General features: G+C 44.9%; 1 protein-coding gene and 1 long non-coding RNA gene across 2 annotated transcripts; both read right to left on the reverse strand.

The window, feature by feature from the left end:
* Nucleotides 1–14189: 14189 nt before the first annotated feature.
* Nucleotides 14190–45475, reverse strand: USPL1 (ubiquitin specific peptidase like 1). The gene is made up of 11 exons (XM_075065928.1): nucleotides 45343–45475; nucleotides 44494–44623; nucleotides 44199–44289; nucleotides 34443–34571; nucleotides 32702–33356; nucleotides 26985–27094; nucleotides 23609–23695; nucleotides 20520–20649; nucleotides 19484–19609; nucleotides 18483–18643; nucleotides 14190–16223 (listed from the first exon to the last, which is right to left on the reverse strand). Exons 1-7 carry the CDS (start codon nucleotides 45473–45475, stop codon nucleotides 23666–23668), a joined length of 1278 nt encoding a protein of 425 aa, XP_074922029.1. The 3' UTR covers nucleotides 14190–16223; nucleotides 18483–18643; nucleotides 19484–19609; nucleotides 20520–20649; nucleotides 23609–23665.
* Nucleotides 45476–46821: 1346 nt separating this feature from the next.
* LOC142046353 (uncharacterized) lies at nucleotides 46822–49611 on the reverse strand. The gene is made up of 2 exons (XR_012655273.1): nucleotides 49546–49611; nucleotides 46822–48216 (listed from the first exon to the last, which is right to left on the reverse strand). It is a non-coding gene; the product is annotated as an uncharacterized LOC142046353 (long non-coding RNA).
* Nucleotides 49612–63633: the final 14022 nt, after the last annotated feature.

Genomic DNA, 63633 nt, shown 5'->3' on the forward strand with positions numbered 1-63633 from the left:
GCCAAGTACATAAACACACTCTCCCCTTATAGCCTAGCCTGACACTACCCAAATCAGCAATAATAACTGAGGCCTTTACAATGTATGATACACTCCCAGAATGAGGAACATGAGAAAAACGGATGTAGTATAACATGAAATAATAGGTGGTGCTATTTCTTTAAACATAAAGGCTTTAGTGGCTGCAATATCCAGGCTCAGGATTCTCTATGCCAATATGTTGCACAGTATTGAAAACGAGGTCTTGTGTGGCACAGCAGGAAATCTGGGTCTAACATAAGAGTGATCTGTTAAATCGGGGAATTGCTGTGGGGAATGGTCCTACCTCCCTTCCAAAAAGTACTCAAAGCTGTGGTTAAAATGTAGCAATGCCAAAAATAGATGCAGTGGTTATAGTCAGAATGTATACTATGTAAAAATGGCACCTTCTTCCTAAGTAGATCTGGGGCCACATTCCATGCTCCTGTCATGCAGCCAGCCATGGAAGGGTCACCCCCAGGAAAAAGAAGGAAAGAATTAATATCTGGATACAAAAAGAGGTGTAGGAGAAGAGGTGAAACTATAGGGCTAAATTCATCCAGGGGTTCCAGCAGCAAAGAATACTCTAAGGAGCAGTTTTTTGATAAAGCAGTTCCACTTCCCCTCGCCTGCTTAAAGTGAGTGGTGCTGGGCAGGGACGGGTCATAGAGACCAGTCAAGATGCACTGATTCCCATAGCAACTTTTCCCAGTGGGGTGCCTAGGAAGCCCTGGATGTAATTTAAACCATCCACAAAGCAGCAACAAGGGAAGATGTGGCTGGTGTCTGAGACACTGTCAGCCTAAAAAATTACACTGCTCTCTGGATTTTATTTTTTAACATACCTTTGTTACAAGTGACACCTAAGATTCCTATAACTACAGCAGGGGTCAGCAACCTTTGAGAAGGGGTGTGCCAAGTCTTCATTAATTTAAGGTTTCGTGTTCCAGTAAAAAGTTTCACGTGCAAGACCGGCAGCATGGGTGGCAGACAGAACCCCAGACCGGCAGCAGGCTGAGCCACTCATCCATGCTGGCAGCGGGCTGAATGGGGCCAGCGGCCAGGACCCTAGACTGGCAACGGGCTGAGCGACTCATCATACTGCTGGTGTGGGGTTCCGTAATCCAGGCTGGCAGCGGGCTGAGCGGGGCACGCGGCTGGGGCACATAGCAGTGTGCCACTAAATGTCAGCCCACGTGCAGCCTTTGGCACGCGTGCTGCAGATTGTCGACCCCTGAACTAAAGGAAGGACATTAGAGAAAAAATAGTCCTCCTCTTTATCTCAGTTGTGTATTTGACAGAGCTTTGTGTATAGTCAGTTTCATTGTTTCCTCTATATATTCTGTTAGGCCCTGCTCCAGCAAACACTTAAGCAGTATGTAGCTTTATTCATCTCCAGAGTAGTCCTATTGACTTCAACTATTTACTCACTGGAATTGTTTCAATACCCCAAACTGTAAAATATTTGCAAGATTGAGGCCTTAGTTTCTCCTGCTGTTTGTGTGGCTTTTCAAACCGCATCAGGGAGAGAAAAACAGGTTAAAAAAATAGAAAAATGTGGTTCCAAAACCACAACAATTGGTAAGGTTGCTCATAGTCAGGTAACTGAAATTACTTTAAACTAATTGTTTTTTATGGCCAAGATTTCAAGTTGATTGTGTCCCTTTCCACTAATCACAGTGTTATAAAGCCTTCCCCTGCATTTACTTTTACCAAGTAGATTGTTTACAGAATGTTTTCTTGGCCAAACTAATAAGACAAGCATAAAGTATTTAAAGTAATCATTCTAAAAAGACTTTAAAGAATTTCCCTCCTTTCAGTTGTACCTTTCTTTTCAGGGTTTTTGTGATGCATTTTACATATAACTCATTCAGAGGAGGGGGCTGAAGACCATATTTAAGTATGCTCGGTGGGATGGGATATAAATTCAGGACTTCATACTCGCCTCAGTCCTTACCAGACTTCCCAGTTGTGTCACTGGGAGGTTTGCACAGGGATTAATAGGTGAATACAGCCATTATGTAGTGACTGCTTTTTTATTAGTTATTCAGTATCTTACTGTCATGCTTAATACTCTGTGTAAACATAGGCCTCTGCTACTTCTGCCTTCGTTTCTCTTAGTTTCTCTCCCTTTTTTCTATTTTTGTGAATCTCTTCAATTCTTCCCTTTATATTTGCTTCCCTGCAGCAACTTCCAATTCCCACCCCTGTTCCTGTTCCATTCCCAAAAATGATCAGCAATGATCAGGGGCGGCTCTAGGTATTTTGCCACCCCAAGCACGGCAGGCAGGCTGCCTTCAGCGGCTTGCCTGTGGGAGGTCCTTGGTCCTGCAGATTCGGCAGCGCACCTGCAGGAGGTCCGCCGAAGCCACGAGACCCGCGGACCCTCCGCAGGCATGCCGCCGAAGGCAACCTGCCTGCTGCCCTCCCGGCGACTGGCAGAGTGCCCCCCCGTGGCTTGCCGCCCCAGGCACGCACTTGGCGTGCTGGTGCTTGGAGCTGCCCCTGGCAATGATACCAGTAATGGTGACAATGAAGTGTCCTCACTGCGCTTTAGCATTGCCTCAGGATTGAGATCAACAGGGTAAGAGTGGTTCACCCTCTGAATCACTATTTCAGGTGGTCTGGACTCAAGCAGACACCATGACACTAGTAAGAAGAACAGAAGTACTTGTGGCACCTTAGAGATTAACAAATTTGTTTGAGCGTAAGCTTTCACGTGCATGTTCTCCATGCTTGAAAGAGTCACTCTGCAGCCCTAGGGGCCTAGGAAGGTACTTTTCTTTTTTATAAGAAACCTTAGATTCTGCAGAAGCTGACTTCCAGTGTAGCCACATGATGCTAAGACCTTATGTACTGTTTGCCTCTTCAGAGCCACACTTATAACCACAGCTATGCCAGAATCCAAATACTTGCTGCCCATCCTCCCTCGCTGTCCTTCTGTAGTATTGTGACTCACTCACTAATCATTTCATCTGAATGAACACCCACCTCACTATTTTCTGGACCAGTATGTATATATTTTTAAAAACATCTCCATTTTTACATGTCTAAAGAGTTGTAAAGCATCCTGCTATTTCTAAAACCATCATTCCCTCATTCCAAATCACAGTTGTTGTAATGCTGTGTGCCTCAAGTGAGGCAAAGGACAGGGTTAGGGTTAGGGCATTCACAAAAGGTAAAACCAAGGGCAACAGTTTTCCCTTCCAAACAGCAATGCAGATCTGTACTGAATACACAAATCTTCTCATGGACATCTTTGGACCTTGTGTTTGCAGGCTGAAAGAAAAACATTCAGATTGAAGACCTGCAATGTGAGGAATTAGAGCACAGGATTAGGAGACAGGACAGTTGGTCTCTGTTTGAGATCATGTAACTGATTTACTCTCTGCCTCAGTTTACCCACCTGTGAAATAAGATACTGATTCATAAGCACTTTTTTGAAGCATGCTGACACCTTTGGATGAAAAATACTACATAAATGCAAAGCATTATTACTGTATTGCCATTGTTTGTGAAACACTTCCTGTAGGACTGGACAGCCCTCAGTCTCCATACAGCCCCCCTCTCTCCTTATTCAGCATGTCTCCGTGATTCTGAAATGTGTAGTACTGCACTATGGATAAATCAGATTGGAGAGAAGGCGTGTTAAGTGCTTTATAGCTATAAAGGACAAATTCCTTGCCTAAGGAAGCAGAAATTTATTTCTTAAATTCCTGACTGGGGGGAGGGGTGAGAGAGACAAAGCCTCGGCAGAGTCTCAGACACCTAGAGGAAGGTGCAGCGTGTAACTGCCATGGAGCGAGCAGACAACAATGGGGATCACTAAGGGCCCTGGGATACACTGGAGAGAAAAGGGGATTTCCCGGCAAGTGACTAGCGCTGCACGAAAGCTGCACGGAAGCTATTGAAGGCGCTAATCGCCAGGGGGTGGCTGGCTGGGGTATGCCTGGCTCGGTATTTCCCCGCCTGCCGGTAAGGACGCTGCGGAGAGGCCCGGGCTGTGCGATCAGCTGCTGGGGCAGGCTGGGGTCGGCTCCCCACAGCACCTGGGGCTCTAGCCCGTGGCAGCAGAGCGTCGCCTAGAGTCTCCCCCCTCCGGCTGCTCCACTTCCCCTGCGCCCCCATTTTCTTGCCGAGCCCCGTTCTCCCCCCCATGGACCCCTTCTGTTGCCATGGCGCCGCCTGCTTCTCCCATCCCTGGGGCGCCCCCTTCAGCCCGGTCCCGTGCACCCGCACGGCTGCACCCCGGCTTTCCGCTCGTCCCGCTCTGCCGCAGGAGCGTTCCCAGCGCCGCCCCCGGCGTCGCTCACCGCCCAGCTTGGCGTGCTCACTAGACCCGGCACGTGGGCTGGTTTCGCCGCCTCGGTCTCTGTGGCGCAATCGTGTTAACGGCGATTCGGCCCTGTTAAACCGAAAGGTTGGTGGTTCGAGCCCACCAGGACGGCCGGGTGGAGGAGCGTTTTATTCTCGGGGGGTGGGGGCTGCTACCGCCACCGCGGGAATCAGTGGGGGTGGGGCTCGCTCTGCGACCCCGAGCGGGCACTTTTTGTTGTAGGGCTGCGCCGGGCTGGGAGCGCGGACCGACGGTGGCCCCGCTGCGCGGGCCCGGCGGGCGCTGCGCTGCGCTCCCCACGGGGGGATAGTCGCAGACCCGGAGGCGGGCACCCGCCGAGCTCCCGGACGGAGGTCGCGCTCGCACTGAACAGGCCGGGGACGTTTTACTCAAGCAGCGAAACAGTTTTCCTGCCCGCTAAGCGAGCCTGCCCCAGCCGGCCGGGCCGGGCCGCGGTGTCCTGTGTGCTCGCGCTGTCACTGGGCGGGGCTGGGCTCTGGGCGAGCCAGGGTGGCCACAATACAAGACACCGCATTAAGGTAGCGTCCTGTAGCCAACAGACGATGTTCCTGCCCTTCGGCAAAACTCTGTGTCAAAAAAATAGAAGCCCCGTAACAGCTAAAGTCGTTCTGCATCAGCACGGAACAAACCTCCACAACACGAACTGTTTAACAGCACAAGGGCCGTAGCACGTAAAGTGTAATGGAGACCACGGGAGAAAGGGAACCTGCGAGGCTTTATCCCGTAGTGTAGTGGTTATCCAACGTTCGCCTAACACGCGAAAGGTCCGTTCGAAACCGGGCGGAAACAGGTCGCTGTTAGTCATTTTTTTTCTGACTCCCGCCTCACTGCATTTCTGCTTTAGAACACACCGCGGTGTAAGTGGTGTTAAATTCTGGCTTTGAATTGTTATCGATGAGCTAAAAATAACATGGCACTTTCTCATAAATTAAGTCCACGTTCCTTACCCTTAACAGGCGCTATGATAAATTCACAATTTTTGTTTAGGGTTTGGGGGGGGGGGAGGGGGGAGGGAGTTTTCATTAAGCCTTTAATAGGGACTCAATTTTATCTACTACTCTGAAATGATCTTAATGTGGCCTATAGAGTGAAATCCTTCCTTCTGGATTTGTCTTTCCACAAGCTGTCACACAAAAACCAGGCACTGTTAACCCGATTTTAAAAAGAATTAAGTCGAGTTATTTAGTATGAATTGTAGGGTTTTTCCAAATGGCATCAAACAGCAAAGAAACTTGAGCACAAAACTGAGCGGTTGTGCACCAAGTTTTCCCATTGCCCAGGGCCCAGTCTTGTAGAGGATCAACCCATAACAGTGGCATAGGCCACTCACCATCTATAAGCATTGGGTTTCTTTGTTGTTACTTGAACAAGCACTGATTTCATTTAAGCACAATGTTGAAATGCAGCAAAGTGTGTTATATATCAGTTGCACAACTAGCTTTGCTGGAATCCAAAACATGTAACTTTCGCCATTTACTACTATGGTTAAGCTAGGACCAAAAAATGTTCTTTTTAATTACTTTGTTAAAAGTCGTTTTAAAAACAGCTGAGATTGAAATGGTACTACTATGGGCCTCCTTTTTAAAAAGACAAAAGCAAATACCAGCTCTACAGTCAGACCATGGTGCTTGGCATAATTTTCTTTAGTTGATTAATCATTGCAGTGGAGGAAATGCTGCTCAGCTACACCCCAGGAGCCCAGTATAATGGAATTACCTGACCAGATAATTGCTCTTGTATATTTTGAATTTGCCTATTTCCAGGCTGTGAACTTTCACTTAAAAAATTAAATCTCAGCTCTTATCATTAGGAAGATAACACGCACAAGAAGAAATTAGTGTAAACTTAAGTAGTGATGTCTGCCTGACTCAACAGACATTTTGAAATAACAGCCTTCAGAGAGAGAAACTCTCCCTAGCAGCAATTGTGTTTTTACTCTGAAGCCTAATGTCAATATTGACCATTTTATGACAATTATTTCAGCAGATTCCCAGCCAATTAACTTAATTCCAGCTGGTGTAGTGGAAGATACTGGAACTGAGGACAAAGGGAAAAATTGTTGCTACTGTATTATAGTTTACAGGGGAAAGGGGGGATAGGTATGAAAAACAAAAACAACTTTTCCTTAAATTTAAAGTCATCGCTTCAGGGGGAAGAGACAGACAACCAAAAACATCAGCTGTTTCTAGGGTGCCAAAATCCACAGTTTACTTCCATTTATTTTGGGTACTGAGAATCCCAATTGTTCTCCCTCCCTGCCCCCCAAAACCCACAGAACTGGCTACCTGAACAGAGAATTGAATAATTGAAAATTGGGAGATAATAAAAAATAAGTTGATTTTAATACAAAAACACACACAAAGGGATGCTGTACTGGGTAGGGGAGGAGAAAAGTAGAGTAGTAGGAAGAATTGATACATACAGTATTGATAACCACACAGATTATACAATTATGAGTCAGATGGGTCCCCCAACATCATGAGATTGGCTTAAGTAGCTATTTTAAATGTTGGGTTCTTTTATTCTTCTGACATTTGAGCCTTTGGGTTACATTTGGGTCCTGTTTTCCAGCGTTCTCTGAAAGCATGAGCACTGGAAAGGCACTTTCTTGAAAGATGAAAACTGATAGTCTCGCCAAACCCCAGGATTCCACAAACCAGTGCTTTAAGAAAAACACCAACTCTCACACTAAAACTGCAAGACATGGCAACATGTTGTATGTACCTATAGATTGTTAAATTTATGTTTGGTTCCCCTGTCCCATTCTTCTTACACTACTAAGATAGGGGCAGGATTGTATCACTCCTCTCACCCTACCCTGGGGCACCATGCAAGGTCTAGTTCCTCTGAGTTTTCACTACCGTTAAGCCATTCCCTAAGGAGGGGTGGGATTAGTAAACTCATCCTGAGCATCTCACTAGAGAAGGAAGAGAATCACATTAGGTGCATTTATTCTGAGCAGCCCCACTTGCACTACTAGCACTAGCGTTCTGGGTATAACCCTTAAAAGGCCTCAGTGCACCTGGAATAACAGCCAGCCTATCGCAAGCCATCAAGCCAAGGGGGTAAATTGGGGGTCACCTGCCTCCATCAAAGCGAGTGAGTAAACTCCTACTTTTTATGTTCCTTCCCTATCATTTCGCCTCCTTGTGACCAGCCCTTGGAACCTGCTATATGCACATGTATTGACTAGTCTCCATATGTACCCCACACTGGATAGTTTTAAAAAGTTAAATCTGTATGAAAAAACATGGAATGAGCTTGTTACACACACTGCAGACTTAAGCAGCCTTACGATTTTGTCAAACGTATCCTCCCTTCCCTCTCTGAGTGTGTTGTCTCCCATGTTTAAACGTAACTTGTAAGCTCTTCAGAGCAGGGACTGAGTCTTAGTTGACTTTAAAACACCCTGTATGCTTTTGCAGTGCTTAATTTGTAATGAAATAAGTGCTGGGTCTCAAACAATTTTATTACATTCATAACTGATACAGCAAGCCCTGTGGAGCTGGGACTATGAACTGCCTAAGCCTAGAGGTGCTGGGGCTCAGCCCTGGCAAAAATTAAGCACTGTAGAATTTATGGAACTGCATACATAATAATCTGCTTGGAAGGTAACCCGCTGTGCCCTTTTGGTACAACTGATTTACTGTGAGAACAGTGGCTAAGAGAATAGGGCCAGAGAGAGAGTGACTTTATAGGCTGTGGGTTAGGGTACAGACCTGGGAAGTGGAGGACCCAAGATTCAGTCCCCCTTCTCTCCTATTTAATTATTTATACCCAGTTGAGCAGCTTCACCAGAAGAGAGTGAGACAGCCCCACATCACAATATCCCAGTAGTTACAGCACTCTTCTGCGAGTGGGGAGACCCCTGTTCAACCCCTCCTCCAGCAGAGGGTGGAATTGAACCGTAGGGTATGGCTACACTTGCAGCTGTACAGCGCTGGGAGTTACAGCTGTCTTCGTACAGCTGTGTAGGGAAAGCGCTGCAGCGTGGCCACACTGACAGCTACCAGCGCTGCAGTGTGAACACATTTGCAGCGCTGTTAGGAGTGGCTGAACAGGCATTCTGGGATACCTCCGAATACCTCTGGAGGCCAATTACAGCGCTTTTGGTGGCCACACTGGTGGAGCAGTGCTGCATTACCAGTGCTGCAATCGTTATACTCCAGGCAGAGCAGGAGTACAGCCAGCGCTGCAGCCAGGGAGATGCAGCGCTGTATGTGCCTTGCAAGTGTAGATGGTGAGTAAGTTGCAGCTCTGTAAACCCACCACCAGCGCTGCAACTCTCCAGCGTAGCCAAGCCTGAAGTCCCCCACATCCCAGGCAGGACCGGCTCCAGGCTTTCTGGTGCCCTAGGCGCCGGGCCATTTCGCCGCCCCGTGCGCGGGTCTCGCGGCTCTGGTGGAGTTGCCGCAGGCATGCCTGTTGCAGGTCCACTGGAGCCGCGGGACCAGCGGACCGTCCGCAGAAATGCCTGCGGCAGCTCCACCGGAGCCATGGGACCAGCGGACCGTCCGCAGGTACGACTGCGGCAGCTCCACCGGAGCCACGGGACCAGTGGACCATCCGCAGGTACGACTGCGGCAGCTCCACCGGAGCCTCCTGCCACCCCCCTGGCAAAATGCTGCCCCCCACATAATGCTGGCGCCCTAGGCGACTGCCCAAGTCGCCTAAATGAAAGCGCCGGCCCTGATCCCAGGTGAGTGCTTGAGCCCTTGGGCTAAAAGCATAAAGTCAGATGTGTTATTAATGGATTTGTCCTGAAGGAGGTAGGTGCTTTCCTTGGTCTCACAAGAAACAAGCGTGTCTAAACCACCCGACTCCTTGAGAGAGATTGCCACTTATGGATCATAAGTAGCCTAGGCTTAGGCCAGGGGTGGGCAAAATACAGCCCGTGGGCTGGATCTGGGCTATCTACCGTTTCTGTCCAGCCCATTAGGCTTTTTGGCTGCCCCCTCATGAGCTCTGGGCTGCTAAAAGTCCTACTGCACAGCGGGGCGCTGCCATGGCCACACTCCCTCCTGAAAGCAGCCGGCTGCTGCTGGCATGTCTCTGTGCACCCTTGGCTGCGGGGCAGGGCCACGGCTCCATGTGCTGCCCTCACCCCCAGCACCATCCTCACAGCTCCCAATGGCCAGAAACCGGCAGTACTTGTGGATACAGGCAGCACATGGAGATCCACTGCCTCTCTCTTGCTAAGGGGTGCACAGAGATGTGCCAGCAGCAGTTGGCTGCTTCTGGGAGCAGCATGGGGCCACAGTTTGCAGGCAGCCTGCCTGAGCTCTGCTGCGCTGCTGCCCAGGAGCTGCCTGTGGTAAGCGCCTCCCAGCCAGAGCCTGCACCTCGCACCCCACCTCCCTGCCCCAGGTCAGAACCCCCTCCTGCAGCCAAACTCCCTCCTACATCCTGCACCAGCCTGGAGCTCCCTCCTGCACCCAAATTCCCTCCCAGAGCCTCACACCCCCTCCATTAATATAGTAGAAATATGTGGCCAGTAATGACTTACCAAAATTTGCGGAGTGACCCCCCTGCAAAAATTATTGCCCACCCTGGCTTAGGCACTTAACTCCATGAGAGAGGCGGGGCTTAAAATACACCCCTCTCAGCACTGTCTCCTGTGGGTAGCTTAAGTGGGTCCCCCTGTAGCCTGCTGGCTTTTGTGCACTGCATTCTAAAACACCTCTCTCCCCTCCTTCAGGCTGTGGGGACTGCAGTGTTGTTCCTGTGAGTTTCTAGGAGCCTAACTTTTAAGCAATGCAAGGCTCACCCTAGCACAGTCTAGGTCCCTGACAAATCACAGACAGAAAACGTGGCTTCTCACTGATGTCATACAGGAGAACATTTGCTTCAAAATCCCAAACCACGATTATTTATTGTTCCACATATAGCATTAAGTGCTTGTGCAGAAAAGGTGGCTACGTGTCTGTTTCACAGTGATTGTTTTACACACCCCTAATACATTTGAAGTTGTTTTGGAAGAACATGTTGTCTGTGATAATAATCAAAGGGCCCTCAACTGCAGAAAACTAGAACTCTTTTTAAAAAAAAAACTAACCTGAAACAAAAAGGAGTGGAGCAACTACTGGACTCTAAGGTGGGGTTTTTGTGGGGGGGAGGAGAAGATAGGGAAAAGAATAAGTTGTGTTTTTTTAACTTCAGATCTTGTTCTCATCCTCTAGTGAAAATTTGCCCAAAGTGGGTAAAATAGATACAGAGAACTCAGAACAGGTTTGTTAATGCAGCTTTGCCATGCTACGGTTTAGGAAAAATTGTCTTATATAAGGTTGGCCATCACTTTTGGGAAAATGAGGTTAAAATGGCTCTATGAACTTGCCCTGGTCTCAGCTATAATTTAATTTTATATGTTTGAGTTTAATTTAACCCTGCTACCTTTAATTATTCTTTCATACCCTTTATAATTCTTTTCCAGATGTATTGTTTACACTCTTGCACATAGCCAACTGGACCGCTGCATTGTCTTTCATTAGTAAATAAGGTGTAGTTTCTCTAAGACACCCTATTTACTAACCACTCTAGTTGTGGTTAGTACCATTTTTCTCAGCAGCGCAATTCAGACAGATGAACACTGCACCAGATGTATTCATGCTACTTTACATTTAGTCATTGGTGCTTGTTTTTTCCTTAGCCTGACACATTAGTAAAGACACGTAAAACCAAGGAGAAGCTCAGACCCTTGGCAAGAACTGACTTTTGGTTAAAAGACAAAGGCCCCTGCACGGAGCGCTACTTTGATGTACATAGCCATATTTGTTACAGAAGCAGTTTAAGATGGAGTCCATTCAAGGTTGCTGGCTTGATTTTTCATAGGCTGCATGGAACTGGTCCAAGCGATCCAAGACCGTCTCTCGTTTTGTAGCCATGTCCTGTGATGAGACTTACATTCCATTGTAACTACAGGGGCTATGGGGAAGCTTGAAGTAGCCGGAGACAGATTTAGAGTATGCAACTCTGGCAGCTGAAAGATGAATGACCATTAATGTCACAGCATAATTTAGCGTCACTCAGGCTTGTGCACAACACTACCCTCATGGTCATTCTTATATGTCCAAAACCAACCACATCAGCCTTTTAAGAGCTCTACCCCTGCCAGCCTCATTCTCTGCACCCGAAGAGACAAAGGAAGCCGCTGTTGGACTCTGAGGAATGAGTCCTGGCCTGAGGAGTTTGGTCAGTAAGGCTGCTGAAAGCACGTAGTGAGAAAACTTCAATTTGAATTTAATATTGTTAAGCACCAGTAAGCATTTTCATCTTTATTTTTCTTGTGACCATTTCTAATTTTTTTGCTGCCTTGCTGGTATTCACTTAAATTTGTTTTATCGTTTTGAGAGAGACTTCATTAACTATATCTAATCCAGTATGTTCAAGTTGAAGTGTCTGGGTAACTCCATTCGGAGTAACAAATTGTGTGCATATTATTCTCTGAAATGAACAACAGACAATCTATTTGTGCTGTCCAGATGAGGGCTGGATAATGGAGGATATAGGTTTATGGGGGAAGAATCTGGGATAGGAGCATGTTGGTGTAAGCTGTGAGAGTCTTTAAGGCTGGTAAGAGCAAAGGCATGGCTGGCTGGCTGCAGCACACACACAGACATAGCTGGAGGTGACTTACATGCTGGAGCCTGTTTGGAAGCAGTGCAGTTTGGAGGCTACAGCAGCAAGGCATTGTAAAGGGCACCCCAGGTTACATAGCAGGGATGACCCAGCTACTTATTGGTCTGGATTGTACCCGGGTATGTCACATTAGTATAAGGCAACTTTATACCAGTATAACTATCCACAATATAGTCATTTTGGTGAGGAATGTGATTATTTTTTTAAAATAAAAGTTACACCACTATAAAAAGGTGTACAGACCAGACATTGGTTTTTGTAATTTTAGTGTACTGTGTTCATTCATCTTCCTTCTTACAGTGGAATAAGCAGGATCTCCAGCTCTAATAGAAAAGGCAGTCAGAGAATGGTCTGAAACCATTCAAACAAAATTGTCTGTGTTTTAGTACAACCAAATGCAAAGTTATACATGTAGGAAAAGGAAAGCAGGCCATACCTACTCACCGGGAAACATGAAGAGGATTTAGGGAGCATAGTAGACAAGAAACTCAATGTAAGCTGCCACTGTAATGCAAAAAGTGCTACCACACTGCTAGGACGTATAAATAGGAGTAGAAGCATGAGGTGATTCTACCTCTGTATACAGCACTGGCAAGATGTTTACAGATGATACTGTAATAGTGCAAACAGTTCTGGTGTCTGCATTTCAACAAGTACATTGAAAACTTGAGGGGTGCATGAAAGAGCCATAAAAAAAAGCTTAGTCTGGAGAAAATGCTTTACACTAAGACTTAAAAGAGCTCAATGTTTAGTTTAGCAAAAAAACTGAGAGGTGATTTGAATCCTCAAGTATCTTCATGGGGAAAAAATACCAGGTACTAACAGGCTCCTTAATCTAGTGGAGAAAGGCAAAACAAGAACCAGTGGCTAAAAGCTGAAGTCAGACAAATTCATATTAGATGCAATATAGCAGTGAGTGTGATTAACATTGGAACAACACGCATGGGAAGTAGGGATAGATTCTCTCTCGCTGGAAACTGGATGCCTTTCTAGGGAACATGCTTTAGTAAACAGGTTATTTTTTAGTCAAACAAGTTATTGGGCTCAGTACAGGGTAACTGGGTAAAATTTAAGGGCTTGAGATATTCTAGTCTGAGCTCCTGTATATAAAATGGGCCCTTCTTCCCTTAAATGCTATGAATCTGTGTTCAGGAATACAATGAATGTCGTGTTTAGGGTATTACTAAAAAATTGTTAAATTTTTATTTTTCATGTCTGAAAAACATACAGCTGACCAAATTAGGGAATGGAATAGCCTCAGTTCAGTGTGTAAGAATGTATGACTCCCATTAGTGGCAATAAGAATCAAACAAATCAAAATGAAAAACTTATTTTCTTCCTTCTTACTGATTGTCTCCATCTTCCTCCACTCCCTCTCCCCCAACTAACCTCCCCTCTTCCTCATCCTGTTTTCTCTCCTGTACAGGCAGAAGCATACAGATCTAGCCAGGAAAAGTCAGTGATGAGAGAAGTGATTCCTCATTTAAAAGATAATTCCTTAGAAAGCATAATTATCTGGTAAGTAGATTTGCAGAAGTTTTTTTATATCAACTCACAAGGATATTTTAAGTGTTATATACAACCATTAAAATTTGATACCATGTGTTAAATCTTATTTGGTGCTGCAAATTCATGGCCAAACCCTATCTACTTTAATTGCCCCAAATAAGGTGTGCACTATTATGCTCTTGTTTACCCAGAAGGTAAGCCCTAGGATGCACTATCACCTTATAAGGGGAAGTCTTGGCTTTCAAATCCCCCTTTCCAGCTGAATTTGAGTAGTATTTACATAGGTAGATTTGTCAAACAGCAGCTGTGAAAATGGTAAAGGAATTCTGCAGAACACCCTTGAAATGTTACATTAATTTTGCCTACTATTTAAAACAGACAACAGGAATCTGGATAGTTTTAAAAATAATCCAGTAATTTATAGGTATTACTCCTGTGGTCCAGAAAACAATATTTTATTTTCACTTTTCTGAAATTAAACACAAAAATGCCCATTGAACCAGGGGAAAAAAAGATTAACGTTCACTAAAAGATTGTGAAAGATCAACTCTCTCACTTATTTAATTGGAAAAGTTAAAGACTAAAAATCTTATTCAACAGCTACAATGAAATTTAAGAGACAAATACTTCAGATTTTCAACGTTCAAGTACAGCCAGTGTGCAAATAAACTAGTTTGAAAATATAATTTAATAGTACTTTGTGTGAAAGTTGATATACAAAATTCTCAAGTGTTAAAAACAAATATTACAGCAATTCAAGTTTCAAACAGAGTTTCATCAAAATGAGGTAAATCTATGTCGCTTGCTATTGAGCTCAACACTGCAGGGGAGAACAGGTCTTCAAGGATATCTTCCTTTGTGGGGCTTTCAAAGGAAAGTCTTTTCAAGCAGGATTTGTTTATTAGTGAGTCTGTGTTACCTTCATACTTGCTTTCTTTTACAGGACTGTAATAATTATGGTCTTCGCTTGCCACAGTGACGCATGTGAGGTTGGTTCTCTCACTATGCATGGGTGTTGCAGTATTGCTGTCCACCATTTCCAAATATCTACACTCATCTTTTGGAAGCTCCGAAGAAGCAACAATGGAAGTAGGAGACAATAAGTCTGCTAAAAACTCTGCATTGCTCTGGCTACTGCATAATAACATATTGGAGTTTGTATTATATACAGATTCACTATCTGCAGCATCAATTTGATACTGTAATTCCTTCAGTAAGTTCTGTACCGATTCACTTTCATGATGAGATCCAAAGTGTAAGAGATCTTCTACATCTCTGTTTGGAGAGCTTCCATTACACATCTGAGTCTTTGCCAGCCTATCAAGTGAGGCCAACTTGTTCTTTTTAGCCTTCAGTTTTTTAAGCAGTTTTAAACGAAGTTTGTGAGTTTTGGCATTTGATTCTTGATCCTTCACATCAGATTTGTGATGTCCATTTTCCCCATGGCTAGGTTTGGAATTAAAGATGGGGTTGTTGGGCTGAATTACTTTACTCCAGGTGCCCAATGAGCTTCCAGACTTATTCAAAGTTGGACCATCCACTACAGGGTTTACTGCAGGTAGACGAGCATTTGCAGAAGGACCAGTGATGTTTGTTAACAAAGAAGAAAGATTTCCACCTTGACAAACAGATGATTTAGGTGCCCCCTCAGTTGTTTTGCATGTACCTTTGGCTTGAAAGCCACCAAAATTAGCTGCCCCCTTATTAGGGAGATGTAAGTCAGTAGCTCCTAGTAAAGAAGGATTTTTGTAACTTTTCTTATGATGGGTTAAGGCACTTGAAGGCATGAAGGTATTATGTTTGCTTAATAACCCCTTTACCCAACTTCCTACAAATCCTTTCTTTTGATCTTTATGCAAAGACTGGGAGGAATTATTGGTAGCAGACAAAGTTGCAGCCTGAGAGTCTGCTTCAGTTTTGCTTGTGTTTCTGGTGTTAGATGATTTCTGCGTAACGTTCTCCATTAATGGTAATTTCTTATTCTGCAAGAGTTCTGGATTAAACAGGATATTCTCAGTGTTGACTGGGCTAGCTTTGGCCTCTGCCTCTTGAGTGTGTGATGGCATGGACGAGTCACTACAATTGTTTGTGGGAACAGCAGATGGAGTATGCGCTAGATTCAACTGTCCGGGATGTGAGGACATACAGGCATTTTCAGACGGTGTGCACATGTTGCTGGAGGTAGTCTGACTACAAACATTGTCTGTACATGGAGTTTGATCTGAACAAGCTAACCCTTGCTCTTTCAGCAAGCCTGTTTCAGCAATTAGGTTATTTCCCACTATCTGTCCATTGTCCAGTGGTTTACCTTCAGAATCAACTTGAATTTCTACAAGTGTCAGAGTTATAATATCATCATCTGCCAAATTTTCTAAGCCAGAAAGCAAGCTATTTTCATTCTCTCTGGCCACTTTTTGTTGTTCATTAGCAGGAATGCCCACAATCTCCTTTTTGTAACATACTGGAGTTATTTTGTCTACGGCATTATCACCTTCACAATTTGACACTAGAGAAGAACTTGACTGTGCATCATTAAGAGGAAGATTTTCAGATTTTACACTTTGGACTTGTGAGCAAATTTTATCTGGCACTTGGGATGCTTTCCTTTCCCAGATGACAATGTGAATCTCTGAAACAGGAACTTCAAATCTCTCACGTCTTTCACAATATGGACCTTTGATGTCATTGCATTCAAGCCAAGTTTCTGGAAAAAAAGAATAAGTTAGAGGATCAAAGATGCACAGTGGCCATTCTTTTTGAGTCTCAAAACACCCATTTTATGGACAGTTAAGTGACAATGCCTCATAGACCCTGGAGAACAAAGTTGATTTCTTTGTTCCATCACTTTCCCCAAAGAAAAGTTAAGAGTCTTTCACTCTGCAACTAGGCCAGTTGCAACAACAGAATTCACTATTAGGTCCTAGTAACATGACCAAGATGGTCCTTTTCCTTAGCCACACTGATGCTCTTGGCCTAGATAGTGATACTCACATCCTGTTTGAGATTATCTGGACAGACATGACATACAGACCTCTCTCATTAAGAGTTAATTTGGGGAATTATTTTTCATAAAGATGTGGGGAAGGGGCTTAAGGGAGAAACTGATCATATAGATAATTCCCTCCCAACCATCCCAACAGTTACAAAATTATTACAATGTTGTTTTTAGTAAGGATTCTAAAGAGATACCCTAGGTGTACGTGTTGCGTAGTCTACACAGCAAAAGCTGTGTACAGGCTAGCTGGTTTGAATCCAGCTAGCATGGATAACAACAGTACTGGAAAAAGCACAACATGAGCTTCAGGGTGGGCTAGTGAGAGGAGTACGTACCCAGGGGCTATGCCCAACTTGTACAACCTGCACTGAAGTGCACACTGAGGCCTGGTCTACACTGTGGGGGGTGTCGATGTAAGATACGCAACTTTAGCTACGGGAATACTGTAGCTGAAGTCGAAGTATCTTATCCTGACTTACCTCCCGTCCTCACTGTGCGGGCTTGACGTGCGCAGGCTTGACGTCTGCAGCTCCCCCGCGACTCTGCTACCGCCGCTTGTTCCGGTGGAGTTCCGGAGTCGACGGGGAGCGCATTTGGGGATCGATATATCACATCTAGATGAGACGCGATATAGCTATCCCCGATAAATTGATCGCTACCCGCCGATATGGTGGGTAGTCTGGACATACCCTGAGCTGCCTTCATCGTTACTGTTACCCACATGAGCTGGATTCAAGCTAGTTTAGGCAGGCTAGCCTGTGGACAGCTTTTGTTATGCAGACATATCCTACATTTATTGACAGTTAATGGGATGTTTCTCATCCTCTTTTCTTCAAGCAACTCTGGCAGTTCAATTTAAGTAGACAACTTTTCAGCTGACCAGGAGGTTTTGATTAAAATGATGATCGCTTCTCTCTCCCTCCATGGAAGCAGGTTTCCATGAAGACCAAAATAATCTCAACTATTTTTTCTCTTTGAATTTTGGCAGTTCCTTCTGGGTTGTACTCTATAGTTCAACAAATCAAAACAGCAACTTTCTAGTTACTCTTAAAAGAATTGCAAAATTCAGGAGGAGGAAGAAACTGAGTATTGACAGCACTGCAAGTCTCATGGGAACTTGCTTTTCCCATGAAGAGACACATCTGGTATCTGTAACAGGGTAGCTTGCCCCTTAAGGGCTGGAGGCCTAGGATCAGCCAACCTTGATTACTGAAGGAGCTACACCTGGGAGAGATCATGTGACTGCACTATAAAACACAGAAGGGGGAAGCTCAGGAAGCTGCATCAGACTATAGCAAGTGAAAAAGGCTTTGGCATTGAAGACCCTGACACTGAGGAAGTTGAGAAGTCAAAGCCAGGAAGCTGAACTCCAGCCAGGTAAAGCCTGGGAATGACTGCTGACTGAGGACCCATCTCCAGGAAGGAGAGCTGGGGACTCCCTACCTAAGATGGGGGAAGAGAGAGACACTCAACTGGGGTGGGCCTGGAGGACCAGTGTGTACCCAGAGGACTGAATAAATTTTACCTCCAGAAGGGAAGCGTTTGGGTTGTTTTGAGTTTGAGGAATCAATGAGAGAAATTAAGGCAGGGCACCTGCACAGCAAACTCTTGTCACAAGGGGGCGTTCAGGAGGCAGCTGACAATACCCATGTAATCTGAATGTCCAAAAGAACTGTGCTCTCAGATTATGTTTCTTGTAATTTTACCAAAGTTTGATGAGAAAATGATCATATCCAATTGACTTTTTCCAATGAAGTTATCACTAAGTATGACAGCAAATTACTGAGTTAGTCAAATCAGTTTTTTAAAAAAGACCAAAGAATGTAAACATATTTGCAAATATTTAATACCTAATTTAGATTATACACAAAAGAAAACCTTACGATATTACAGTGATTATGATAACCCCAAAATTAGTAACAGAGGCAGCTTAATCTATGATGATGATAATAAAGTTGTAATAGTTACCGTCAGAATTCAAAACCCAGGTTTTGAAGTGTTCTGGATCTTGTTGATACTGAATAACAGCTGTTATTTGGTAGAAATCATTTTCAAATTGAAAGGAATAGTTCTTCAGCTCATTATGTGGCAAACCTTCTACGAAATGTATCATAAATATTGAGGGTACTCTATGATAAAGATACAAAGCATCTTATTGGAATAAAACAGTGGCTCAAGCTATTAATGAAATTACAAGCAATACATTTTGAGAATAGTAGTTAGCTCAGTGCATTACTGTTCTACCGCTGTTTATTAATCTAAGATTGCTTTACAAATTATACACAAATGGCTGGGACTCACAGCAACATGGCACTCCAATTTTAACACACAATTCCACTTCGAAATAAGCTTTTAGAGAAATAGAGAGGTAGCCGTGTTAGTCTGGAAAAGCAGCAAAGAATCCTGTGGCACCTTATAGACTAACAGACATTTTGGAGCATGAGCTTTCGTGGGTGAATACGACATGCATCTGACGAAGTGGGTATTCACCCACGAAAGCTCATGCTCCAAAACGTCTGTTAGAGAAATAGAGGTATCATCTTATAGCTTAATTTGCTATGAGGGGAAAAAACCTACACAGAAAATGTTGTTTTGGGACAAAAGACAGAAGAAGACAGTTCTGCCAAACCTGAAAGGCTGACTACCACAATTCAGACTAAAACACCAAACATTATAAAAGGTGATAGTTTTATCATCCCTCAATACCAGATGCTCTGGCAACTTGGCTCAAATGAAATGTCTGCTTAGTGTGTTAAATTGAACAAAAATACTCCACATATATTAAAGATTTCTAACAACAACATCCCTGAGAATTTTCAGAATGATCTCAAAACTGGGTACTTAAACATTTAGTGGAAACTTGCTGAACACGTCAAAAAGGTGACAGAACACTGACATTAAGTTTAGTGTTTAAATCTACACGATAATACTCTATTTTATATTCAAGATCTCAAGTGTTTCAAACTTACTTTTCCAAAATCATTTTTCTTCTTTGAGATTTATCATTACAATTATTACATGGAGCGATATGAATAGCATTAAGTGGGTGCCAGTCAGGGATTATATTTGTAAATGTTGTTAGTGTCTTCCTACATCTGGAATGAAGAAAAATAAAATCTGATCAGTTGTCTACCTGAGATACTCAAAAAAAGCACTAGCATTTACCAGAAAGAAGTCACAAATTAACAAGCTACATGCAGTGTCGACTTACACCTGGCACAATCCCACTGAGGTCCCTGGCACTGCCAGTGGCTTAATATAAACTGAATTTGCCTGAATCTGCCAATCAATATCAATCAGTAATACTTTATACAGACTATAACAAAATGGAACAATGTATTTTCTGCCACTCATCTGTTCGCCACTTTGAATGTCAATTTTTTATACTCAAGTGAAACATGGCTTTAAAGAAATTCCTGAACATGTTTTTCATAGTGCATAACCATTCAGGACACTCTGACGTGTAACACTAAATACAATTGCCATTTAGATGACCTGGAGGAACCTCACCACACCTGCCTACTAACATTTTAAAACACCAAGGAGTAGAAGACACTTACATTTTCCAATTATGTGAATAAGGATCAGATTTACATTTCTGACTTTATGCAATTTAAATGAATTTATTCTATTTAACCCTGAAAGACATACCTATTTATTGGTCAGTTCTGGCATGCTATTCATTAGATCAGCAGCAGCGTGTGAGATTTACAGTGGTCAACATCAAAAAGTCAGCATTTGACAACAGAATTACCAGTTATTTCTCTTTTTTACACATAGGATACTATTGTGTCATTAGCCATTACACCATACACCACTTGGAAACTGCTGACAAATGCTGGCTTTTTAAAATGATGACCAGATAACTTCACCATCACAACTCTTCCTCTCCTACCAAATATACACACTTTGTGCACAACAGTGGTTTGAAGAAAATATGTATTAAGTGAAGACTGAAAATACAATAATACATACAAATAAATGCGGCTTAGGTAAAAACCTAACCTGTCTTGGTGGCTGTAGCCACAATGTAAACATTCAAACATCCATGAAAAAGAATGCAGGAAAAGTGTCTCGACTTGGGGATCCTTTCGTAAAAGCAGAGGGAATGCAAATACTGGACTTTCCTTCTTACCTTCACAGAAGACAAAAAAAGTTAATGTTTGCAACTACACAAAAAAAAGAGGGAAGACAGGATTATACCTTAGAATGCTATGTCAACTGGCAAGGCTATAATCTCATCCCCACAGTAAATGAGATATGACTGGAATAGCTGTATCCATGAAGTTATGGTTACCAAAAGAATAATACAACCCCCTTAAACTTTAAACTCTGAAGAAAATGGAGATCAGCTGAATGGAGAAAAATGAGAATTTGCACAAGTCTGAATTATGCTCTTCACATGTAACACACAGGCCATGGCTACACTTACATTTTTGCAGCGCTGGTAGTTACAGCTGTGGTCGTACAGCTGTGTAGGGCCAGCGCTGCAGTGTGTCCACACTGACAGCGACCAGCGCTGCAGTGTGTCCACACTTGCAGAGACATCTGCAGCGCTGCTGGGAGAGTGGTGCATTGTGGCACTATTCCGCCACAGAGCATCCAATCATCGCCATTTTGGGCGCAGTGGGTTGTGGGAAGGGGTGGAAGGGTGCGGGTGCATTTCCGCTTCCTGTTCCGAGCACGCCCGTGCTGCAAGTCGCTTCCCTTTTGAGCGTTTTGGTGCCATGATGAGTTGCCGCGTGATTTCAGTAGAGAAAATGGAGCCCAGAGCTCTGAGGACTTTTCTGATGAAATGTTGCCAGCGACATCACGTACTTGGCAGTCGAGCTATTCGCTTATGCTCTTACAAAGTGACAGTGGAGGAGAGCTCAAGATGATGAAATAGTTCGACTGACGCGCCTGACACTAAATGCTTGTGGCAGTAACGGACGTGCTCAGCACCCTCGTGGACCCGCCGTTTGGCTCGAGGAAACAAGCACTTGAGTGGTGGGAGTCACAGTCGGTCATCCAAGCTGGGATGACGATTCAGTGGCTTGGCAAGAAGCTTGTAGGAATGAGAAAGCCACTTTCACGGGACTTGCGTGCATGAGCTCGCCCCACACCCGCAGCGCAAGGACACGAGACTGAGAGCTGGCCTGTCATGGAGAAAGCGGGTGGTATTGCAGTCTGGAAGCTGACAACAGTCCATGACAGTCTGATCGCTGGTCGCAAACGCGTTTGTGGAGGGAAAGTCGACCATATTGAATAGTGGTGAGCAAGTTTGCAGGGCCATTATGCATCCTGCCTAAGAAGAACGTGGACTGAGGAATTGCAGGACATTGTGGATGGGTTTGCACAAATGGGTTTTTCCTAACTGTGGGAGGGGCAATAGATGGGAGCGCGATATCCTATTTGGCACATCCACCCACCTGGCATTCCAGGGTACATTAATCGGAAGGGGTATTTCTCTATGGTTCTCCAGCGCGCCCAGGGCAGCGGAGTGCGAAACGATGACCAGAGAGGCTGAAAAGGTATGCTGGGATACCTGCTAATACCCTGGAGGCCAATTACAGCGCTGGTGAGTGTCCACACCTGATGACCAGCGCTGCATCACCAGCGCTGGATTCGCTACACCCGTAGCAGACCAGGTGCACAGCCAGCGCTGCAGACAGGAAGTTGCAGCTCTGGCTGAGCTTTGTAAGTATGGACACCGTGTAAGTTGCAGCGCTGTAACCCCCTCACCAGTGCTGCAACTTGCAAGTGTAGCCAAGGCCACAGCCTTAACTCTGAATTTTATTTCCAATTTTATGAAAAAATAATGAACATTTGCAATTGTTGACAATTTGCTAATTTAAGCCAAGTTGCTGCAAGCACTTTCTGGAGGATAAGAGGCTGTGAAGCCACACGAAGCGTAGAATGGGGAGAACTTTGCTGCTCTGCCTGCTTTCTACTGCAGAGCACCCTAAATAGCATTCATCAACAGTTCTGTACAACTGGAGAATCAGGGAAAAGGATCTAGCAGCCTCTATGCACATGCTGTTCTGCTGTAGCTGTGGCTCTCATGAAACGTAAGCTTTCATAAAACCACTGCAGCTCTTTTTTTTTTTTTTTTTTTTTTTGCAGTAAATTACTTTTACTAGGTTTCCATGTCTTATGGAAAGTTCCATGCTCTACCACCAGATCTCCCAGGGGCCCTAGGTTATCCGAGTATCTGTTCTCATATTTTAAATTTGCTTGTTTAAATTTATGTGCCCATCTTGTATCATGTCACCTGTATTTGTCACCCTCATCACACTTCTTCCCCACCCCATTTCTTTCCAGTTTTTTTTTTTTTCCAGTCAAAAGCTCTAAAATTACTGTAACTAAAATATCAGAGGAAAAGATTTTGCTACTTCTCAGTGTGGTTACTTCGTGAATTTGACAGTACTATGTATAGTCAATTTCAGTGCTTTTTTTGACAGTCTGCTGCACTTTCAGTCTCAAGTACTAATAGAATTACCACTCCCAATCAGCAGCAGTCACTGTCGTTAAGTATAATTAACCCTACAGCAAGTCCCTGGAGGCCATTCCACTGAAGCAGAGTACGTTGCAGAATGACAACCGCCGGTCGCAATGAAAAAGCATTTTTAAGGTCTTGAAGTTATAATTGTCTTCTACATAGATACAAGTATGTATGTTATATACTATTCTCACTTGTCCCCCACTGCCAAAAATTACATTTGTAGGAACTTAAGTGTTTACACAAAGATCTCCCCACTCTCAAAAGATGCATAAGTGTTCTAGTCCTACAAGAAACAGGCTTTGCCTTTTGCAAATTAAATTTCTGCTGCCCTTTGCACAACCACAAGTGTTTTTCATCTCTGCATACACTTAGCAGAATGATTCCTGTGGGCCCGTAGGTATAGGCACTATAGGAAAGAAGGCAACAGAGACAAGATATCATCAAACAGCTGCTCATTAAGTGATGGAGTGTGAAAGATACCAACAATTAACTACATCAGCAAGTTGGTTGTATTGACTTTCTTATGGAATGCATTTTAAGTATTGACAACAGCAGTCTTTGCATTTATAGAACTGGAAAATAAAGACTAAATCGCTTAGTAATTACTTACCCAATTCACACTTAAGCTGGGGTTGAAGTTGAGCAAATATCGTATTTCTGATTTCATTCAGATGTGACTCAGCTTTTGGAAGAACATCTAAAGAAAAAAATTCAGCAAAAAAAAAAATCTAGTTCATATTGTATACAACATACACAAATCAATTCTCTGCGAACCAAGGCATTTTCTATTAACATTTGTTTACCCACAGCATTTGGAGGACACTTAACAGTTCTTTCACTTAGGTCATTTGCAAAGTTTACATCAGAATATGTAAAAGCTACCTAACTACTTAAAGGAACCAAATTGCTACTATGATCTACTCAATGGAATATTTTAAATGAATCCTGTCTATAGCATGTGTAAATATGTAAATTCACGTGTAATCTAAATAAACAATCAAGCAAAGAACAATGTTAAGATTAAGGCTATGTCTACACTAGCACTTTTGTCAGTATAATTTACATCGCTCGGGGTGTGAAAAAAACCAACACCTCTCTGAGCTACATAAGTTACACCAGCAGAAGCGACATCAGTGGGAGATGCTCAGCTTACCATAAAGCAATGAAGACATTTTAATGCTCCTGGCCTCAGATTAAATGGTAGATTTCTTGAAGAACATAGTTTTCAAATTGCTGTTTGTTTTTTTTTAAACTCAAAACAGATTTTCTTGTAGATTCTCATGAAATTAATTCTGTACTCCAAGTGCTGCAGATTTGAGACGGGCATGCTATATTTGTTATACAGAACAAATGCTGCTTTAAGTGCAAAACAGAACTCAACCTTAATTTTGGAGTCAAGACCAGAGCCTCCATAATTAAAGCGAGGACTTCAAACAGTCTTACAATCTATTTCTTTGTTAAAATCTTAATATACATAAATATATAGCTAAACTGAAATATAGCTAAAATCCTCCCCCATGCTCTAGGCACTTCTGACAGATCTTTAAAAACACAGTCAATAAAAAGTAATAGACATAGCTTTCCTTCTCCACCAAAGCCAAAGTAAATTGATGGGTTTTGCAGTGTTTCCCAGAAACCAAGAGGTTCAAGTTATTATAGACATGGGAGCAGGGGAGACAGTAAATTCAGAGACAAGGGGAGATGTTGGCTGGACATTCCTTCTTTTAAACCAAAGGGGCTCCTACTCTAAGGCCTGGTCTACACTGGGGGCGGGGGTAATCGATCTAAGGGTATGTCTACACTACAGGATTATTCTGATTTTACAGAAACCAGTTTTGTAAAACAGATTGTATAAACTCGAGTGCACGCAGCCACACTAAGCACATTAGTTTGGCAGTGTGCATCCATGTACCAAGGCTAGTGTCGATTTCCGGAGCGTTGCACTATGGGTAGCTATCCCGTAGCTATCCCATAGTTCCTGCAGCAGTCTCCCCCCCCCATTGGAATTCTGGGTTGAGATCCCAATGCATGATGGGACAAAAACAGTGTCACAGTTGATTCTGGATAAATGTCGTCACTCAGTCCTTCCTCCGTGAAAGCAACGGCAGACAATCATTTCATGCCCTTTTTCCCCTGGATTCCCCTGGTAGATGCCATACCATGGCAACCATGGAGCCCATTTTGCCTTTTGTCACTGTCACCGTATGTGTACTGGCTGCTGCTGACAGACGCGATACTGCAGTGCTACACAGCAGCATTCATTTGCCTTTGCAAGGTAGCAGAGACGGTTACCATCCCTACTGCACTGTCTGCCATTGTAAACTGGCGATGAGATGATGGTTATCAGTCATTCTGCACCGTTTGCATTTGGAAATAGGCGATGACGGTTATCAATCCTTTTGTGCTGTCTGCTGCTCTCATGGGTGCTCCTGGCTGGCCTCGGTGAGATCGGCCAGGGGCGCATGGACAAAAAATGGGAATGACTCCCAGGGTCATTCCCTTCTTTATGTTTTGTCTAAAAATAGAGTCAGTCCTACCTAGAATATAGGGCAAGTGTACTAGAGAACTAGAGAGCACAGCTGCTCTGTGTCAGAGCCTCAGAGATCCCGCAGAAATGATGAGCTGCATGCCATTCTAGGGGGTGCTACTGCAACAACCCCACCCATTGCTTCCCGCTTCCCTCCTCCCCCAACCCTCCTGGGCTACTGTGGCAGTGTCCCCCCCATTTGTGAGATGAAGTAATAAGGAATACAGGAATAAGAAACACTGACTTTTTAGCGAGATAAAATGAGGGGGAGGCAGCCTCCAGTTGCTATGATAGTCCAGGTAGTATAGAATCTTTTCTTTAGACATGAAGCGCGGGGGGGGGCTGATGGAGCTCAGCCTCCAGCTGCTATCATAAGGACGGTTACCAAGCCTTTTGTACCATCTTCCGGGAATGACCAGGAGTCACTCCCATTTTTACCCAGGCGTCCCCGGCTAACCTCACTGAGGCCAGCCAGGAGCACTCACGGGATGATGAGGACAGTTTTCCACGATTTTGTACCGTCTGCCATCAGGAAAGGAAGGAGAGGAGATGCTGCTGTTCAGCGCTGCAGCACCACGTCTGCCAGCGGCATGCAGTAGACATGAGTGACACTGAAAAAAGGCGAGAAACAATTCTTTTCCCCTTTTTTTCCACGGGAGGGAGGGGGTAAATTAACGAGATATACCCTGAACCACCCCGGACAATGTTTTTGACACTTCAAGGATTGGGAGCTCAGCCAAGAATGCAAATGCTTTTCGGAGACTGTGGGATAGCTGGAGTCCTCAGTACCCCCTCCCTCCCTCCATGAGCATCCATTTGATTCTTTCGCTTTCCGTTACGCTTGTCATACAGCACTGTACTGTGGCCTCTGTCTATCATAGCCTGGAGAATTTTTCAAATGCTTTCTCATTTCGTCTTACTCCATACCGTCCCATGCTGACTCCACTTCCGATGGGACTGATCGCCGGGATGGGAGGATCATACGGTCCATGCTGGAGCTCACTTTGGATTTGGGACTGCATCGCCACCCGTGCTGATCAGAGCTCCACGCTGGGCAAACAGGAAATGAAATTCAAAAGTTCACGGGGCTTTTCCTGTCAACCTGGCCAGTGCATCTGAGTTCAGATTGCTTTCCAGAACAGTCACAATGGTGCACTGTAGGATACCGCCCGGAGGCCAATACCATCAAATTGCGGCCACGCTAACCCTAATCCGACATGGCAATACTAATTTTAGTGCTACTCCCCTTGTCAGGGAGAAGTAAAGAAATTGGTTTAAAGAGCCCTTTATATCAATATAAAGGGCTTCATTGTGTGGACGTGTGCAGGGTTAATTCGGTTTAATGCTGCTAAATTTGGTTTAAACGCGTAGTGTAGACGAGGCCTAAGATATGCAACTTCAGCTATGAGAATAGCATAGCTGAAGTCGACGTATCTTAGATCGAATTAAAATTACTTACTGTGCATCCTCGCGGCGCGCTGCGGCTCCCCTGTCGACCTTGCTTCCACCTCTCGCCAAGCTGGAGTTCAGCAGTTGACGGGAGAGCGATCGGGGATTGATTTATCGCATCTAAAGTACACGCGATAAATCAGTCCCCGATAGATCGATCGCTACCAGCCAATCTAGCGAGTAGCATAGACATACCCTAATACTTCCCTGCAAATGCAGTAGTATATCACACATGTAGAGAGTATGTCAAGTAGGCAGGTCTCATTTTATCTGCCTTTACAGGTTAACACCAACCAACAGTTAAGATGCCCACCCAGAAACCAATAAGCAATCAATGTAATCCTGGTGATTTCAGTGCAAGTAGTGTATGATTTTTCATCTAAGAGAAACAACAGGTGTTAATACAAAATCATCAATTAATGTTGTTTCATTTTTCCAAGCAATTTCTCTCAAAACTACTAAGTTTTTCCTGGGTTGTCTTTCTGACAAAGACTGTGTGTCAATAACTGTTGTCCATTTTAAACACAGGGTCCATGAAAGGGTTGACAGGCTCTAAGTTATTTCTGGCCTGATTATTTCTAATTAGAAATTACAATCTTTCTCAAGATCACTTACCAAAAAGCAGATTTTAGCCAGTTACAAATCTGCATTAGTTCCCTGCATTCCATCTCTTTCTTTGGTGCAGACTGCCTTTGATTGTTTCCCACTAGCTGATGACTTTTTCATTAGTTGCTCACGAGGGATAGGAAAGAAAGTCCCTGCTAATTTACAACCTCTTAAGCTGAATCAAGAACTCACAAAATGCTTAAGGCCATACTAGTATTGGCATGATGGGCCAATTGTTCATTTATACTGCAATATGAGCCATGTTAGAATCCAACTTTTTGGAGGTGAAGAGCTATGGGATAGCAAACTGATCTCAATATGCTAACCAGGAAAAAACAAGACTCAGATTTACATCAACGATGCACAGTTGACTTTCTGCTCTTACTACGATGAAATAATCCATAAGTGAAATCTTAGCACTACGGCCTTGTCTCCACTTATCAGGATCGATCCACCAGGGGTCAATTTAGCAGGTCTAGTGAAGACTTGTTAAATCAACCGCCAGTCCCTCTCCCATCAACCCAGCATGGTGCAAACACCGCAAAAAGTCGACCTAAGGTATGTCAGTTCCAGCTATGTTATTCATATAGCTGCAGTTGCATAACTTAGGTCAGTTTAGCCCCATAGTGTAGACCTGCCCCAAGGGTGTGTCTACACTACAGGTGCTACAGCAGCAGCTATGCCACCATAGACACTTACTCCAGTAACCACAGGTGCCAACTTTCCAGTGTGCTGAGGGGTGCTCAACTCATGGCTCTGCCTGAGGGCCCAGGCCCTACCCCACCGCTTCCGACCCCCATTCTACCCCCTCCCCCGAGTACACCGTGTCCTAATTTCCTCTCCCCCGCCCAAGCCGCCTACATGCCATGAAATAGCTGGTCATGGCGGGCGGGAGGCACGAGGAGGAAGGGGGAGATTTGTTAAGGTTTATCTGCTGTGCCAAGTTTGATACATGTAAGCATTTTTTAGTCATACCATTTTACTATTATACGGCTTTTTAGCATACAGTGTGTTTTCAGGTTTCACTGCTAATACGTTTACAGGATTTTCACATGAACATTGTACCTTTTTTACCAGGGTTGACATCAAAATCAAATACATCAGAAGGCTCAACATTCACACCAAATTTGTAAACATTCACTTACAACAAGTATCCTGGTCATACCATGCCTCTTTTTTCACTGAATCCCTTGGCTGGCCAGGTGTGTTCTCTGTGTTAACAGCTATCGGGCAAATCTTCCCCCTCCTTTGTCAGCCAGGTAGATTGTATCAACCCAGACACTAACTTTCAAATTCTTGTCTGCTACTAATTTCAAGACTGGACACTCATTCTTCCCCTCAGCAGGACTGGGTCCTGCCTTTCTCCTAGAGGGTTGAAAATGGAACCTTACTAGCCAGCAAAGGATTTCTGTAAGCAGATGTGTTCATCAACTGCAGCCTCTCTGTGCTATGAACATCTACACAGACACTCTCCTGCATGCTTGCTTGTGGATCCACCAGCAGCTTAGATACTGGACTCTATTTTAAAGCGATAGCAAACAAATCCCAAGTATCTAAGGGTGAGAGTTTGCCTGCGGTCCCCTGCATCCTTTTGGGTTCAGCCATAAGGCTTTTCTGCTCTAAAAAACCAGTAATCAATCCTTCCTCAGACCCTGAGTTACAGGCTGCTTAACTCAAAGAATCAGCATGGAGAACATGCTGGCAAAGCCTAGCCGTTTTTCTAATTTTTTTCCCCATCCAAAACCTTCTCTAGGCTATCCACACTGGATCTTTCTAAAGCAAGGTCAGTGGATTTCTATCCCTCACAAAGACTCTGGCAGTTAGGAACTGAAACAAGTCTCCCAAACAAACTGTTGCTTTCTCTATACTGTGATTCACCTTGAGTTAACTCAATCAACTCACTTCCACACCCATCAGTTACAGCAAACTGCTTGCAAAAATTTCTAAGGGCTAGTCTATACTGACAATGCTAAAGCGCTACCATGGCAGCGCTTTAATGTGCCTTGTGTAGTCACGGCACAGTGCTCCCAGTGCTCTTAAAAAAAAAAAACCTACCTCAACAAGGGGAACAGCTCCCAGCACTGGGGCACTGTTTACACTGTGCTCAGAGAGGGTGTTTTTTCACACCCCTGAGCCAGAAAGTTGTAGCACTGTCAATTGCCAGTGTAGACAAGCCCTCAGCAACAATCCATCTTTTATCTCCTCTACAAAAGCATTGCTCTTTGGAGCCACAACAAACTCCTTCCAAGTTTTGCTTATACCCAGAATCAACTCTGGCACATTAGACGATTTTCACATAACCCCCTTTCAGGCAAGTTTCTAAACTCCATGGTTAAAGGGCTGGAGACACACTCTTTCCCTCTGCCGCTTTCCTCCCCAGCAATATGCAGGTTACCACACACAAGCTTAGGAACACTTTCTTTTTGGGTTTCAGTTAAGTCTAGAACCACCTCTGAGACAATGGAAATATTCTATCTGCTCCATTCTCCTTCATTAGGCATTTGCAATGTCACTATTCTCCACACTGATAACAGGTAAGGCATAGGGATACTCATCTTCCACTAACCTTGCCTTCCCAAACTGCTGATTAGACAAAGCCATCAGCTCACAAGGCTGCCTATGCTCATCTAAACTTTCCTAGTCTTTCTCTCCCTTATCCCCGCACCCATGGCTGTTTGCAGACAAATACTGGGAGAGTCGGGCACTTCCTTAACAGGCAGGTTGCCACTCCCAATGGACAGACAATTGGAGACAGTTTCTCCCTTAACAGATAAATTGCCGTTTTCCACAAGCAGTGGCTCATCATACTGAGCTACTTTAAGCAAAACACTTCTGCTTGGTTGAGGCTTACTTCTAAAAACTTCACTTGCCAACAGTCCATCAACCACCAAAAATCTGCCCTTTCCTTCCTCAGTCAGGGTTTCAAACTGACCATCGACAATCTGCTCTAAAGAAACGTTTTCCTGAGATTCTTTCTGTGCTTCATCTAATCCCAAACTCACTTCTGAGATACTAGACAGATATTCAGAAATTTCTTCAGCATATAAACTGCTTTTCTGACTGGACAAACAGCTATTTTCCACAATCCCCAAGGCCAGAGAGACTCTCTTCCTTATTATAGCATACCTAGTTAAATACAACTGCTTAGAGAGTCATATACCCGCTCTTCACAAATCTCCCTGATAGTTAACAGATGATACAGTGGATTTACCTTCATACTTTTCCTGGGCCTAGGTTATGACATTACCCTAATTAAACAGTTACCACATCATTAGAAACTGGGCTTTCAGAATGATACAGTTTCTGCTGTTCTTTTAATCACTTCAGTTTGGAGTTTAAGTCTGGCACTTCAGTCTCAGCTTGCAGCAGCTCCCATTTGCCTCCCATGAGATTCTCTCTCTCTCTCTCCAGCTCACCTGGCTCTCTCCTCAGCTTCTTTTTCCAGCTGGGCCAAAGTTTGCTTCTCTTGCTCCTGAAGTTCTACCATTTCTCTCTCATGCTGAAGATGCCAGCTCTCTCACGGCTTGCAGCTTTGATTGTGGATCACTCATTGTGACTAACTAACCTTTAACACTGAGTTTTAAATTCCAGTTTTGGAATAGTGTGGGGTTCTGATCCAAAACACAACTGATCTGGTTCTGTGGCTCCTGGCCAGACTAAGCCAACATGACCTGATGATGCCTGGGGCACCCCTCACTAGAAATGCCAAGGTCAGAGCAGGCTGCAAAAGGGAGAATGGATACTCCTAAGACTGGTGGGTAACACTGAAGTTAAATTCCTCAACCAGTCAAACTGTGCTTCTGATCTCCCACACTGGTTATCAAGAAAAGAAATCACATAGCACTCTTATTGCAGTCCAGTTCTCTGGCTCCCAATCAGCACCTAGGTCCAGTACAGTGAGAAGTTATTTTAAACTCTGCTCACATATACCAAAAATGTTCTTCTGACCCCAAAGTGTCAGCTGCTTTACCAGGCCAGTATAGGTTTGGACCTTACCCAGAATACCACACTGCCAGCCAATCCTTTAGTGTCTAAAACTAAAGGTTTATTATAAAGAAAAAAGAACTAAGACAAGAGATGTTAAATAGTAAAGCAGTCACACATACAAAGACTTCGAAGTCCTTATATCAGGTTCCTAGCAGTACTGGTGAGTTTGCTGGCTTGAAAGTCACTCTGGAGTACATCCACAGCTTGGATGGGTCATTCAGTCCTTTGTTCAGAGCTTCAGTTTGCAGCAAAGTTCCTCCAGAGATAAGAAGTAGGATTGAAGACAAAATGGAGAAGATGCAGCTGCCTTTGATAGTCTTCTGCCATGTGGTTCGTGCTTCCTTTGTTTCAAGCTGTCCAGCACATGTCCATAGCAAGGCATGCATGGGCATTCCTAAGTCATGAGGTGTATCCCTTGCCTTCTCTCAATGGGTCAGTTGTACAGCTGATGGTCCCTAATGGGCCATCAATCAGGCTAGGCAATGCTGATGCCAAACTGTCTGGGAGTGTCACCCAAAAGCATAGCACAAGTTTAAAATATACATATTTATAATTCATAATATAAAGGTGATACAAACATATTAAGATCATATATGGCAAATTATAACTTTTTCAGATATCTTACATGGTATATCTCACATAACTCATTGCAATTTTTCAATACTGGTATTCATAAGTGTCCCCCAGATTTCAAACACTGTCACAGCAAGATTGATGGAAGAATTCCTCCATCAACATAGCTGCATTGACACTGAATGTGAGTGAGAGAGAGACATATCAACCTAATTAAATCACACAGGGCATGAAATTATTCACAGCCCTGAGCGATGCAGCTAAGATGACCTAACTTGGAGGTGCAGACCAGGCCTCAAATATCTGCTTTTAGAGAGTGTGCATATTCACCCTTACATAATGGGCAGAGATGCCATCGCATAGTTTCACTAGTTACTGAGGACCAAGAAAATTACATCTTTATCTTGAATACTGTAACAATAAATTGCAGCTCACCTGTGGCAATCTTGAAATAGAAGGGAATGAAAACGTCTGCATACACTATTGAATTCCACTGCATACTTGTATTCCTGTACATTCAAACTATTTTGAAATAGAAAGAATTGTGACAAAGTTACTCACCTTTTAGCTTATTTGTTTGGCAGGCATTCAAGAGTGCAGTTGCTTGGTTATATTTTGTAAACAGCCTCTGGATTACAGATTCTTCAGTGCAAGCTTCAGTCACAGCAATCCTTAAAGTTTTTAAGTGTACCAGTGCTGACAAAATACAGTCTAACCAACATAGAGCATATATGTTCCTCCACTGAAGACACAAATGCCCTGTGAAAAATGAAGATTTACTTTCTATATGCAAGATTTCAGATTTTATTGAACAAAGTTCAGAATTTGGGAAAAGTTCTGTTTTGGAATTAGAGTCAGGACTTTCTTGTACACCACCAACAGTAATAGCAGTTGCCAAGTCCACATTATGCTCCAGAGACTCAGTCGTACGATTATGTTTCTGCTGATCATCCGGTGATAAATCAGGTAGGCATGGCTGGGTCACACACAAATTGTATCCATTACGCTGGACAACAAGATCAGTATTTAAAGTGTGCTCAGCATCTATCAAATTGTTGTTTGTCCTAGCTTGTTTTGAACATGATTCAATGGGGGAAGCTGTAGGACTGATTTCAAAAATCTTCCTTTTTCTCTCAGTACCCTGAGTTTGATGATTTTCTGAATCAGCAGGAATTATTATGCTGTTTAATGGTTTATAGCCCAGAGGGTAGATGCACTGAAGGGAAGAAAAAAAAAAAAAAAAAAAAAGATTACAGTGATGTCTATAAAGCATTTCTGGGTGAAAAATTTGGAAGTTAATACAAACGGTGCAGTTCAAATAGAACACAGAACATTTGTTTATTGACATGTTATTAAAAATCATATAAAAATTCAACATATGCATTAAGGACTAGAAGTGCATTTTGTCTGATAGCGCTCTTATAAGTCATTGCGTACTAACAGAAGGTACCTTGATTAATGGCAATAACCAATATAAGACTCTCTATATCCCTAGTTCTCTTCATTTCACCCTCTTCCCCACAGACCTCATAATATTCCCAGGAAAGGATCCCATCTCCTATATCCCAGCTAATTCATAAGGAGAAGAACTCTATTCCTGCAGACCTTCAGAAACTGAAAATTGACTCTCAAGCCCTTTGCTCTTTCAGTCCCATCTTATGGGTATTTAAAAACAAAACCAGAATTTACAATTTTAATGTGAAATTATATTTGAGGGTACATTCAATTAACTTATGGGTAACAATCCTCACAAGACCACTGTAGCTTGTGAACAAAAAAACAACTCCCACCCCCACAACTCCAACCATACCTAGCTATTGAAAAACGAGAATTCAGCTAAACTTAAAAGAAAGAAAAATACTTGGAAGAATGGACATCTACAGTTGTTTCCAAATTATTTGCAATCCACCCCCTGCAGATACATGCCTCCCATCTTCTCTCCTGTGTGTTGGAATACTGGAAATGTGGAACACAAAACAACAGCCTTGTAATTTGTTTCATACATACATCTTTAGTACTAAACAGGATGCCTTGTCTCACAAAGTACCCTTTGCTCTTTTCATGCAATTCCTGTCCTTTCAAGAACTTCTGCCTAGATAGTTAGTACATAAAGATACACTAGCTCTGTCTAATCACATGTGGATAATTGTCTAGCATATGAAGTCATAGGGACCTGATTCTGAGATGTATTGGGCTGTGGGCGTCATTTGAAAGATAGCGAGTGCTCAGATTTAGAGGATGGGGTTGCTAAAAGATAAAGGTCTATATACAATCCAACAACATAGAAAAAATGATATAATACCTGTGGATTTTCACAAAGGAAAATAGACTCTTGAAAGCTAATGTGGTAAGTCCGTAAAGCTTGTATCTGGCCTCTCTCTTTGCAGGCTGGGCAGCACTCATCTGACGTTATTTCAGCAGAATTACAGTTCTAAAACATAAAGTGCATACAATAATATGCTGTTCCTAAGAGTAAGGTATAAATTACAGCACTGAAAAACAATATTTTTTTTCCATAACGAAGAAGCTATGTATTTAAAAGTTAAACTTGACGGTTTAGGATTTGATCATAGCAAATAAAATATACAGAGGAGATGGAGCATTCTAAATTAATTTACCTCCTGGCTAGCATTTTAAGTAAGAGCTTTCATAAGGTATTTTGTGTATTTTGTACTTAAGTATTGAAATGGTGCTCATTTTCTTTGCACTGAACAAAAAGCTATTCACTGCCAGTGAATATAAACTCTGAACTCTCAAAGACAAATCACAGATCAAATGCTTTGGAAAATAATGCCAGTAAACAAATTCAAAGAGATAAGTGTATTTAAAACAGAACAATCTTTCGCCATTGCTATAAGATTTCCGTGGAAAAATAATTTTGTAAATTAATTTGTAAAATTAAGACCAAATTTAAAATCTCTCAAAAATAGAGAAAAATTAACTTTGCACACATGAAAAATAAGTTTCAACTGACTTTTCCCGAATACCCCACCATGTGGAGTGCAGATATCCCTATACCAGTCCCATGTCCAATCACTTGCAAACCATTTCCAGTCTTCTGGGAATCCATCATGCTGTGCCATTGGCTAAATTATGTCACTTGTAACATTGTCAAGACCACTAAGGATTTTTCAAAGAACTCTGAAAAATAAGAAGCGAATACAAACAGTTAAATGAAAATTGTATTAATTTGGATTTAAAATCTGAATTAAAATTAAAGCATATTTTATATTTTCTTTGAGAAATCATGGTGCTTTTCCTGATTAAGATGAACTGCTGTGGGTTTATAACTGAAACTGGAAAATAAAACACCACCTAAATGTGATGTTCATATTCATTGCAAAATAGATGAATAATTCTATGCTGTGCTCCTGCAACTGTCTCCACGTGGCTAACCCTGAGACCCAAGCAGTGCCCTACTTATTTCAAAAGTGCAGTGCTCTGCCCAAACATAAGGGTCTGCCTGTGGAGAGCAATTTGCAGGATCAAGTCCTAAGTGGGAAAGAAGGACTATTTTCTAAAGGTGCAGACTGACATCAGAATAAGAAGATGTAAAGAATTCACATTGCCGTTGCTCATCAAGCAAGGATCATCAAATATCTGCTACAGGCTTTCCAAATACTAAATTTAATTTGGGTCCATAATCAACTACAAGAAGTTGCTCCTCCAAATGTCACTGTTTGCCTCATAACTGCAGAAAGCAACTCTGAATGTTGCCAAAATCTGGATTTTTCCGACAATGCAAAATTACACTTTTACTAGTAATTCAACAATGCTACAACAATACTCTCACATCTTACAACAGGGAGTAATATTTTACTATTGATATAGCATCTTTCATCCCAAGTAACTTTACAAAACCTTAGGCCTTGGTTACACTGGCGCTTTACAGCGCCACAACTTTCTCACTCAAGGGTGTGAAAAAACACCCTTCTGAGCGCAGCAAGTTACAGCACTGTAAAGCATGAGTGTAAACAGTGCCCCAGTGCTTACGCAATCTAGCCCTCATGCTGACACATTTACGCAGAAATCACTTCATCCAGCAGTGAAATTCATCCGTATCTATAACGAAAGGTAGCAGAACACAGCAATTTAGACAACAAAGTCCCAGTACTGCACTCACAAAAGTTAACTGAAAATTCCCTGAGTTTAGCATGTACAGGACTAGACCAAATGTGAACAATATCATATCCCTTTAAACTTTCCCTAAAAGTTCAGGTAGGTGTAATCTAGCTACCTACTTTGGATTTTGTCCAGGTCAATGAGGTTAACACCCTCTCTCATTCCAGGGCTATTTTTCCTTTTTAATGTCACATCTGAAACCCGACTTTCCAGCAGCACAGTGCCCCCCACAGCTACCATGCTGCGCCACTCATTTATTTCTGACTTAGAGGAAAAGGTGCTACCTACTAAATCACCAACTCCGCTTCCTGCAGCACCTAAGGGTTCTTTGGAGTTTCATTCAAATACCAAACCAGCCCAAAATCGTTTAGTTTGTGAGGTGAGAGCTGTCAGGACGATCACTTAAAAAAAGTACAACTACAGGCCATAAAAGCATTTATTCTCTACTTCAACTCCACAACAGCAGTTCTGAAGACCACCACCATCAGTTATATGAAATTAAAGCATAAGCATGTTGTGGAGAATGTTGGGATCAAAAATAAACTAAGATCAGAAAAGTATAAGAAATAACACATTGTTGGATTCACTCAAGGTTATATCTTAATGAATCAACAAGAGAGCAGCTCTGCTGGACTACAAAGCAAGCCAAGCTCTCCTACTCTCCATCCAATGGCATAGTATTATCAAAGGTACATGCTTTCACAGATTTATCATTTTACATACAGGGAAAAAAAGTCAAGTAATTTTCAACTGTTTACCTCCCAAGATCAATATCAAAGCCTGGAAAAATGTTAAGCAGAGCATTTACACCAATAAAAGCTTCCTGACTGGCTCAGTGATCTATAATTATTTAGTCACACTCCCCAACCAATAGCATTATCGTCTTTCTAGAATATCTTAAAAAACCCTCCAAACCTTGTAATTCTTATGAAATTCTTGAGCAGACTGACAGACATCTAGATATTTCTGATTAATATTTCAAAAATATGTATTACCTCTTGGTTTTCATCAATATTTACCCTTAGCTTAATAAATGTTGAAGTCTACCTCAGTGGAAGTCCTTATATAATCAGAGTTCCGCTTTTCTCAAAAAGCAATTTCAGGTTCAAAAGTTTCCTGTGTACCTCTTAACTCAGTACTATCACACACTCCCCTTTAAAAAAAAAAGGCACTGAAATGCTATTTTCTAACGTACACTCAAGCAAATCACAACCACCCATCTACAGCAATGATACACTAAAATGTGTGCGCCCATGTTATTTACTGCACATTTAAGAGTGGGTACAATATATTTTAATTACAAATATCCTTTTAGGATGGAGCAGAACTGAGTGGGCTCTGCAATTGTTTTTCTCTTCAGCCTGTGCAAAACAAAATAAAACAGTGTAACATCAGCTGAGCTGCTCATGCATTTCAATCTGGGCAATGATGATGGAGTGGCCTCCTCATAAGATATTGGCAATGCCATGTGAGAGGCTGGTGCACTGGATAAAGATTGGCTGCTGCTGACATGATGCACGGTGGAAAAGAATACTTGGCCATCGTTACACTTAATGTTGTCCTAGTTTCACCATCACCTCAAGATGGCACAAAGACAGAACTAGAGGGCACCTACATGATGTATTTTCAAACTCACGAGGCCTCATTTTTAATCCCCTGTTCTTTTCTTTCCTGTTCAGAACCGGCACGGACCACTTGCCAAACATGGTACTAGAGCTATACTTGGTTCTTCCTACACTGATATAAGCAGACTCTGCATTTAAAAAACAAAACAAAAAACACACCAATAAGGAAAGGAACACACTTTAAAGACTTTTTTTTTTTAAAACAACCAGTAATTCATGTCATAGTTTACATCTCAATATGTATCAAATATATCTGCAAATAGTAACACAAGCATTGTAAACTGAAATAAAAATGTAACACAAATACACTGCTTGCATTTTAAAACTATTACCCCACTTTCTTTGTTTTAGAAGCAAGATGAGTTTATTCCACAATGTACTGAAGCTCAGTCTACACTACTTAAGCCGCCTTAGGTCAGTCTATGTCAACCTAATAATGTCAGTGTTGTCGTAGCTTCCTACTCAGATTTGAACCTTAGCGTTCATAAACTGAGAAGCTAGCACGAAACCTTCTAAGCTTTTCCTACTTAGATCTGATCTCGCTGCCACCATCCAAAATTTTCAGGGTTTTGGCCCCCTCTGGTCTCCCCAATACCTTCCCTGGAGGGACCCCAAGACTCAGAAACCCTGAGCCTACAACAAAGGGAAATAACCCACTTACTTACTTACACTCACTCTCTCTCTCTCCCTCCCTCCCTCAACCTGGGAGTATTGATGCAATCTCTTTACATCACAATAACAAGAAGCATATCTCCTCTATTCCACAAAGAGACAAACCCCAAATACAAGGAAACAGAAGAGATTCTATCTCTCCTCCCCCTTAGCTTCTTCCCGCCCTGGGACACTAGGAGAGTTAAACACAGAGCGTAGTGTTTCCCCTCCCCCCTGTCTTTCCTTTCTCCTTAACCAGAGAAAAACTCAAACAGGTTTTAAAAAGAAAGCTTTATATAAAAAAGAAAGAAAAAAGACATAAACATATTCTCTGTAACAAGATGACAATACAGGGCTATTGCTTATAAGAAAAATATGAATAAACAGTCTGAGTCAAAAAGATATCCAATTTGAAACATTCCAGCAAGTTACACACATGTAAATACACCCAAAACAACATAAAAGCCTATATTGTTTTTCTACCTGTACTTACAAGTTGGAAACAGAAGATCAGAAGAAGAAAGAAGCTTCTCATAGCTGAGACACAAACAAAAGACTCAGAGTCCAAAAATTCCCTCCATGACTTTGAAAAATCCAGTTTCCTGATTGGTCCTCTGGTCAGGTGTTTGGTTCCCTTTGTTAACCCTTTACAGGTAAAAGAAACATTAACCCTTAGCTATCTATTTATGACAAGTGTCTACAGTAAAATGCTGCTTCCACCGAAGTAACCCATTACACTGAAATAACTCCACCTCCACAAGAAGAGTAGCGCTTAAGTCAGTGTAGTTAGGGTGATGTAAGTAATGCGTTGTTTACACAGACATTGCATCGGCTGTTGGGAGGTCCCCCCCACCCCCTCCAGTGCTGACAACCTGAGCTGTCAGGGGGACAGGGGCTCACAACTGTGAGCCCCCACCGGCAATCCCTTGACTGGGAGGTGGCAGCAGGGCTCCTGATGTCAGTCCTAGCAGTGGGAGCTCTCCCGCCAAGCCCCAGCAATGACAGTCTGAAGCTCTGCTGCTGTCTCCCAGTGACAGACTAGGGGAAAGGAAAGCCCAAGCCTGGCCACCATCTGGACTCTTCTCTCCCTCCCCCGCCAATCCCACACTGGGAGGCAGCAGCAGGGCTCCCAGCCGCAGCTCAATTTCATAGCAGGGAGCCTACCAGCTGTGAAACTGACATTCTTGTTAGTTTCATGGCTATTATTTCACATTCTGGTTCTGGCTGTCAGCCCTGGAGTCTGGGGGAGGGAGGAGCACACTCCAGCTGTCAGCCCCACATGGGTCTAACAGCTCAGGATGTCAGCCCTGGGGTGAAAGGGGGGCTCCTTTTGTGAGCCCCCACAGGCTGACAGCTGAAGCCAGAGCCCAATGTGTAATAGCAGCCGTGAAACTGACAAAAATGTAAATTTCACCACTGGTAGGCTCCCTGCTATGAAACTGAGCCCAGTGCTGGCTCAGTTTCAGCTGTCCGCATGGGGGCAGCTCACAGCTGTGAGCCCCAGGCCTACAGCTGAGGTTGTCAGCCACAGGACTGCCTGGCTTCAGCTATGTGTGTCTCACAATTCCCTATTTCAGAGGAAGCATTTCTGGTGAGGACATGCACTGCCAACAGAAGGAACAAGTGTGGATGTGAACCATCACTTTAATTACCAGGGGCTGTATGTCAACTCAAGTTTAATTTTGTAGTGTAGACATGCCCTTAGTTGGAATGTTTCAGCCCCAGATCTACAAATTAAGAGTCCCTTGCAGGCAAAGTACAAACCTAGGCCAAGAATCTCCATCAAAGATCCCAATAACCATTTCATCAAATAACTGTGATATTCTCCTCTCTGTTGTCTCAAGGTTAAAAGAATACCAAGAATAAATTTCCTGCAGATGATCTTGTTATTCTTCCTGCCCCATCCCCCACTTTACTTTTAAAGTAATCTCAGTCGGAAGGTATGGGTGAAAGAGGTACAGAAAGAAAAGTAAAACCACAATTAAAGCCCCAATGGAAAAAATTAACACTTATACTGCCCATATTAACAACTAGGAGTCCAGTTGCACCTAAAAGACTAATGGATATATCTGGGCATAAGCTTTCATGGGTAAAAAAAACCCTCAATTCTTCAGATGCAACCAGACTCCTCGTTGTTTTTGTGGATACAGACCAAAACGGCTACCCCCGATACTGACCATATTATTAGTTATCCAGTTTCCTTTTGCATAAAAACTGAATATATAATTCATATTTTTCCCCTTTGCTTGGAACACACAAGAAATCACTCATCAACTAACATATTATGATTTGAGCAAACAATATTTTAAAACATGGTCACTTCAGGAACATAACCACAATCTACTTAAAGTGCAAAACGAATGAGACTGTTATTGTTGATATTGCATAAGGTATAACACAGGGCCTGTCCTATCCTGTCTACACGACAGTTCAACTAGCCTGCCACAATCAAGATTCCTTCTAGGAAAAGGCAAACACAGGCCTTGATCCTGCAAGCTATTTTCTAGATTCACACAGATTTGGGATGGCGGAGGGGTAGGGAACTGTAATGAACTGCAGTATAAACTAGTTCACAACACCATGCAATAGTCTAAGGCAGGTCTGCACAACATGTGGCCTGTGTGGGCTCACTGTGCGGCCCACAGGGGGCGAGTAGGTAAGCGGCAGGACGGGGCAAGCTAACGGCTGGCCGGTGGGCAGGGTGGTGAAGAGGCCAGTAGCAGGCTGGGGAGCAAGGGTGAGCTAGCAGCAGGGGCAGAAGGTAAAAGGCCAATGGCAGGGGAAGCAGGCGAGCTGCAGCGGGGGGGAGCTGAGCAGGTGAGCCCGGGGTGGGGCGGGAGGATCATGAACTGACAGGGCTGGCAATGGCGGGGGGGGCGGAGGCCTGAGGAGGTGAGTAGGCGAGCTGGGATGGGAGGATGACGAGCTGATGGCCAGGCAGTGGGAGGGGGGCTTTATACTTGGGGTGGCGGGGGTGAGGAGGCGAGCAGTGAGTCCGTGACTGACCTGTTCTACTGATTGTGTCTCATAAAAATTGGTCCTTTTTTTTCTAGGCTGGGGGTTGTCCCAGTGCTGCAAAGAGGGTGTTCCCAAAGGAAGGTGCTTGCTTCTAACCACCCCCCACCCCACCCCCTAGCCATCAGTATGTCTGTTCTTCTCTGGTCAGCCCACTTGACAAGTTTGATTGCCCTTGGTCTGGCTCCCATCCCCTCTCCAAGGGCTGCAGCTGTATGGAGGTGCCCGCCTTCCTCATTCACACCTCATTCATTCAACAGGGCAATTGATTGCAAAGTGGGGTGGAAGATCTTATTCTACTTCTAGAAAAAAGACATTTTCTTTTATCTTAGTTATACTACCTTAGGGGCCCACTATACCATATTACCAAGGTTCAACACCGCTGTTTCGGCAGGGTGGTGCTGGGAAAGGAGGGTTTGTTTCTGTGGGGTGGGTGGGTTTCGGCCCTCAGCTGTTTTCTTTGGAGTAATATGGCCCTTGCTGCTTTACAAGTTGTGCAGGCCTGGGCTAAGGGCTTGTCTACCCTGGGAAGTTCTGTTGGCAACAAAACAGCAAGAGCACACACATTACAATGGGACTTTTGTCGCAAAAAATGCCTAGCTTTGGCGACAAAAATCTTCCACTCCTACAAGAGACTTTTGTCTTTTCCCCTCCCTGTTTTGTCGACAAAAAGCCAGCGCAAGATACTGCTGATTGTTTTAATCGACAGAACTGGCTTCTGCCAGTATCCCACAATGCTGATCGCTCTGCTCAGTGTTTTGATCTCTGCTGCCCTGCAGGCATGCGCCCCTCCCCTTTCAAAGCTCTGGGAAGTATCCATGTGCTCGCTCCCCCAAAGGAGCAGCAAAGACCAAATCATTGGAATACTCCTCTTGCGCCCTGCACTGGGAACACAGCAGCAGGCAGACTGCTGTTGCAGGGGGAGGGGGACAGTGCTGCTTTGCCATTCCTCAGCTCTGAGAGCTCAGAGAGCTACTCATGATGCTGCTCTCAGCAGCTGAGGGGGCTGTGGGAGAGAATCCCAAGATGCGCAGCAATCAGCTCTTCCTTCCCACAACACCGTACTGTGGGATACAGCTCATCCGTTGATCATGGTGTCCCCAATGTGGACATGATCTGTTGACAGAGGGAGCAAATGTGAACACCCCTTGGAAATTTATGTTGTGTCAACTTTTGGGTGTCAACATAAATTTTGTCAACAAAACTTGGTAGTATAGACAAGCCCTAAGTGTACCCAGAAGCTCCATCCACACTGCTAAAATTGCTTAGCACGTGGGAAATTATGGGATTGCTAGGACAGGCAGGGATTGAGCCTTTTATTGCCATGTCATCTAGACCTGGTCTAAGCAGAATTAGTTCACAGTGGTAAAAACAGCACAATCTATACCAGTGTACTCAACTGCAGCTGGAGAGAACAAAGGTGGGTGATTTTGGAAAAAGGTATAGTGCAGGCACCCCCATATTTTAAGATCCTCAATCCATGAGGTTAACAAAGAGCATCTGGACATAATTCTAGCTAGTGGGGTATCAAATACATTTTATGGCAAAACTGTTATGGTCAACATATTCTAGACTCTACCCCATCTACAAAAGCCAGTGAGAGTGTGTTAGGTTGTGTCTGCACTGCAAGCACTACAGCAGCACTGCTATAGCACAGATACTTGCTACAGCAGCAGCAGATGTTATTCTGTTGCTGTTGTAAATCCACCCCCTTGAGAGGTGGAAACAGACTTTAGTACTGGTGACCCCTTTCCCACAGGAAGTCTCTGAGTGCAAACCCCCTTATACATTAAAAACACTTTTTTATATATTTAATACCATTATAAATGCTAGAGGCAAAGCAGGGTTTGGGGTAGAGGCTGACAGTTCGCAACCCTCCATGTAATAACTTCATGACCCCCTAAGGGATCCCAACCCCCAGTTTGAGAACCCCTGAGTTAGGCTGATGGAAGAATTCTGTCAATGCAGTGGTGTCTATACTCTGGCTGAGGTCAGCTTAACTGTCTCTCAGCGAATGTCAATTTTTCATACCCTTGAGCAACAGAGCTAGGTAGGCCTAGATTTTAAGTGCAGACCAGTCCTTAGAAACTGATTTCGATAGGATTATGTTGAACAAGTTCTCTGACTTGACTTCTAGCCCCATGTAGACTTGTCCAGAGACAAGGGAAGGATTCTAGAGGAGAAGAATCCCCTAATGTTGTAAACTGATGAGAACATAAGGGAGCCTGTACACATTAATGACAGAAACTACCAGCACCAGGATGAAACACTGTTTCAGCTGACACAGTTTGAACAGTAAAAGCAAGACCTTGAATGTGACGTGGCTATTGGCAAGAAATATACAGTCGGCATTTGAAAATATGCAGAAGTAAATAGTCACATTTCAGCAGTACCCGATATAGCATTAGTCTCCTGGAGCCAGGGCTGGTAATGAGCCGAAATGAGTTCACACTGGCACCAGGAGATGTGCTGTAACCCAAGGCAGAGTTCCCACGCGTTCAGCAAGCCCCAGCCTGGCCTGGGACGCTTTACCACGAGGCGCAGTAGACACGGCCGGTATTTGCGGCAGGTCCCAGTCTCGCAACCTAGCTCCCCACCACAGGGGGCTATGAACACGGGGAGCCCCGGCAGCGGCTCCAGCTCACCTGCACACGCCAGCACAGCGGGTCCCGGCTTCTCCCCTTCAGCGGGCGCGGCCCGCCCCGCACTCCGCGTGGCCGCAGGCGCCCATGGTGTCTGCAAGCAACGACAAACCTCGGCCTGAGCACCTGGGAGGCACGGCCCCGGGCAGACACGGCCCGCTAGGACCGGCTCACCACAGCCCGCGCGGGGCAGTTCAGGCAGCTCGCGCGGGCCCCGCCCCCCTGCGCGCGCACCGGCACCAGGCGCTTGTGGGACCCCAGAGGCTCCTTAGGGGGGTTGCTCGCGCCCCTCACTTACCGGCCGCTGCAGCGCGAGGCCCCGATACCTCCGCCCCCTGCAACGTCCAGTCGCGTCCCCGGCCTAGGCCGGCCTGTGCTACTGCGCAGCTTCCGGCGCGTCAGCTCCGGCACGTGGGAAACAGCGACCCCTAGGGAGCGAGTGGTCAAGGTCAGGGGCAGTTAAGCCGGGGGATGCGTGCGGGACGGTCACGTGCAGCACCGATTCTGTGACGCCACAAACCACGCCCCTCCGCGGGCCGTGGCGTCCCATGACCCTCCTGCTGCCGCGGGGAAGTGAGAGGGGGGTTTCTGCTCCTTCTCCGGGAGAGCCCCCGCCCCTCCGGGGAGTGACTGACCTCGCCCCGGCTGTGGCAAGAGACAGACTGACACCTCCCCCCCACGGGGGACGGAAATTCTGCTCCCACGTGGGCACAGCTGGCGGGGAGGACACGGGGAAACTCGCCTCCCCCCGCGCCTGGAGCAGGGAGCTAACCGCTCCCCTTCCTGCTGCACAGTTCGGGTCAATGGCGCGCTATTGGCTTGGCAAACTGTACAGACTGAAAGGCTGGAAAGGTCTGGTCTCTGCCGGGGGGTGGGAGATACATCAGCATTTGCCCCGGTGACCCTGTGTTTTGGGTTTAACCTCCGACCCATTGAACATCTGCGTGGGACAGCCCCCGGGATAGGACTTCCCTCGTCGTTTTAATACCTTGTGTTCTTTGTCATTCCTTCCCATTACTGATTTAGTGGCAGCTGACAGGCTGCTTCTGCCAGTCCTCCCTTTCTCCCAGACTTCTGCAGTTTTTCTTCATCTCTGTTTAACTGAAAGTGTACATCATAGCAGATATTTTAAGGAAATCTTTCTCACACACTTCAAATTTTGGAGACTGCAAGAGAAAATGCTGCTCAGTCTCAATCTGGCCACTGGAATTGGTGTTTGGAATTGGTTGGAAAGCTGTTCCACTGTCACTGTGCACAGAATTGTTTTTCTCAGTTTCCATCTGTAGTTTATGGACACTACTTCTGTATTTTATAAGTCTGCTTTAGCTTTGCCTACTGTTGTGAGAATATTTGCTACTGTGATGATTCTGGGTGTGGATTTATAGGTTGTGGTGGGGTTTTTGTTTGTTTTTTTAAAGTTTGTATTTCTTCTTCTCAATAACTCATATATTAGTGTTTTAAAGTTTGGTCCCTTGGCCTAAACTGTGTTCTGTTTCAAAGGAGGTTGTATGCTTCCTTTGTCAGAAGGGTAGTGTTTAGACTTGGTAGTAATATTATGCAGCATTAGCTTTTTATTTGGATTTGGTTTTTGAGCCTCAGTGCTTTGTGGTGGAGGGATGGACAATATGTTGGCACCAGAGCTCAATGCATGTTCCTGTAAATAGATTAGGAAAGGGACATGACTCAGTTCTGCTCTGAAGCTATTGATGTTGGAGTTTCAGTGTGCATAGAGGATTTGTTTGCAGAGCTTTAGATACAGAGTTTGTATCTGTGTTTTGTCTCAGTTGGTCTGGTTGGATCTTAAAGTTTGGCCCCATATGTAGACTGATTTGAATAACTTTGTTGAATAGTTTCACTGGTATTTATGTAGTGCTATTACATTATTTTAATGTTTTTGTAGCCTATCTGTTATGTTGCCTTGTCACTTTATTATGAGGTTTAGATATGTACAATTTAAGGTGTATTCAGTTTCTTTATCTCTGTAATAAAATTTTAGTTATGATTATGGTTTGAGCTTTTAATCTTTTCCGAAGTGACCAATGGAGCCCATGTTTTTGCTTTAAGTTTCTAGCAAGCATAAACTCTTTTTCAGGGACTTTCTGAGTGAGAAGTCATAGAGTAGACATTATGTGGCATCTTTCTAGGACAGAACATAGATAGGATAGGCATTTTTTTCATTATTGTGGCTTTGTTTAATAAATGCTTTAGTAGAGGCATTTCATAGGTCATTGATATTTATGATGACAAAAAGTAGGATTAAGGTTGCATCCTTTTTTAGCCTTCTTTCTTGTCTGCAAGTCTGTTTGCAAGGGTTTTTTTGTTTTGTTTTTTAATTTACATTTTGTAGATTTGTACATGGATTTGATTGTCATATCTTTTCCCATCATTTCTATTTTGTAACCATTTATAGCTCATGACTATAAAGTCTATAAAGCAGGTAAATATCCCTCTACTCTCAGTTTTTTACTTGTAGGTTTATTGTCTTCTGTTTGTTGAAGATGTAGTCAGCAACTTGTTTCTCAGGGAGGAATCCAATCTGTGTCTGTGTCGGTGCTCAAGTATCTGTCGCATTGTTTTATTGGAGATGTCACCGGCTAATTTGCAGATGTTCTTACACAGATGTCTCTGTTTGGCTTGAAAAAATGTTAACTTTTGTGCATTAAAGTAAATAGTGTGTGACTAGAGACAGTCTATCCCCATGTAGGTATGTCAGAAGAGAAGGGAAAACGAGCTGGGAGAGAGGGGAATGTTTGGGAAGAAATTCTTTCCCCTCCTCCCAAACACATAGGTGGGAGATAAGCAAAAGTTTGGGTTAGAAGGAGGGAGACTTCACATTGCACGTACATATATGGAGAGACAGCTCTTGCCCTGCCCTCCAGAGGGAAAGTTGATGTGAGAGGTAGACCCTTCTGTATGCAAGGTGGGAGTACAGTCCAGAGATGAGGGAAAATGGCCATTGCTCTTCCTCCTTTTTTTTTAAACAGGCCCCTGATCAGAGCTGTCCGGTGTAAAGGCAAAGCTCCTTCCCTGCTGGCATGATAGAGAAGTTGCTGAGTCAAATTTGAGTGTGTGGCATTGTGACCCCATGCCTAGTGGATGAGGTTGCAGCAGGCCTCTATTCCACCTTCTTTTAATGTATGCTTTAGTCACTCAACAATTACAACTATAGCTCAGTTTCAGTAAAAATCTATTTCCACATCCTCATACATTTCTTTTGGGGCTGAAACTTTCCATTCCTGAAGTATAATCAAAGGTAAACGTTTTGTGCATGTGAGATATTTGAAAAAAATCCCTTTCATCCTTTTATTTGCAAGTATGGGAAAATTTTTGTCACACTTTTTTTTTTCTTTTAAAACATACAGAGAACTCTAAAATGACTGGACCTTGAAGCTTGGTTTGTAAATAGTCCTTGGTGAGGAGCATGTTCACAACCAAGTTGGAAAAGAATTGGCTTGAAAATAGTAACAAATGTTTGGAAATAGCATACTGGGAATGGAGTTTAAAAAATAATTCAGACAAACTGAGATTATGCTCTGTTCATTTGTGCCTTTCACAAGTATGCACCCATCAATGCAAGGTAAATAGCCATTGGCTGGTGCCTCCTACCTAGACTCAAGGGTTCTCAGGACAAAATTTTTGGTGGCCTCAGAGTGTGACCATCAACTCTTGCTGGTGGCCACTCTCACGCTTTTCCCTGAAATACTAAATTAGCTTTAGAAAAAAAAATAAATATGCACATATACATGTCCAAATCATTGTAATATTTATTGCTAGCTAATAAGCCTGTTGTGAAAAGTGATATTAACAAACATGCAAGTATCACTTTTCACAGCAGACTTACTCAGCACCGGCAAGCCTGGGGACAAATTAAGCCCTGGATGGTGGGGGAGGAGGGCTGAGGGAGGCAGCAGGAGGCTGCAGCCTGAAGCCCTGTGGCTGGAGGATGGAGCCTGAAGCTGCATAGGCAGTTGCAGAGAGCTGGAGCCTGAAGCCCCACAACCAGAGCCTGCCCCCCTGCAACCTCAGGGCTGAACTGGCAGCTCTTTTACCTCCATCCGAGAGGTCTTCCGCGAGACCTCTCCGGGCTGCTGGTCTTCTACCAAGACCTCCTCCGGACCTGGAAGCTCTTTTCCGCGACCAGGTCCGTGGCGGCCACCGTGGGGGCCGACCTCCTCGCGGAGCCCCTGCTACACAATCCCCAGCTTCGTGTGCAGGTGGCGGAGTCCCCCGCGGTGCGCCGGAGGCTGGTCTTGGCGGGAGTCACCAGGGTCGGAGACCTCCTGGACTACGAGCGGGGAGATTGGCTGGATCCCCTGACGCTCGCCCGGCGCATGGGGCTCTCCAGACCTCCTACTCCCAGGCGCGTACTTCAGGAGGTGAGGGCCGCTTTGCTGCCTGCTGCTCGGGCTTACCTCGACCGGGTCCTACGAGAGGGCACGCCCCGCCCACCCTCCACCCCGGGCCCCATGGACATTTTTATAGGGCCCCTGCCCCGTGGACCCAATCGGCCCCCTCACCCTTTCTCTGCAAGCCGGCTGCACGATGTGCAGCCGGTTCTGTTCCAGACCGCGCCACGGAAACATCTGTACACGCTCGTGCTCCACACCCTTCACTACCTCACCCTCGCGTCCCGCCCCGATACCAAATGGCGGGACCTCCTGCCACCTCTCGAGGGTGAGCAGCCCCGGTGGGCCAGCTTGTACTCTGCCCTGGTCCCGCGGCCCGCTGGGGATGTCAGTTGGCGGCTCCTTCATGGGGCCGTGAGCACGGGTGTGTACTTGGCGCGGTTCACCCCTGTCCCCGACACCTGCCCTTTCTGTGGCGTGAAGGAGACCTTGGCGCACGTTTACTTGGAGTGCGCCAGGTTGCAGCCCCTGTTCCGGCTCCTCCTGAATATCTTTTTACGTTTCTGGTTGCACTTTTCCCCTCACCTTTTTATCTATGCACTCCCCATCCGTGGCCCCACGAAGTCGCGGGATCTCCTTCTCAACCTCCTCTTGGCCCTGGCCAAACTAGCCATCTACAACACCCGGGAGAGGAGGTTGGCCGACGGGACTTCCTGCGACTGTAGGGCCTATTTCCGTTCCTCCGTCTGTTCACGCATCCGGGCGGAGTTCCTCTGGGCGGCGTCCACTGGCTCCCTTGACGCCTTTGAGGAGCAGTGGGCGTTGTCCGGGGTTCTCTGCTCGGTGTCCCCATCAGGTTCCCTTAGTTTAGCCCTATGACCTCACTCCTGATCCTGTTTTTTCATTAGTTGTCCCACGTACTTACTTGGTGTCCCGGACCTGTGGGTCCTCCCCTTAGGCTAGGGGGAGGTCCTTTAGAAGTGGGCGGGCGATGCCAATAGGACCTCAGGGCTGAAGTCCAAACTGCTCCTGGGAAACTGACTGGCTGCCTGCTTCTCCAGTGTTGTGTCCCAAGTGTCTCGGGAGTGGGGAGGGGTCGGGGGAAGGTGGAAGGAGGGGGACTCCTGCTGGTGGCCCCTGCAACCAACACCAAGGTGGTACACCCAGGAGCACTAAGGAGGGGAAGGGGCCTCTGTTTTGCTCTCCTCCCACCCACAACAGTCCAGCAGGCTGTGGCTACAAAAAATGCCCCTGGTGGCTGCATTTGAGAAATGCTGAGCTAGATGGCCATTGCATGCTTTGGTCTGACAGGTTGAATATGAAGAGTAGTCACTGATGTATCTATGACTCAGGGCCTCCCGGGGGGGCAAGTGGGGCAATTTGCCCCAGGCCCTGCAGGGGACTCCATGATGATAGAGATTTGCAACTTTTTTTATGGACGGGACTCCTGAAATTGCTTTGCCCCAGGCCCCCTGAATCCTCTGGGCAGCGCTGCTATGACTTATGTTGTTAAATATATCCCATAAAATATATCTGAGTCTATACTGCTGGGGGTGCATTCTTTATTGCATTTCTTGACTAATTTTAACAACAACTTCGAGTGTTGCATGAACACTGAGGGTTTTATGCATTTTATTTGTGTATGCAATGTCTTTTGTATAAAGTATGATGCAATGTTTCCAAAGAAAAGGAGACTGTCATAAATTTGAGACATGGTTACACCAAACAGAAGCAAAAATCACTAGCTAAAAAGTGTGATAACACAACAGTTCATGTCAGATTTATTTTCCTTACCTGGTGAAATACTGTCTCTAAACTTCTTCTTCTGAGGATAGGGGATTGATTTTGTTGTCTTTTCAATGAGACATTTTAAAACTTTATTTAGGATACCTTTAAATCTCTCCCATTGTATTGCTGAGCAGCTTGGCAAACATATTTTCCTCACTTCCAAAAATAAATTGTTACTTTTCTCCCAACTTACATATTTTTAAATGTTTCTATAATCTTGTCACTCGCATTGCTCCTATAATACAGAAAGGAAATCTTCTTACTGCTTCAGCAGGTGACTGGCAGATGTTTTTGTAAAGAGGGCACACTCTGCGTTTATTAACCTTTATTTTGGTCACACCATGTCCTCTTACATTATATTAACCCAGTCTAAGATATCTGCTCTTACGAGTGGTACAATCATGTCCATGTATTTGGTGTACGTTGAAAAGATTGTCAAGGGCACCCAGAGCACTAGATGGAAGCTCTTTCATTATAGTTTGTAAACATCCAAATAAATGTGGACATGATTGAATAATGAAAAAAATTATTCAATAATAATTTATTCAGTAGTGGAAGGAAGAAAGGTTGAATATATTATTCAGCTTTTATTTTACCCATTGTAGAGCTGGTGAAATACTGAAGTGTGTGTTTGACACTTTTCTTGACCCAAAATATATGCAAAGTTCATCATATAAATTATTTGTACTAAAAAATTGAACTGCAGAGGTAATTGTAGGTTAACAGTATAACTACACAGTTGGCCTACATCCTGGTTGAAGTCTGACACTCTTACTTTTGGGAGAACTGATGTGGGATATTTGCTGTCTACAAGTGGGCAGGCTCTCAAGGTACCCTGTGAATGGCAGATTGCTGCATAATGCAATGCTGTGCACTTGAATCAATACTGATTCAGAGGGAAGAGGGTGGCCTGCTAAGGACATGCTCCAAAGCTTATTGAAGTCAATGGGAGTCTTTCCTTTGGTTTCAATAGGCTTTGTATCAGGTTCCAAACAACCAATATTATTTCTTGAAATGCCTGGAGTTTCCAGCCCTGACTCTAATGTCTGTAGCTTGTTCAATAAGGAATCTAGATTAAACTAGCACTTTTATGAAGGTGGTTTCCCCATAAAAATCTTATTTACAGGTTAAATTGCCCACAGACTTCCCACTCCACTTTTCAAACTCTTCAATAATATACTTCTGTGCTCACAGACTTTCCTTTAATTAGCAACCCCACCACCACCCAATCAACACCTCAGAATTTTCACTTGCTGTAGTAAATCCTGTCAGAACTTAACTGATTACAAGTGATCCCTCACATATTTAGTGCTGCATGTCAGATGTTGCAGTCTTAGCAGAAAACAGAAGACAGTTGCCAGTGTTGTTACTTAAACTGCAAGCTAGTCCATATTTTGATTTAATTCCGCCCCCATGCTTTAAGTGACCTTCCAGCTGAATTTCTGTCATTCTCTATAAATGTCTTAACACTTTCCTGAGGCCTTCCCTCAGATGTGATTAAAGATACCAGCCTTTAGCAGAATTAAAATGAAGATGGTCACAAAGCTTGTTTTTTGGGGGGTAGTAAGCCTGCACTATACCAGCTAAAGTCAGTGGTTTTAAGCACTTAGGAAAATCAGGCCTTTAAGCATTTCAGTGCATGAGAAATTTTGGAGCCTGTGGGTAATCCTGGATAGGGCCTGTCACTTGCTAGCTGTGCTGTAAACAGGAGTACCTGTAGATGGGATTTAGTAGATTATCAGTTTCTAAAATGATAGAACAATCCAACTGGATATTAAAAAGTAACTAAAATATTTAGTAGGAGAGTCCATCCAGTTTTGGTCATCAGAAATCAGGCAGAGAAAACCGATGCAATTATAAAGGAAAGAAATCTAGGTTTAAGCTTAAAATTTTGCTATTGAATAGGCACTGTAAATTAAATTCAATGTACCTTTCTTTTAAATCAATTTTCTGAGAGGACACCATGTAAAGTAGAATGTCCTTCTAATCTTAAAAAATCTGTTGTTTAATAGTGTCTTTTGGATAGGCTCAAAAAAGCAACTCCATCAAACATGCTTAGATCTCCCTTTTCTTTCTGTGCATGCTCTAGCGTGTTGCTGTTTCAGTTTTGCTGCTACTGTTATTGTTAAACAACCTTTTGCAGAGCTTGGGCAAGCCCAGCAAAACAGTTATGGGGTATAAACAAAGTGCTGCTGCCAAATACACTAAGCATGCTAAATGTTTTTCTTTAATCTTTCAATTACATTAGCATTTAAAGTGACTGGTAACAATAATACGTATAAAATGTTTGGATGGAAATGTGATTTTTCCAGTTGATTTCCTTAACTGATCCTGGGATATGTAATCATTTGCTCCACTTTGTGCCACATAATATATAGCCATTACTGAGTGAATTAAGACAGAGTTTAATTTATAACTATGTTTGTATTATTGGGTTAAATCAGAGCCTTACAACAGACTTTCACATTTTTTTCTTCCTTTTCTATATTTTTATGATACAATGATTTTTCTTCTAGTAATGCTATATTATGTTAAAATGGACTTTTCTTATGTTTAAAAAAAAAAGGGAGCAAGTTCTTTGAAGATCCAAAATATAAAACCCCCTTGTGGAAACAGAGTTGAAAAAGCCAAGTTATGCCCTAATCCTGTAAACCCTTGGGCACATGCTTATCTTTACATATGTGAGTAGTCCCCTGACTAAGCTTTTGAAGGGTCTGGATCTAAGAATTCCTATGAAGTCATCAGGGGCGTGACCTCACAAATCCTTACTCACATGAGTAGTCCATTGAGGTCAGTTCAACTTCTTGTTCGAGTAAGGATTACATGTAAATATTGGTTTGCAGGTTTAGTTTCATGGTCTGTATCATTACTGAGCATTCAAGCATTAATAATTTTGTGCGAACTGCGTACTATTCTGTCATACAAGTAGATAATTAGAGAGTTTTGAAAATACATATTAGTTTAGTATCCTGTCCTATCACTGGAGCTCTTCCATATTTTTGAAACAACTTGTAACCTTGTAACCTGTTGTATCATTTTCTAATATGGGGCTGCTCAGACTTATTGTTTAAATCTACATGCTCCCTTTAAGAGAAACAGATAGATTACTGGGAAATATTTAGCTTTTATAATACTAAATTGAGTTCATTCATGTCCTGTAGAATAAAACTGACTCAGAGATAGGAAACAGAATGGAATAACTGGCTACTCTCACTGTTGGAACAGACTAATAATGGGATGCTTCTGAAATTGGCACTAAGACGAGTGCTGGTCATTGTGTTTGGTGTTTTACTGATCTGGAGATGTGATCAATGACATACAGAAATGTTAGATTAGTCAACAGTAGGGGGCTGTGGAGAACTCTAGAAAGACTTAGCAAAATTAGTTATTTAGAAAACATGATGTAGATGAGATACATTATTTTGCAATAACCCAAATTGCATGTTAAAAATGACATCTTAAGTGACTAAAAATGTCATTTTGAAGTTCCAAGTTTATTTTTCAGTTACATACAGATATAATGTGCACAGGAGTTTTTCCCAGTCACTGAACAATTTATGAGTTTACCCTGTATAAGCTTTATACAGAGTAAAACAGATTTATTTGGGATTTGGATCCCATTGGGAGCTGGGTGTCTGGGTGCTGGAGATTGGTGACCTGCCAAGCAGTTTTCAGTTAAAGTCTGCAGCTTTGGGGAGTTGGACCAGACCTGGGTCTGTGCTGCAGCAGGCTAGCATGTCTGGCTCAATAAGGCAGGGTTCTGGAGCCCCAAGTTGGCAGGGAAAACAGGCTCAGAGGTAATTTCAGCACATCAGGTGACAGTCCCAAGGGGGTCTCTGTGACCAAACCCGTGTTTCTCTGATTCTGGGGCTGGAAGAACCCAGCCCTGGGGAACCTAGGTCCTGCAGGATAGCTCCGTTGGGAGGGAACTTGCAGAAGGGAGAAGTAGAGCTCCATATGAGAATACAAGTGACACAAGCGGTACATTGATAGAAGTACAGAATCCTCCCACCCAAAGAGTAACCCTAATAAATGAGCATGCTCCAAAGTAATGGCAAAGCTGGTAACAATATCCCTCTGAGCCACTTGATCCTAGACAGAGCACCTCCTACACCCCCAGCCCCACCCCAGAGCCTGCACCCCAGATGGAGGCACCGTCCCAGAGCCTCAACTCCTGCCCTAGCCCAGAGCCCTCCTGCACTCCAAACCCTCAGCCCCAGCCCAGAGCCCCTCCTGTTCCCCACATCCCTCATCCTGGCCCAATCGAGGCCTGCCATAGGTGCCGACTCCCGTCTTAGCTGGAGGGTGCTTGACCATTCCTCCATCCAGGCCTGCCCCCATCCACCTTCCCCAGTCTCATTGTACATCTCATGCACCAATCTGGCCCCCATCCCACCTCTTCGCCTCCTGCCCTTAGTGGCCTGTTGCGCTCCTCCTACTTGTTCCTGGAGCTTCCTACATGCACAAACAGCTGTTCATGGGGGGGAGGCACTGGGAAGGAGAGGGAGGGTTAGGTCAGTGGGCTCCACAGGTGAGAGGCATTGTGGGGCAGGGAAGGAGAGGGAGTTTGGCTGCCGGTGGTGGTGCTAAGCACTGCTAATTTTTCTCTGTGGCTTCCTGCCTACAGAGCCAGCACTCCAAGCCAAGCCCTCTCATACCCCTGTGTCCAGCCCGAGCCCATTCCCACTCCGCACTCCTAAGCCCTCAGCCCCAGTCCAGAGCCCACTCCTGTGCTCTGAACACCTCATTTATGGCCCCACTCCAGAGCCTGCACCCAGCCTGAGCTGCACCCCTTCCTGCACCCTAGCCTCCTGAGGTAGCCCGATGAAATGAGGGTGTGAGGGCGGGAGAGTGAGCGTCAGAGGGATGAGATGGAGTGAGAGGGGAGCTCAGAGAGGAGTGAGGCCTGGGTGGCTCCAGGGAGGGGCAGGGGCAGGGCATGATGTTTGGTTTTTGTGCGAGTAGAAAAGTTGGCAACTCTATTGTGGTTGGACCTCTTTGGTTTGGGCATAGGGTTTGGCAATCTTGTGGACCGGATCCAAAGCCTGACATAACGGATCCGGACTGCAGGCCGTAGTTTGCCCACCCCCTGGTTTAGCACTAAAACAGGAATTTCAGCTGCCTTCGGTGGCCTTTTGGTCAGTTAACCCACTGTCCAGTTACAGAGGACCTTTTTCTTTTGTGAAGAATTTTGTTTAAACATGAATGCCTCACTTTACTTATGAGAGAAACTAATGCGCTGTCATGTGACTAGACGTCTTATTTTTACTAAATTTAGATATATCTGACCAGTTATTCAAATTGGAAACTCCCCCTAATCCGAGGCTATTGACCTTGTCAATATTTCTCAATGGAGCAAAATATAGACCAGGGGTAGCCAACTTTGGCACACGTGCCGAAGGTGGCACGCGAGCTGATTTTCAGTGCCATTCACACTTGCGCTGGTCCTGGCCACAGGTCCGGGGGCTCTGCATTTAATTTTATTAAATGAAGCTTCTTAAACATTTAAAACCTATTTACTTTACACACAACAATAGTTTAGTTATATATTATAGACTTCTAGACAGAGACTTCTAAAAACGTTTAAAATGTATGACTGGCACATGAAACCTTAATTAGAGTGAATAAATGAAGACTCGGCACACACTTCTGAAGGTTGCTAACCCTGATATAGAGCAAGTTAAGGACCCTTAGGGCTTATTCCTTCACCCTCTCACTTTCCTGTCCTTCTCGCATGAACAGAGGCAACAATACCCGAAGTCCAAAGGCGCAAACAATTCAATGTTTATTGGGGTGAATTCAGCAAGCATGATTCCAGTTTCCTTCCTTAGTGTCTTCCTTCCAAGCTCTGACACCACAGACCTTGTCTGTGTTCCTGTTCCTGTTCCCATTTTCCCCTTTAGCAAGACATGATTTTAATTCCCCCATCCCCGGTCCCTGTTCCCATTCCCCTCCTCCCCCCTTCCTGATTGACTGCAGACTATATATTAAAACCTGAGTTTTGCTTAGCTATACCTTAACCAATCACTTTTCTGAAATTTAACTAACCAATCCTAACATACTGTAACATGTTTTTTTAACCAATTATACCCCACCACCTTAATTGGTTTACACTCTACAAAATTAATTATACAGTAGACAGAAACAATCACAGAACCAGACAGAGACCATACAAATAAACATACAAACAATACAGAAGTGAGGATTTCACAACTACATCTATTACAGACATAAGGGTTTTCCAGCTGTGTCTACTGATAAGTGAGTTCTTGCCAGACAGGATGCTATCTTCTAGGCTCTTCCCTTTTTCTGGAGGTGATAGGAATATCAGGACAGGATTGTATTCCTAATAGCCCAATAGCACCTTATTTCAATGTGACTAGTTTGGAATGTGAGGATGTGACCATACACTTTCCAGCTTATGGCTGCCTAACTACATCTTAGCCTGTCACAGTAAGAGAAGGCCATTACACAGACAGTGATCTTTGACTCTTTATTTTATACCTCTAAGTAATAAGAATACACCTATATTCTTAACTTATAGGCCTTTGCAGACGGGCCTGAATATCTATATCCTAACAGACCCTTGTAATATGCTTGTGCCTGACTCTAAGGGCTTGGCTACATTGGCACTTAACAGAGCTACAACTTTCGGGCTCAGGGGTGTGAAAAAACACCCCCCTGAGCACTGCAAGATGCAGCGCTGTAAAGCGTCAGTGTAATCAGGGCGGCAGCGCTGGGAGCGCGGCTCCCAGCACTGCACGCTACACCCGTAAAGGATGTGGTTTGTGTGCAGCGCTGGGAGAGCTCTCTCCCAGCACTGCCGCTCTGACTGCACTCACATTTCAAAGCGCTGCCCTGGCTGCGCTCCGAAATTTCTAGTGTAGCCAAGGCCTCAGGTGTAGTGACTCTAGTGATCCCCAGTATGGTAAAGTAAATGAGGAAGATGCGAAAGAATCCTTCTTCAATTTATCTAATTTAAATGTTTACTTTTCCTGTACAGATTAGCTATTTTTAATTCAGTTAAATACTTTGAAATACTAACTATATGGTACTGTTATTTAGACAGTCCTTGGTATTCTTCCATCCCAGAACTCTTTTCTGCCTGATGAAGATTTCATTTATTAAATGAGATAATCCTGGATGATGTCAACAATAGACTGACCACCATAATTACCGGGGTTTATCAGAAAATCCAAGATTAGACTCCCGAATGGCTTGAAAAATGGAAAATGTTACTTACACAGGAAGGCAGAAAGACTTCCCAAAACAATACCACAGGGTGCAGGAGAGGGAATTTCTGTTAAGTAAGATCTCTAGAACACTACACTTTATGGGCTGCATACACTTACATGTTGTCACAACCAGATCAGATTAATGAACAAATGAATATGAAAATGAATAAACATTTTAAAATATTCTTTTAAGGATAAATTTTCTGCAACAATGCTGTGGCCATACTTGTCGAGGTGTGTAAGAGATTTCTGTGCATTTCCTTCCCCTATTTGGATGAGAAGATATACCTTCTATACATGTTTAATTGTTTTCTGTTATTACTAGTGATAATTAATCCTTTTAACTAACAGTTGAAAGGAGAAAAAAAACACAAATTATTGGCTGTAAGATGTCAGCCATTTTCAAATAAGTACATAGAATAATCTTTACTTTTTGTCCTTCTAAGTATACAAACTCACCGAAATAGTAGCTGATGGACATAGTCTTCATGTTGTGTACTTTAGGTTTGAGTGTACTTCTTAAAACTTACTGTGCTGTACCCTTAATGACTAGCTCCTCAAAGATTTTGCTGTTAATATACTTTGATAAGACTAATTTATAATTACTATAGTTTGTCAGCATTTGCTAATTACATACTTTTAAAACTGCTGTCTCTGATCTTTTTAAAACAATGTATTTAAACTGATTGATGTTCCTCCGGGTACTCAGCTGCTGTCAGCTCCAGCTCCCCCTCCGCCTCAGGCTCCTCCAGTTCCTGTGAGTACTCGGCAGCAGGCAGTCCTGGTAGCCCCAGTCCTTCCTCCAGGTCAGGTTTCTCCTGGTCCAGGGCCTCCCTGGACCAGCAGCAGGGTCTGAAGGGAACAGCCAGTGGTCTGCATCTGCCTCCCTCTCTGGTGCCCCTTCTAGGGGGTGGAGTAAGCTTGGTCTGGCCCTGTCCCCTCAGGCTGAGAGAGTGGCTCTTTACCCTCAGGTTCGGAGGGAAGGCACCCTGGCTCCCTACACTGGGGAAAAAGCTCATTTCCAACACTAGAGTGGGGAGGCAACATATAGCACACGTGCCGAACACGGCACACGAGCTGATTTTCAGTGGCACTCATACTGCCGGAGTCCTGGCCACTGCTCCGGAGAGTTCTGCATTTTAATTTAATTTTAAATGAAGTTTCTTAAACATTTTAAAAACCTTATTTATTTTACATGCAACAATAGTTTACTTATATATTATAGACTTCTAGAAAGAGACCTTCTAAAACATTAAAATGTATCACCGGCATGCGAAACCTTAAATTAGAGAGTGAATAAATTGAAGACATCGGCACACCACTTTTTATGAAAGGTTGCGACCCCTGCCCTATATATATACAAAAAGGCCATTGGTCTGAAATGGAAGCAGACTTAAAGCAAGGATTGATGTCTACCTCCTATTCTGTTACCAACAGTTCAAGAGGCTCCCACTAAGAAGCCCACCAGAAACTATTTTGTTCTTCTCGAGTGATTGCTCATATCCATTCCAGTTAGGTGTTGCGCGCCGCAGTGCACAGTCGTCGGAGAAACTTTTACCCTAGCAACACTCGGCGGGCCGGCTGGGCGCCCCTGGAGTGGTGCACCATGGTGCCGCATAAATACCCAGCCGACCCGGCCACCCTTCGTTCCTTCTTACCGCCCGTGTCGGTCGTTGGAACAGTGGAGTGCAGCTTAGCTGACACTCCACATTTTCCCTAGCTAACTCGCTCGTTCTTTGTACTACTTATAGTTATTTGTTCGTAATGTTAAAGTTAGTTATAGTTTAGTGTTATGGTGTTAGTTATAGTTTGACGGGTCTGGGGTTACCTACCCCACGCCTGGACCGTAGCCATGCCTGGCTCGCCCGGCTTAAGCAATGTGCGGCCTGCCATAGGCCATGCCAGACAGGAGATCCCCACGACTCTGTCTTAAGTGCCTCGGGAATCGCACTTATCGTCTAAGTGCCCCATTTGCAAGGCTTTTAAGCCACGCACAAAAAAAAGGAGCGGGACATTAGCTGCGACAGCTCCTAATGGAAAGCGGGCGTTAGCACCTCGCTTTCAGCACCGAGGCAAGCCAGCAGGTGAGCAAGGCCGCCCTCGCACCGAGCGTGGTCGGCATGCCAAGGCTTCCCGGCACCCGCCGCAGACGGCACTGAAGCAACTCCGCGCCGCTCCTTCTCCCCGAGGTCGAAGTCGGCTAACATCAGAACGGGCTCGACTACGCCCGCATCGCAGACAGAGACTGCGGCTAAGGCAGACCTGCCGCACCGATTCCGGCTGCGGCACCGCCTAAAACCGACTCCGTTGACTCCAGCCCCAGCGTGGCCGTCAAGTCCGGCGCCTGGAAGCTCCCGGCACCGGCCGTGGAGAAGAGCTGACCCTCGCCGTCAACTCCGGAGATGTTCTCGGCAGCTAGAGACCTAATTGCCATGACAGACCGGCACCGCCCGTACCCCTGGCACCGCCAGTGCAAAAAAACGTTGACGCCCTCCATGGCAAGCCGATCTTACCCAGGCGTCGTCTTCACCGTGCCAGACAGCCACTGCACGAGGTCTCGCTCCCATCTACGTTCAAGATTGCAGCGTCGCTCCGCCCTCCGACACAGCTTGACTTCGCGGCACCGCTCACCCGGTACCGGTCGCGTTCGCGGGCACCGCTCTCAATCCCGGCACCGCTCGCCCCGGCACCGCTCTCAATCGCGGCACCGCTTCCGCGGCACCGGTCGAGCTCTCTCGCGATCCGGTCCACCTCAAGCGCCGGTCCGTCTTCTCATTCGCCGTCCGCTGTTCGCGCCACCTGGTTGAGCTCACGGACGTCAGTAGGCACGTTCTCCCGGAGCAGATCGCGCCATATGCGGCTCGAGAATCCCGGTCGACCTCCAGGGCACTGGCGTCGCAGGTCCCGTCTGGCTCGCGGTAATCGCTCTGCGCGTACCGACCACGGGTCTCCACGGGCCTGAGGTGCCGAGATCGATTGGCACTTCAGCGCCGACGTTTGCTGCTCCTCGCCATGGCCGTCCCGACAGGCGCTGGCCCTGACATGGCGGACAGCTACTATGACCGGGACGTGATACCGAGATCCACGGGACTTTTCCAGGACGTACCATCCTCAGACGCAGGCCTCAACAATGGTCCTTTTGGACACCTGGATGCATACCATCAGCCCAGGTGCTCCCCCAGTCCCGGCCCTGCTGTTTCAGGCGCAGGGCGCCGGAAGCACCATATCCCGCCCCCTCCGACGAGTCAGAGGAACATATCCCATCCTCCGGACTCCCCTGGGCAATCTGGAGCAGGAGCCACCACAGGAGCAGGTGCCATCCAGGACCCCTTGTTTCCCGGGGTATCTTCCTCCTCTTCCCGACGAGGCTGTGGCAGACCTCTTCTTCGGGACCATCCACCAATAGACGTAAGGGCCCACCAGGACCTTTCTTCGCAGGTGCCCTTAATATCAACCTCCGTGGAGGAAGTTCCGAGGTGGAGGACCCCGGTAGTGAGCATCCTTAGCCGCAGATACCCGACGCGTGTGAGCACTGCCGTTCATCCGGACCATCCAGGCTACTGGCTGACACTCTCTGGCAGTCCCAGTCTCATTTCCGCCGCGGCAAGGGGTCCGAGAAGGAAGTACATGTCACCTCCCAGGGTACCTGTAGACTTGTATGTCCACCCTCCCCCTCCTCTTTAGTTGTCCAATCGGCTCAACGAAGGGAGCGCCCATGAGTGAATAAATTGAAGACATCGGCACACCACCTTCATGAAAGGTTGCCGACCCCTGCCCTATATATATACAAAAAGGCCATTGGTCTCGAATGGAAGCAGATCTTAAAGCAAGAGATTGAGTCTACCTCCCTATTCTGTTACCAACAGTTTCAGAGGCTCCCACTAAGAAGCCCACCAGAAACTATTTGTTCTTCTCGAGTGATTGCTCATATCCATCCAGTTAGGTGTTGCGCGCGCGTGCACAGTCGTCGGAGAAACTTTTACCTAGAACACTCGGCGGGCCGGCTGGGCGCCCCTGGAGTGGTGCACCATGTGCGCATAAATACCCAGCCGACCCGGCCACCCTTCGTTCCTTCACCGCCCGTGTCGGTCGTTGGAACAGTGGAGTGCAGCTTAGCTGACCTCCACATTTTCCCTAATAACTCGCTCGTTCTATTGTTACTACTTATAGTTATTTTGTTCGATAAGTTAATAATTATTATAGTTAGTGTTGAGTTGTAGTTTGTTTTGACGGGTTGGGGTTACCCCTACCCACGCCTGGTACCGTACCTATATGCCTGGCTCGCACCGGCTTAAGCAAATGTGCGCCTGCCATAGGCAATGCCGACGGAATCCCCACGACTCCTGTCTTTAAAGATGACCTCGGATTCTCTCTCTTAGTGAATAAATTGAAGACATCGGCACACCACCTTCATGAAAGGTTGCCGAACCCCTGCCCTTATATATACAAAAAGGCCATTGGTCTCGAATGGAAGCAGACTTAAAGCAAAGATTGAGTCTACCTCCTATTCTGTACCAACAGTTCAGAGGCTCCCACTAAGAAGCCCACCAGAAACTATTTGTTCTTCTCGAGTGATTGCTCATATCCATCCAGTTAGGTGTTGCGCGCGCGTGCACAGTCGTCGGAGAAACTTTTACCTAGAACACTCGGCGGGCCGGCTGGGCGCCCCTGGAGTGGTGCACCATGTGCGCATAAATACCCAGCCGACCCGGCCACCCTTCGTTCCTTCACCGCCCGTGTCGGTCGTTGGAACAGTGGAGTGCAGCTTAGCTGACCTCCACATTTTCCCTAATAACTCGCTCGTTCTATTGTTACTACTTATAGTTATTTTGTTCGAATAAGTTAAAATTAGTTATAGTTTAGTGTTAGTTGTAGTTTGTTTTGACGGGTTGGGGTTACCCTACCTCACGACCTGGTACCGTACCTAATGCCTTGGCTCAACCCGGCTTAAGCAATGTGCGGCCTGCCATGGCCAATGCCGACAGGAATCCCCACGACTCTGTCTTTAAAGATGACCTCGGATTCTCTCTCTTCCCGCTTGGGCCTCCTACTCAACGTAGAGAAGTCCACGCTGGTTCCAACACAGAGGCTGGACTTCATAGGGGCGACCCTGGACTCATCCCTCGCCAGGGCCTACTTGCCCCAGGCCCGCTTCCAAGCGATCACCTGGATTGTCCGGGGCCTGCAGACATCTCCTCTCACCTCGGCTCGCACCTGCCTCGGTCTGCTGGGGCATATGGCCGCATGCACTTATGTCACCAAGTACGCCAGGCTCCGCATGCTGCCCTTTCAAAAGTGGCTCCACTCGGTCTTCCGCCTGAGCAGGGACCCCATGGACGTGCTGGTCACAATTCCTCCGGGTCCTCTACGCTTCCTCGACTGGTGGCTGGACCCATCCCTGGTTTGTGCGGGGATGCCCTTTCATCCACAGCAGCCGTCACTAACCTTGACGACGGACGCGTCATCCCTCGGCTGGGGGGCCCATCTAGGTCGCTTGCGGACCCAGGGCCGCCGGTCAGCCCAAGAGCTCAGCCTCCATATAAATGTCCGGGAGTTGAGAGCCGTCCGTCTAGCCTGTCAGACATTCCAACAGCATCTTCGTGGCCGTTGTGTTTCGGTGTTCACGGACAACACAACGGCCATGTACTACATCAACAGGCAAGGAGGGACCCGCTCATCTCCCCTGTGTCAGGAGGCCATTCAACTGTGGGACTTCTGTGTAGCTCTCCAGGTGGACCTAGTAGCATCCTTCCTCCCAGGGGTCCGGAACACCCTGGCGGATCAGCTGAGCAGATCCTTCCTCTGCCATGAGTGGTCAATAAGGCCGGACGTCATTTATTCCATCTTCCAGAGGTGGGGGTTTCCCCTCGTAGACCTCTTCGCCTCCCACTCGAACAGGAAGTGCCAGGAGTTCTGCTCATTCCAGGGCCTCTCCCCCGGATTGATAATGGACGCGTTCCTTCTGCCCTGGAACCACCGTCTGCTTTATGCCTTCCCTCTGTTTCCCCTGGTGCACAGGGTCTTGCTGAAGCTCCGCAGGGACAAAGCGCATCTGATCTTGATCGCGCC

This window comes from Chelonoidis abingdonii, chromosome 1 (genome assembly GCF_003597395.2).
Source record: "Chelonoidis abingdonii isolate Lonesome George chromosome 1, CheloAbing_2.0, whole genome shotgun sequence".
NCBI lineage: Eukaryota > Metazoa > Chordata > Testudines > Testudinidae > Chelonoidis > Chelonoidis abingdonii.

Bases quoted from the DNA above. Each gene is read 5' to 3' on its own strand.
- USPL1 (XM_075065928.1), bottom strand. From the start codon at position 45,475: ATGGAAACTGAGAAAAACAATTCTGTGCACAGTGACAGTGGAACAGCT. The intron at 44,290-44,493 runs GTAAGTGAGGGG...CGTTGCTTGCAG, and splicing joins GCCTCGCGCTGCAGCGGCCG to ACACCATGGGCGCCTGCGGC. The intron at 34,572-44,198 runs GTGAGCTGGAGC...TTTATGTTTTAG, and splicing joins CGCTGTGCTGGCGTGTGCAG to AACTGTAATTCTGCTGAAAT.